Here is a 72,089-nt window from a genome sequence, read left to right as displayed (position 1 = left end):
ATAGTGGAATCTAGATTCTCATATTGGCTCCTACATATTCTATGAAGAACTTTATCGGTCAAGCTGCATAACAACATACGTTATTCCCTTTGTCATCGTATGTTACTTGCCCGAGATTCGATCATCGGTATCATCATAACTAGTTCAATATCATTACGGGCATGTCTCTTTACTCGTTCTGTAATGCATCATCCCGCAACAAACTCATTAGTCACGTTGCTTGCAAGGCTTCTAGTGATGTACATTACCGAGAGGGCCCAGAGATACCTCTTCGATACACGGAGTGACAAATCCTAATCTTGATCTATGCCAACTCAACAAAGACCTTCAGAGACAACTGTAGAGCATCTTTATAACCACCCAGTTACATTGTGATGTTTGATAGCACACAAGGTGTTCCTCCGGCATTCGGGAGTTGGACAATCTCATAGTCAGATGAATATGTATAAGTCATGAAGAAAGCAATAACAAAAAAACTAAACGATCATAATGCTAAGCTAACGGATGGGTCTTGTCCAACACATCATTCTCTAATGATGTGATCCCGTTTATCAAATTACAACACATGTCTATGGTCAGAAAACTTAACCATCTTTGATTAACGAGCTAGTCAAGTAGAGGCATATTTGGAACACTCTGTTTTGTCTATGTATTCACACCTGTACTAACTTTCCGGTTAATACAATTCTAGCATTTATAATAAACATTGATCATTATATAAGTAAATATAGATAACAACTTTATTATTGCCTCTAGGGCATATTTCCTTCAAGATCGAGGCAGGGGGGTCCATGTAGCCATCGCCTACATCTTCTTCTTCATCGGTCACACTGGCCATCATTGTCAAATTCATCTTCCCTGCTGCTACTAAGCCCCCAGCGAGCCTACGTGTGCTCCCTAGTGGGCCTCACCTTCGGATCCCCCGTTCTCCCCTTGCCCGGTCGATTGTAGCCACCGCGCCACCCTCCTCTGCCATAGTTCGCCTCCTTCACGCACTCTCCCTCCCCTGGAGGCGACCAAACCCGCGCTCCCTACACGTGCGAGCCACACCCAATCGCTCCCCCCTACTGCGCCCGAGCCGCGCCATGGCAACTCCGGCCGCACGCACACCGCGTCTGCCCGTGCCCCGCCGGCTCCACCAGGCTACGCCTCCTCCATCCCTTGATAGCCTCCCATCAAATCCGTCGTTGTGGAAACCATATACCGCTGCGGCCGAACACTAGATCTCGCGCTCACGCCCGTGGCCGTAGTCGGTGTCAAAACCGGCAGATGTCAGGTAGGGGTCCCGAACTGTGCGTCTAGGGTCGATGGTAATAGGAGATAGGGGACACAATGTTTTACCCAAGTTCGGGCCCTCTCTATGGAGGTAATACCCTACATCCTGCTTGATTGATCTTGACAAATATGAGTATTACAAGCCCTAGAGGTCTAGCTTGTATGGCTATGGTAATGAATAACTCTCCCCTCCAGACTAAGTCCCCCGGTTTATATAGACACCGGGAGGATCTAGGGTTACACAAGGTCGGTTACAAAGAAAGTAATCTACATATTTGGTTGCCAAGCTTGCCTCCCACGCCAAGGAGAGTCCCATCCGGACACGGGTGCAGTCTTCGGTCTTCGTGTTCTTCACAGCCCATCCGTCTGGCCCATGGCTAATAGGCTGGACGCCCGAGGACCCCTTAGTCCAGGACTCCCTCAGTAGCCCTTAAACCTGGCTTCAATGACAAGGTATCCACAACGTAGATCTGTCTTCGGCATTGCAAGGTGGGTTCCTCCTTCCGAACTCCAAGATAGTCTTCGGACGTATTGATCGTGTACGGACTTGTAACACACACACACACCACACACAACCGCAGAGAGAATATAATAATCCATGAGTCCAATCTGCTGACAACTTTCTACAACATGACATCACATCTGCCCGGTCATAATTTCAAATTGTTTTTCGTCTGCCGCTCCATGTTTCGAGACGCGGTTGCCATTGGCACGTCCCGTCGAAGCAAAGATCATGTCCCCTTATTGCGGGATTCTTGTCAATACGAGCATGGGTAACCTAACCGTGTCATTTACACAGCCCTTGGGAGTAGGCGAATTTTAAGGCGAGTGGGGAGGCGTTCAATATTCACTGCCCTTATAAGGAGATAAGAATCCCCTTTCTTCTCCCACGCCCTCTCTCTTCCTCTGCCCTTCCACTCTTGACATCCAGCACCCAGGTTATCATCTCCTTTCCACTCAAGCTAGCACTCAACCATGTCCGGATCCGGATGTCAAGGCAAGTGGATGGTCTCCTCCGTCAAGGAGAAGGACATTACTGAGCTTCGGGCGGCCGGGTACTTGGCGAAGGAAATCGCCCACCGTCTTCCAGCCCAGGGGCAAGTCGTCCCCACATCGAAGCCCAACGAGAGGGTGGTATTCCTCCCTCATTTCCTCTACGGACTAGGGTTTCCACTCCACCCTTTCGTCCGCGGGCTAATGTACTATTATGAGATAGACTTCCATGATCTATCCCCGAACTCTTTCCTCAACATCTCGGGGTTCATCGTCGTGTGTGAGGCCTTCCTCCGCATCCAACCCCGCTTTGGGTTGTGGCTCAAAGTCTTCAACGTGAAGCCGAAGGTTGTGGATGACCAGCACGCGGAGTGCAGAGGCGCTATGATGAGTAAGCTGACCAATGTCTCTTGGACGAAAGGCACTTTCGTGGAGACTGTCAAGGAATGGTAGAAACAGTGGTTCTACATCACTGAGCCCCACGGCGCCAACTGGGCCACAGCTGCCGAATTCAATTCCTGCGCTCCAATGTGGCTCACCTCCTGGGTCGAGAAGAGCCCGAATTGGTCTTCATCAGACGAGCTGGTAGAGCTGCAGACGCGCGTTCAAAGCATGGTGGATAAAGAAATCAAGCTCATCGATGTAGTCCAAGTGATGCTAGTTCGCCGGATCCTCCCCTGCCAAAGCCGAAAACTCCCCCTTTGGGAGTTCAATCCGAAGAGGCACCAGACCCTGGAGAGGCTCTTCGAAACAACTCACGAAGTTGCATGGAAGTTGCTCTTCAAGGGCAACAAGGTACTGCCAGCAACGGATTCGGACCGTGGGCACAATATTAACCACCCCGCCAACGAGGTAAGTTTTCAACGCATCCTCTACTTGTTTGTTTCAAGGATGATATCTAAGCTATTGTTATCATTGCTTCTTCAGGACTGGATGAAGAGGGCGAAGCAGATCCCGTGTCCTGCTCCGCTGCGTGAAGAACCAGTCATCCCGCATGTAGTGAAGATGCTGGTACCGGCGCCCTATAAGGCGCCGGAGAAGAAGGCCATGGTGAAGGTCAAGGGGGTCCGGAGCGGCCCCCGCCGCAAGGTTACTTCAGACATGACGTCCGAAGACAAGACCCGTTCCTCCGCCGCTGAAGAAGCCGACGACGAGGAGGAGGAGGAGGAGGAGAACGACTCCCCCTTTGACGGGGGGAGAAAGAAGAGGGCGGCCTCCACAATTCTAGAGTCGGAGGCACCTTTGAAGGGGAAAGGCATGTTCGCGCGTAGTTCCGCATGGGACATCGACAGCAGTCCGGAGCGACGCCCCCGCACTAAGCCTCAGGCCGCATCGTAAGTGCTAAAACTCGTACATGCCCATAAATCCAACCTCTCCTCTTTGTCCTATTGACATGATTAATTATGCTATTGCTGTCCGGCCCACGACAGCTCCCAGCGATCCTCATCAAGAGGCTCGTTGGACTCAAAGGAGATGGCCAGCGAGACACCGCCGGCCGCTTACTTTCCATAAGCCAAGGGAGACGACGAGGTGTTCTCCCAACGTACCTTCCCGTGCCAGGGGAGGTTCAGGAGGCCGTCAAGGTGGCACCAGAGGGTGATACCTCGGCCGCCGGACACATGGGGGAGCAAGCCCCCATGGAGACTGTCAATTCGGCCCCCATATGAGCATGGATACGGGGACCCATACGGCCCCGGAACCGACGAGCAGCCTCCTTCAAAAGAAGGAGGCATGCCCGTCCCGCTGGCGACCTCTGTCCAACCAGAGGCGCCGAACAATCTACTAGAAACACTGCGAGGCGCTTCCATTGTGGAAGGACACTGTATCCTTATGGGTATGGTGATTGAGAAGGTTCAGTCCGTTAAAAGCAGATTGACCGAAGCCTGCAGCAGCCTACTGACAGGTTATGACGTAAGCGGCATTTAACCAAGAAAATCCCCGCATAGACGGTAGCCCTTGAGACACTGTCCGGTGTTCAGAAAGAAAAGTCGGATAGAGGATCAATTAAATTTCGCGGAAACTAACCAAACTATGTCTGATGTGAATAAGCAGGCATCACTGCTGGCCGCGACTTCTCACACTGCCGAAGTCGCCGGACTAAAGAAGAAGTTGGAGCTAGCCGAAGAAGAGCTCGACCAGGCAACAAAGCAGTTGGAAGACCAGCAAGGTATGCAATAGCTCGCTATATATTTGGAAAGAGTAAATGATGTATACTGACTGTAGTGTCATTATATGTGTAGGGGCGACGACCGAGGTCGTGGCCATGAAAGAGGCCCTGGCCGAAGCCGAGGGGAAAGCTATCAAGGAGCAGGACGCTCGCAAGAAGCTCAAGGCCCGGCTGAACGAGGTCCATCAAGAGCTCCAAGATGTGGTGAAGAAGTACGAGACCCTGGGGAGCAATGTTTCGCCTCGAGAGACCGAACTCTCCGAGGCTTGTCAAAGCGCGGAAGTGGCCCGGGTTGAAGCCCAGGGTGCCCTCCGGGAGATCCAAGAGGCCAGGAAGATCGCGGCGGGTAAGCCGTTTAGTATGCAAAGCAAATATATAAAGAAGAAGTATTTCTTACTAACCTGTATTCGGAGTTCTCCAGGAGCCTTCACAGATCAGCCGCGCAGTGTGTCCGACGCCGCGGAGTTCTTCCGAGCCGAACAAGGGAGCTCCGCGGAGAAATTGTTGTGGTCGCAGTATCTTGCGCCAGAGCATCCTGTGCCCTTCACCGATCAGCTAAAACAGCTGGTGAAGCTACATAGGGTGGCCGAACGGGCCATGAAGGATTTGGTAATCCTCCTGTGTCCAGCCGAAGCTATGCCCGGGAGCTACCTCAAACTTGTGAAGCGGCTGGTGAACGCCTGTCCTTGGCTGGACGTCGTCAAGCGATCGGCCTGCATTGAAGGTGCACGCATGGCCTTCGCCCGCTGAAAGATGTGGTGGGCGAAGATGGACACTGTCGAGTTGACCAAGGGGTCGTCAGAGCGCAAGGAGCAGCGCACACCCGAGAACTATTTTGTAGGTGTCCTAGAGGGGTCTCGCATTGTAGCAACGTAGTGTTCATAGGATATTATCTTTGAATGAATTTATTCGAGTTCCTTCTACCTTGTATGATAAAACAAAGTGGGTTTGTGATATAATGTTTGTTATGTTTTTAAATTTTACCTCCTGTGCGGCCATTTTGTATGAAATCTGAGGGTTGGCCAGTCATCGGCTTCTGCCCCCCACATAGGTAGTACGGGGGTGTTCGGGAGGTAATCTAAACAATCTTGATCCAATTATATGGTGCTTGAAGGAGTTGTTTATGGAAACGAACTAGGCAACCAGACTATGCGACTTTAACGCTCTCACTTAGCCATAGGAGTTCGACAATAAAAACATGGGCGCAACCCCTAGTATCTGAACTAGAGTGCTATAAGCGTCTGACCGGGAAGTACCGATCCTTTACGTAATGCGGAAGAAATCTCCAATGATTTGCAACCTCCGAATAGCTGACCGGCTCTCACCGCATCATGACAGTCAGTTTTAGGCTTTCTCTACTAAGGTGCTCCTTTGGATAAGCCAAGGCACAATCGCAGTAGTTCTCCCTTTACTACCTTAGCTGATATAGCGGAACGTAAGGTAGCAAGCACAGGAGCCGGGAAACCCAACTATTGACCAAAGACATGATTCGGAGCCAATGCATATAATGCTAAATTCGGGGTGCCGAACTATACTATAAAAAGTGCTCGGACTTTTGTTGCCGTAGTGTGGGGTGCTATGAAGCCTCTGGAAAACATCAAACGTACCAAAGTGTACGGGTGCTGCCTGATAAAGATACCAGAAAAAGGCAAGATAAAAAGGAAGCAAAAAGAAGAACAAGTGGTAAGTTAGAGCCATAAAATATGAGCCACAAACTGTTCTTATTATATTTTCATTGATGCGTTAAAGTGCATTTATACAAGTTATGTAATAAGCAGGAGGCTAGTTACTATGCCTTAACCAAGGGAGAGCTGCACGTGGGTCCTGAAAAACAGGTAGAGTGATCGTCAACGAAACCACCTAGAGAAGTCCCCCATATGCCTGTGCTTCTTGCCGCCTTGGTGTATTTGTCCTTCAAGAGTACCGATGATCAGGCCATCAGATGGGCCTATGCGATTGAAGCCAGAAAAGGAAACAAATATAAGTGAAAGTATGTGTGTGTCCGGTGTCGATAGAGCCATACTGTGGATCACAAGCTAGCTATGCCTCCGTCGATGCCCATGGAATTTTGAGTGCGTAGTTATGTATGCGTGGTACGAATGCCACCACTTGATCGGCACTGAGACGGAGGCCGGATTGCTAGTAGAGCTCCCGACGAGCCGAGCTGTCCTGCTGCAGGGTAGTCCGGATCCTTTTAAAGGTGTCCATGGGCTCGGTAGCCGAATTAAGGTTCTGCTCGAGAAGGCCGCTCTGTCCTTCTTCTGCTAAGGCAGCTGTGTGCTCTTCTGTACGGAGGGAGCGTTCCGTATTTCAGTTGATAGTTATGACGCCACGTGGACCCGACATCTTGAGCTTGAGATAAGCATAGTGCGGCGCTGCGTTGAATCGAGCAAATGCTGTTTGTACGAGTAGTGCATGATAGCCGCTGCGAAAGGGGACGATATCGAAGATTAACTCCTAGCTTTGGAAGTTGTCCGGAGATCCGAAGACAACCTCTAGTGTGATTGAGCCTGTACAGCGAGACTCTACACCCGGTATGACTCCTTTAAAGGTAGTCTTTGTGGGCTTGATCCGTGATGGGTTAATGCCCATTTTGTGCATTGTATCCTGATAGAGCAAATTGAGATTGCTGCCACCATCCATGAGGACTCGTGTCAGGTGGAACCCATCAATTATTGGGTCCAGGACCAGTGCGGTTGAACCTCCATGACGGATACTGGTCGGATGATCCCGGTGATCAAAAGTGATCAGGCATGACAACCATGGATTAAATTTTGGTGCGACTGGCTCTATCGTATAGACGTCCCTGAGTGCACGCTTGCGCTCCCCCTTAGGGATGTGTGTAGCGTATATCATGTTTACCGTTTTGACCTAGGAGGGAACTTCTTCTGTCCCACTTTGTTCGGTGGCCGTGGCTCCTCATCGTCGTCTTTGCTTTGCGATCGCTTATCCTTGTTTTCGGCGTTTAACTTGCTGGCCTGTTTAAAAACCCAACAATCTCTATTGGTACGATTGGGTGGTTTGTTTGGAGTGCCATGAGTCTGGCATGGATGATTGAGTATGTGGTCTAGGCTAGATGGGCATGAATTGTTCTTTTGAACCGGCTTCTTTCGCTGACCAGGCTTAGAGCCACTGAATCCAGCATTGACCGCCGTATCCTCGGTATTGTCATTGTTATTTTGATGTTTGCACCTATTGCGTCGAGACTTGTCGTTGCTATTTTTAGCTTCAGGGGTGCCGGCGGCGCTTGCATTGTTTTTTCTATGGGCCAGCCAACTATCCTCGCCCGCGCAAAAGCGGGCCATGAGTGCCGTGAGGGCCGCCATGGACTTTGGCTTCTCTTGGCCGAGGTGGTGGGTGAGCCGTTCGTCACGGATGCTGTGTTTAAAGGCCGCTAGGGCTTCGGCACCTAGACAGCTGACTATCTAGTTCTTTTTAGTTAGGAACCTCGTCCAAAATTTCCTGGCGGACTCTCCGGGCTGTTGAACTATATGGCTTAAGTCATCGCCGTCCGGAGGTCGAATGTATGTACCTTGGAAGTTATCAAGGAAGGCTTCTTCCAAGTCCTCCCAGCCGCCGATGGAGTTTTCAGGCAGGCTGTTCAACCAGTGTCGTGCTGGTCCTTTGAGTTTCAAGGGGAGGTATTTAATGGCATGAAGGTCATCGTCGCGGGCCATATGAATGTGGAGGATGAAGTGTTCGATCCATACCATGGGGTCTGTGGAGCCATCATATGATTCTATATTCACGGGTTTAAACCCATCCGGGAATTCATGTTCGATGACTCCGCCGGTGAAGCAATGAGGGTATGAAGTGCCTCTATATCGGGTCGTATTGCGACATAGCTATGATGGGGTCCGTCTGCGGCTTTCAGCCTGCGCATGACTAGGTTCATCATGTCCAAACAGATGGTCGTCGTCGCGTGTCGGGGCACGTCATAGCGATCCGTAGATCGATCTGGTATGTCTTGCTTTATTGTTCAGGTCATGTCGAAGGTCATATGTATGACCGGGAGCCGATTTACCTCTGCCTCTTTGATGAGGCGGGGCGGGCTGGTGTTTGGCTTGGGTTGCCGCTTTGTCCTGGACACGTGGTGGTCGGTCAGCCACATTGCGCGATGGTGGTATGTGTTCCGGTGCCTCGTCATCAAACTGAGGTAGTAATTTGTGCTTCAGATAGCTTTTGTCCGGGCGCTTGAGGCCGTATTCTTCAGCTGCTAGGACGTCAGTCCATTTAGCGTTGAGCAGATCTTGGTCAGCTTGAAGCTGCTGCTGCTTCTTTTTCAGGCTTCTTGCAGTGGCTATTAGCTAGCGCTTGAAGCGCTCCTGCTCCAGAGGTTCCTCAGGCACGATGAAATCCTCGGTGCCGAGGCTCGCCTCATCCTCAGAGAGTGGAAGATAATTAATGTCCTCTGAGTCCTCCTACGTGGCCTGCTTACAAGGGCTAACCTGCCCATCTTCCCGTTCCTCTTGTTCGGTAGCTGCGTCAACAGGGTCTTCGTTGTCTTCGACACCTTTCGGGGTGTTATCTTCTCCTGTGTCGGCGTTGCTATCTTTATTGCGGCATTACTTAGAGCAGCGCTGCTGACGCTGGCGTTTCGATTGTATCTCAGGAGGTTTATTCTCAACTGGATCTTCTTTTGTCATCGCCGTTATTCTCCTTTGGTGCATCCACCATGTATACATCATACGAGCAAGTGGCCGTCTAGTGTCCGATGAACGGTGGGTCCTGGGCCTCTTCTTTTCCGGCGTCGTGTCCATACCGTTGATGTCGTCGGAGCCATAATTGAGCATGTTAGTTAAGTCTTCGACAGTGGCTACGAAGTGGGTGGTGGGTGGGGAGCAAAATTCCCTGTCATCAGCTTCTAGTTCGAACCGGATATAGTTCGGCTATGAATCCCCCGCTAAGGATAATTTATTTAATGAGTTTAGCACATCGCCCAAGGGCGAGTGCTGGAAGATGTCTGCGGCGCTGAACTCGAAGATCGATAAACGATCAAGTTCGGCGTCCGCAGGCTCACATGGTTCGGAACTTATGACCGGAGATGAGTTCGGGGTTCTGGTGACACAGATATCATGTGAGGTTAAGTCCATGTGCGGCTCCAACGCTGGGAAATTTATGGCCTCTGTGGTGGGGTTGAGCCTCCGATCCTTGGATGGCACAGTATGCTCCAGATCTAAGGCCAGAGCGGTTGCAAGAGCTATCTCCTGAATGCGGTCCGATGACATATTTAGGTCATGTTCATCGAGGTGACCAGGAGCGGTCACCGCGGTCTCAAATCTGGCGAAGATCAAATCCCCACGGATGTCCGCGACGTAGTTCAAGCTCCCAAATCTAACCTGATGGCCAGGGATGTAGCTTTCGATCAGCGCCAGATGGGCAAGCAAGTTGGCCAGCAGTGCGAAGCCGCCGAACACAAAAATCTATCCGGGGAGGAAGACTCCCCCCTGGACAGCATCGTTGTAGATGATTGAAGGAGCCATCGAACCTCTTGACGATGGCAAAGTGGAACTCTCAATGAAAGCACCAATGTCAGTGTCAAAACCGGCGGATCTCGGGTAGGGGGTCCCGAACTGTGCGTCTAGGGTCAATGGTAACTGGAGACAGGGGACACAATGTTTCACCCGGGTTCGGGCCCTCTCTATGGAGGTAATACCCTATGTCCTACTTGATTGATCTTGACAAATATGAGTATTACAATAGTTGATCTACCACAAGATCGTAATGGCTAAACCCTAGAGGTCTAGCTTTTATGGCTTTGGTAATGAATATCTCTCCCCTCCGGACTAAGTCCCCTGGTTTATATAGACACCGGGAGGATCTAGGATTACACAAGGTCGGTTACAAAGAAAGGAATCTAAATATTTGGTCGCCAAGCTTGCCTCCCACGCCAAGGAGAGTCCCATCCGGACATGGGTGCAGTCTTCTATCTTCGTGTTCTTCACAGCCCATCAGTCCGGCCCATGGCTAACAGGCCGGACACCTGAGGACCCCTTAGTCCAGGACTCCCTCAGCCGTGCTCTCACTCATCCTGCTACCTAGCCCGCACATGCCTCACAGCTGCCTTGGCTTCTGGTGCCCCTGCGCCGCCTGTGCTCGCAGCTATCCACCGCCTCCCGTTCCTGCGCTGCCCGCTGTTGCTCGTCCTTTTTGTTGTTGCTGCTCACCTGCTCCTGCTACCGTTGCTCGCCTCCTGCCGCTATCGCTTCTTGAGCTTGCGGCGGCCGCCGCCTGCTGCTAGATCCGGCAGCGCCTCCCAGCCTCGCCCCATTCACCCCTCATCGCCTGGCCACCTAGGTTGTCGCTGGCCGCAGCCGCTGGGCGCCTGTGCGCACGCGCATGCGTGCCTAGCGCGTGGCCGCCCGGCTGGGCCTTTCTCACATGGGCTCCTGCCCCAAGATAATTAGGAAGGCCTAATTAAGTTAGGCCTACCCCCTGATAGCTCTAATTGACACTCACATGTGGGCCCTTTCATTTGAATAAACAGTTAAAATAAATATAATCTAGTCTGTGACACTGACAGGGGGCCCACTAGGCACTTTGACTAGTTAATTGTCCCGGTTGACTGCTGACTGGGCAGTCAACTGGACCCCATCTGTCAGACCCTGGTGCAAATAGCTAGGTACACTTCTGTGTACCCATAGTGATTTAACCATTTGTTTCGGTTTAAATAAATTACAGAATATTAATAAACTTTGGAAAATAATATAAAATAAACTGTAACTCCGATGAAAATACTTTGCACATGAAAGTAGCTCAAATTTTCGAGACAAATCCGAATACGCATTCCATTCGTCTGCCACACGTCCCTATCATAGAGAGCATGCAACCATCCCACTCAAGTCCGTCTGCCCGAAAACGTTAAACACTAGGAATACTTTCCCGATGTTTTCCCCCTTCGCCAGTATGGTCTAGTACTGTGTTAGTGTAGGGTAACATAGTATTTCAAAAAAATTCCTACAATCGTGCAAGATCTATCTAGCAGATTCATAGAAACAAGAGCGGAGAGTGTGTCCACATACCCTTGTAGACCGAAAGCGGAAGCGTTTAGTAACGCGGTTGATGTAGTCGAACGTCTTCGCGATCCAACCGATCCAAGCACCGAATCTATGGCACCTCCGTGTTTAGCACATGTTCAGCTTGATGACATCCCTCGATCTCTTGATCTAGTTGAGGACGAGGGAGAGTTCTGTCAGCATGATGGCCTGGTGACGGTGATGGTGAAGTTACCTATGGAGGGCTTCGCCTAAGCATTACGACGATATGACCGAGGTGTGTAACTGTGGAGGTGGCACCGCACATGGTTAAGAGAAACTTGTGTGTTCTAGGGTGCCCCCCTGCCCCCGTATATAAAGGAGGGTAGGGGGAGGCCGGCTGGCTCCTGTAGGGCGCGCCAGGAGAGGGAGTCCTACTAGGACTCCGTGTCCTAGTAGGATTCCACCTGGAGGAAGGGGGAAGAAGGAAGGGATAGGGGGAAGGGAAGGAAAGGGTGTGCCGTCCCCTTCCCCTAATCAAATTCGGACCCAAGGAAGGGGGGCACGAGGCCAGCCCCTTGTGGCCCTTCTCTCTCCCCACTAAGTCTCATGAAGGCCCATTAGTTCCCTCGGGGGGGGGGGGGTCCGATAACCCTCCGGCACTCCGATAATTATCTGGTACCTCTCGGAACTCATCCGGTGTCCGAATAATCATCGTCCAATATATCAATATTCATGTATCGACCATTTGGAGACTCCTCATCACGTCCGTTATCTCATCTGGAACTCCAAACAAACTTAGGTCATCAAATCACATTACTCATACTACAAATCATCATCGAACGTTAAGCGTGCGGACCCTACGGGTTTGACAACTATGTAGACATGACCGAGACACATCTCCGGCCAATAACCAATAGCGGAACCTGGATGCTCATATTGGCTCCTACATATTCTACGGAGATCTTTATCGGTCAAACCGCATAACAACATACGTTTTTCCCTTTGTCATCGGTATGTTACTTGTCCGAGATTCGATCGTTAGTATCACCATACCTAGTTCATTATCATTACCGGCAAGTCTCTTTACTCATTCTGTAATGCATCATCCCATGACTACCTCATTAGTCACATTACTTGCAAGGCTCATTGTGATGTGTATTACCAAGAGGGCCCAGAGATACCTCTCCGATACACGGAGTGACGAATCCTAATCTCGATCTATGACAACCCAACAAACACCATGGGAGACACCTGTAGAGCATCTTTATAATCACGCAGTTACGTTGTGACGTTTGATAGCACACAAGGTGTTCCGCAGGTATTCGGGAGTTGCATAATCTCATAGTCAGAGGAACATGTATAAGTCATGAAGAAAGCAATAACAATAAAACTAAACGATCATTATGCTAAGCTAACCAATGGATGTGATCCATCACATAATTCTCTAATGATGTGATCCTATTTATCAAATGAGAACACATGTCTATGGTCAGGAAACTTAACCATCTTTGACGAGCTAGTCTAGTAGAGGCATACTAGGGACACTCTGTTTGTCTATGTATTCACTCATGTACTAAATTTCCGGTTAGTACAATTCTAGCATGAATAATAAACATTTATCATCATAAGGAAATACAAATAATAACTTTATTATTGCCACTAAGTCATATTTCCTTCAGTCTCCTACTTGCACTAGAGTCAATAATCTAGATTACATGGTAATGATTCTAACACCCATGGAGTGTTGGTGTTGATCATGTTTTGCTCGTGAGAGAGGCTTAGTCAACGGGTCTGCAACATTCATATTCGTATGTATCTTGCAAATGTCTATGTCTCCCTCCTTGACTTGATCGCAGATGGAATTGAAGCATCTCTTGATGTGTTTGGTTCTCTTGTGAAATCTGGATTCATTCGCCAAGGCAATTGCTCCAGTATTGTCACAAAAGATTTTCATTGGACCCGATGGACTAGGTATGGCACATATATCGGATATGAACTCCTTCATCCAGACTCCTTAATATGCTGCCTTCAAAGCAGCTATGTACTCCGCTTCACACGTAGATCCCGCCACGACGCTCTGCTTAGAATTGCACCAACTGACAGCTCCACCATTCAATATAAATAGGTATCCGGTTTGTGACTTAGAGTCATCCGGATTAGTGTCAAAGCTTGCATCGATTTAACCATTTACGATGAGATCTTTGTCACCTCCATAAACGAGAAACATGTCCTTAGTCCTTTTCAGGTATTTTAGGATGTTCTTGACCACTATCCAGTGATCCACTCCTGAATTAGTTCGGTACCTCCCTGCTAAACTAATAGCAAGGCACACATCAGGTCTGGTACACAGCACTGCATACATGATAGAACCTGTGGCTGAGGAATAGGGAATGACTTACATTTTCTCTCTATCTTCAGCGGTGGTGAAGCATTGAGTCTGACTCAACTTCACACCTTGTAACACAGGAAAGAACCCTTTCTTTGACTAATTTTTGAACTTCTTCAAAACTTTATCAAGGTTTGTGCTTTTTGAAAGTCCAATTAAGCATCTTGATCTATCTCTATAGATCTTGATGCCCAATATATAAGTAGCTTCACCGAGGTCTTTCATTGAAAATTCTTATTCAAGTGTCCTTTTATGCTGTTTAGAAATTCAGTATCATTTCCAATCAACAATATGTCATCCACATATAATATCAGAAATGCTACAGAGCTCGCACTCACTTTCTTGTAAATACAGGCTTCTCCAAAAGTCTATATAAAACCATATGATTTGATCACACTATCAAAGCGTATATTCCAACTCTAAGAGGCTTGCACCAGTCCATAAATGGATCGCTAGAGCTTGCACACGTTGTTAGCACCTTTTCGATCGAAAAAACCTTCTGGTTGCATCATATACAACTCTTATTTAAGATATCCATGAAGGAATGCAGTTTTGACATGCATTTGCCAAATTTCATAATCATAAAATTCAGCAATTGCTAACATGATTCGGACAGACTTAAGCATCGCTACGGTGAGAAGGTGTCATCATAGTCAACTCCTTGAACATATTGAAAACCTTTCGCAACAAGTCGAGCTTTGTAGACAGTAACATTACCGTCAGCGTCAGTCTTCTTCCCGAAGATCCATTTATTCTCTATTGCTTGCCGATCATCGGGAAAGTCAACCAAAGTCCACACTTTGTTCTCATACATGGATCCCATCTCAGATTTCATGGCCTCAAGCCATTTTGCGGAATCTGGGCTCATCGTCACTTCCTCATAGTTCATAGGTTCGTCATGGTCAAGTAACATGACTTCCAGAACAGGATTACTGTACCACTCTAGTGTGGATCTTACTCTGGTTGACCTATGAGGTTCGGTAGTAACTTGATCAGAAGTTTCATGATAATCATCATTAGCTTCCTCACTAATTGATGTAGGAATCACTGGAACTGATTTCTGTGATGAACTACTTTACAATTTGGGAGAAGGTACAATTACCTCATCAAGTTCTACTTTCCTCCCACTCACTTCTTTCGAGAGAAACTCCTTCTCTAGAAAGTATCCATTCTTAGCAACGAATATCTTGCCTTCAGATCAGTGATAGAAGGTGTACCCAACAGTCTCCTTTCGGTATCCTATGAAGACCCATTTATATAATTTGGGTTCAAGCTTATCAGGTTGAAGCGTTATCACATAAGCATCGCAGCCCCAAACTTTAAGAAATGACAACTTGGGTTTCTTGCCACATCATAGTTCATATGGTGTCGTCTCAACGGATTTAGATTGTGCCCTATTTAATGTGAATGCAGCCGTCTCTAAAGCATAACCCCAAAACAATAGTGGTAAATCAGTAAGAGACATCATATATCGCACCATATCTAATAAAGTGCGGTTACGACGTTCGGACACACCCTTACACTATGGTGTTGCAGGTGGCGTGAATTGTGAAACTATTCCACAATGTTTCAAATGAAGACCAAACTCATAGCTCAAATATTCTCCTCCACGATCAGATTATAGAAACATTATTTTCTTGTTACGATGATTTTCCGCTTCACTTTGAAATTCTTTGAACTTTTCAAATGTTTCACACTTATGTTTCATCAAGTAGATATACCCATATCTGCTCAAATCATCTATGAAGGTCAGAAAATAACAACAGTCGCCGCGAGCCTCAACACTCATTGGACCACATACATCGCTCCACTATTCCAGAGATCAGAGTCTTAGTCATCTTGCCCATGAGGCATGGTTCGCAAGCATCAAGTGATTCCAAAAGTCCATCAGCATGGAGTTTCTTCATGCACTTTACACCAATATGACCTAAACGGCAGTGCCACAAATAAGTTGCACTATCATTATTAAACTTGTATCATTTGGCTTCAATACTATGAATATGTGTATCACTCTTATCGAGATTCAACAAAAATAGACCACTCATCAAGGGTGCATGACCATAAAAGTTATTACTCCTATAAATAGAACAACCATTATTCTCTGATTTAAATGAATAACCGTCTTGCATCAAACAAGATCTAGATATAATGTTCATCCTTAATGCTAGCACCAAATAACAATTATTTAGGTCTAAAACTAATCCCGAAGGTAGATGTAGAGGTAGCGTGCCGACGGTGATCACATTGACTTTGGAACCATTTCCCACGCGCATCGTCACCTCATCCTTAGCCAGTCTTCATTTAATCCGTAGCCCCTATTTCGAGTTGCAAGTATGAGCAACAAAACCAGTATCAAACACCCAGGCGCTACTACGAGTATTAGTAAGTGATACGTATCCAACATATCTATAATTTTTGATTGCTCCATGCTATATTATCTACTGTTTTGGACTATATTGGGCTTTATTTTCCACTTTTATATTATTTTTGGGACTAACCTATTAACCGGAGGCCCAGCCCAGAATTGCTATTTTTTTGCCTATTCAGTATTTCGGAGAAACAGAATATCAAACGGAGTCCAAACGGAATAAAACCTTCGGGGACGTGATTTTCTCACTGAACGTGATCCATGAGACTTGGACCCTACTCCAAGGAGTCAAAGAGGCGGTCACGAGGGTGGGGGGCACGCGCACCCCCCTAGAGCACGCCCCCTGCCTCGTGGGCCCCTCGGTGCTCCACCGACGTACTCCTTCCTCCTATATATACCTACGTACCTCCAAACGATCACAACAGGAGCCAAAAACCTAATTCCACCTTCGCAACTTTCTGTATCCACGAGATCCCATCTTGGGGCTTGTTCCGGAGCTCCGCTGGAGAGGGCCGTCATCATGGAGGGCTTCTACATCATCATAGCCCCTCCGATGAAGTGTGAGTAGTTTACCTCAGACCTTCGGGTCCATAGTTAGTAGCTAGATGGCTTCTTCTCTCTTTTTGGATCTCAATACAAAGTTCTCCCCCTCTCTCATGGAGATCTATTCGATGTAATCTTCTTTTTGCGGTGTGTTTGTTGAGATCGATGAATTGTGGGCTTATGATCAAGTCTATCTATGAATAATATTTGAATCTTCTCTGGATTCTTTTATGTATGATTGGTTATCTTTGCAAGTCTCTTCGAATTATCCGTTTGGTTTGGCAAACTAGATTGGTAGTTCTTGCCATGGGAGAAGTGCTTAGCTTTGGGTTCGATCTTGCGGTGTCCTTTCCAAGTGACAGAAGGGGCATCAAGGCACGTATTGCATCGTTGCCATCGAGGATAACAAGATGGGTTTTATTTCATATTGCATGAATTTATCTCTCTACATCATGTCATCTTGCTTAAAGCATTACTCTGTTGTTAAATTAATACTCTAGATGCATGCTGGATAGCGGTCGATGAGTGGAGTAATAGTAGTAGATGCAGAATCGTTTCGGTCTACTTGTCACGGACGTGATGCCTATATACATGATCATGCCTAGATATTCTCATAACTATGCTCAATTCTGTGAATTGCTCAATAGTAATTTGTTCACCCACCATAGAATACTTATGCTCTTGGGAGAAGCCACTAGTGAAACCTATGGCCCCCGGGTCTATTCTCATCATATCAATCTCCATCACTTTAATCTTGCTTTGCTTTTTTACTTTGCCTTTTACTTTTTCACTTTGCATTTCTATACCAAAAATACCAAAAATACTATATCTATCACATCTCACTCTCATAAGTGACCGTGACGGGATTGACAACCCCTAATCGCGTTGGTTGTGAGTAGCTATCGTTTTCTGCAGGTATGAGCGACTTGAGCGTGGCCTCCTACTGGATTGATACCTTGGTTCGCAAAAACTGAGGGAAATACTTACGCTACTCTGCTGCATCATCCCTTCCTCTTCGGGGAAATCCAACGCAAGCTCAAGAGGTAGCAGTAAGGTACACATCGATAACTTGTATATCAGATATACCTTTTGACTTTGCCATCCTTCTCATCCGCCAAATACTTGGGGCAGTTCCGCTTCCAGTGACTAGTCCCTTTGCAGTAGAAGCACTCAGTCTCAGGCTTAGGTCCAGACTTGGGCTCCTTCACTTGAGCAGCAACTTGCTTGACGTTCTTCTTGAAGTTCCCCTTCTTCCCTTTGACCTTCTTCTTGAAACTAGTGGTCTTTTTAACCATCAACGCTTGATGCTCCTTCTTGATTTCTACCTCCGCAGCATTTAGCATCGCAAAGAGATCAGGAATTGTCTTATCCATCCCTTGCGTATTATAGTTCATCATGAAGCTTTTGTAGCTTGGTGGTAGTGATTGAAGAACTCACTCAATGACACTATCATTAGGAAGATTAACTCCTTGTTGAGTCAAGTGGTTGTGGTACCCAGACATTCTGAGTATATGTTCACTGACAAAACTATTCTACTCCATCTTGCAGCTGTAGAACTTATTGGGGACTTCATATCTGTCAATCCGGGCATTTGCTTGAAATATTAACTTCAACTCCTGGAATATCTCATATGCTCTATGACATTCAAAACATCGTTGAAGTCCAGGTTCTAAGCCGTAAAGCATGGCACACTGAACTATCGAGTAGTCATCAGCTTTGCTCTTCTAGACGTTCTAAACGTCAGGAGTTGCTCCTGCAGCACATCTTGCACCTAGCGGTGCTTCCAGGACGTAATTCTTTATGCAGCAATGAGGATAATCCTCAAGTTATGGACCCATTTCGTGTAGTTGCTACCATCATCTTTCAACTTAGCTTTCTATAGGAATGCATTAAAATTCAAAGAAACGGTAGCATGGGCCATTGATCTACAACAACGTAGACATGCAAAATACTATCAGGTACTAAGTTCATGATAAATTAAAGTTCAATTAATCATATTAGTTAAGTACTCCCACTTAGATAGACATCCCTCCACTCATCTAAATGATCGCGTGATCCATATCAACTAAACCATGTCCGATCATCACATGAGATGGAGTAGTTTTCAATGGTGAACATCACTATGTTGATCATATCTACTATATGATTCATGCTCGGCCTTTCTTTCTCAGTGTTCTGAGGCCATATCTGCATATGCTAGGCTAGTCAAGTTTAACCCGAGTATTCTGCATGTGCAAAACTGGCTTGCACCCGTTGTATGTGAATGTAGAGCTTATCACACCCGATCATCACGTGGTGTCTCGGCACGACGAACTGTAGCAACGGTGCAAACTCAGGGAGAACACTTATACCTTGAAATTGAGTGAGAGATCATCTTATAATGATACCGCCGTACTAAGCAAAATAAGATGCATAAAAGATAAACATCACATGCAATCAAAATAAGTGATATGATATGGCCATCATCATCATGTGCCTTTGATCTCCATCTTCAAAGCATCATCATGATCACCATCATCACTGGCTTGACACCTTGATCTCCATCGAGAATCGATGTCGTCTCGCCAACTATTGCTTCTACAACTATCGCTACAGCTTAGTGATAAAGTAAAGCAATTACATGGCGATTGCATTTCATACAATAAAGCGACAACCATATGGCTCCTGCAAGTTGCTGATAACTTTTACAAAACATGATCATCTCATACAACAATTTATATATCATCATGTCTTGACCATATCACATCACAACAATCCCTACAAAAACAAGTTAGACATACTCTACTTTGTTGTTGCAAGTTTTACGTGGCTGCTACAGGCTTCTAGCAAGAGACGTTCTTACCTACGCATCAAAACCACAATGATATTTTGTCAAGTGTGTTGTTTTAACCTTCAACAAGGACCGGGCATAGTCAAACTCGATTCAACTAAAGTTGGTGAAACAGACACCCACTAGTCACCTGTGTGTGAGGCAAGTCGGTAGAACCGGTCTCATGAATGCGGTCATGTAATGTCGGTCTTGGCTACTTCATCCAACAATACCGCCGAATCAAAGTAAGACATTGCTGGTAAGCAGTATGACTATTATCGCCCACAATTCATTGTGTTCTGCTCGTTCATATAACATCTACACATAGACCTAGCTCGGATGCCACTGTTGTGTAACGCAGTATTTCCGGTGTCATGCCGGTGACGATATTGATCATGACGGTACTTTGGAGATGGAGATCTAAGGCGCAAGATGATCATGGCCATATCTTGTCACATATTTTGATTGCATGTGATCTTTATCCTTTATACATCTTATTTTTCTTAGTTCAGCGGTAGCATTATAAGATGACCTCTCACTAAATTTCAAGGTATAAGTGTTCTCTCTTAGTATGCACCGTTGTGACAGTTCATCATGCCGAGACAGCACGTGATGATCGGGTGTGATAAGCTCTGCGTTCACATACAATGGGTGCAAGACAGTTTTGCACACGCGGAATACTCGGGTTAAACTTGACGAGCCTAGCATATGCAGATATGGCCTCAAGAACACTGGAGACCAAAAGGTCGAGCATGAATCATATAGTAGATATGATCAACATAGTCATGTTCACCATTGAAAACTACTCCATCTCACGTGATGATCGGACATGGTTTAGTTGATTTGGATCACGTGATCATTTAGATGACTAGAGGGATGTCTATCTAAGTGGGAGTTCTTAAGTAATATGATTAATTGAACTTTAATTTATCATGAACTTAGTCCTGATAGTATTTGCATAACTATGTTGTAGATCAATAGCTCGCTATGTAGCTCCCCGTTTATTTTTGATATGTCCCTAGAGAAAAATTATGTTGAAATATGATAATAGAAATGATGCAGACTAGGTCCGTGATCTGAGGATTATCCTCATTGCTGCACAGAAGAATTATGTCCTTGATGCACCGCTAGGTGACAGACCTATTGCAGGAGCAGATGCAAACGTTATGAACGTTTGACAAGCTCGGTATGATGACTACTTCATAGTTTAGTGCACCATGCTTTACGGGTTAGAACCGGGACTTCAAAAATGTTTTGAACACCACGGAGCATATAAGATGTTCCAAGAGTTGAAATTTCTATCTCATACTCATGCCTGTGTCAAGAGGTATGAGACCTCTAACAGTACTTTGCCTACAAGATGGAGGAGAATAGCTCAACAAGTGAGCATGTGCTCAGAATGTCTGAGTACTACAATCACTTGAATCAAGTGGGAGTTAATCTTCATGATAAGATAGTGATTGGCAGAGTTCTCTAGTCACTATCACCAAGTTACTAGAACTTCGTGATGAACTATAATATGCAAGGGATAACGGAAATGATTCCCAAAGCTCTTCGTGATGCTTAAATCGACGAAGGTAGAAATCAAGAAAAAGCATAAAGTGTTGATGGTTGACTGTACAACTAGTTTCAAGTAAAAGGGAAAGGGAAAGAAAGGAAACTTCAAGAAGAATGGCAAGCAAGTTGCCACTCCCATGAGGAAGCCCAAAGCTAGACCCAAGCCTGAAACTGAGTGCTTCTACTGCAAAGGAAATGGTCTCTGGAAGTGGAACTGCCCTAGATACTTGGCGGATAAGAAGGATGGCAAAGTGAACAAAGGTATATATTTGATATACATGTAATTGATGTGTACTTTACTAGTGTTTATAGCAAACCCCTCGGTATTTGAAACTAGTTCAATTGCTAAGAGTAGTAACTCGAAATGGGAGTTGCAAAATAAACAAAAACTAGTTGAGGACGTGGTGACGATGTGTGTTGGAAATGATTCCAAGGTTGATAAGATCACCATCACACACTCCCTTTACCTTAGGGATTAGTGTTGACCCTAAAATAAATGGTATTTGGTGTTTGCGTTGAGCATAATACGGTTGGATCATGTTTATTGCAATACAGTTATTCATTTAAGTAAAAGAATAATTGTTATTCTGTTTACATGAATAAAATCATCTGTGGTCATACACCCAAGCTGAATGATTTATTGAATCTCAATCGTAGTGATACACATATTCATAATATTGAAGCCAAAAGATGCAAAGTTAATAATCATAGTGCAACCTATTTGTGGCACTGCCATTTAGGTCATATTGGTGTAAAGCGCATAAAGAAACTCCATGCTGATGGACTTTTGGAATCACTTGATTATGAATCACTTGATGCTTGCGAACCATGCCTCATGGGAAAGATGACTAAGACTCCGTTCTCTGGAACAATGGAGCGAGCAACTGACTTATTGGAAATAATACATACTGATGTATGCGATCCGATAAGTGTTGAGGCTCGCGGCGGGTATCGTTATTTTCTGACCTTCATAGATGATTTGAGCAGATATGGGTATATCTACTTAATGAAACATAAGTCTGAACCATTTGAAAAATTCATTGAATTTCAGAGTGAAGTGGAAAATCATTGTAACAAGAAAATAAAGTTTCTACGATCTGATCGCGGAGGCGAATATTTGAGTTACGAGTTTGGTCTTCATTTGAAACGATGTGGAATAGTTTCGCAACTCACGCCACCTGGAACACCACAGCCTAATGGTGTGTTTGAACGTTGTAATCGTACTTTATTGGATATGGTGCGATCTATGATGTCTCTTACCGATTTACCACTATCGTTTTGGGGTTATGCATTAGAGACAGCTGCATTCATGTTAAATAGGGCACCATCTAAATCTGTTGAGATGACACCATATGGACTATGGTTTGGCAAGAAACCAAAGCTGTCGTTTCTTAAAGTTGGGGTTGTGATGCTTATGTGAAAAAGTTTCAAACTGATAAGCTGGAACCCAAATCAAAGTAGTGCTTCTTCATCAGATACCCAAAAGAAATTGTTGGGTACACCTTCTATCACAGAACCGAAGGCAAGATATTTTGTTGCTAAGAATGGATCCTTTCTAGAGAAGGAGTTTCTCTCTAAAGAAGTGAGTTGGAGGAAAGTATAACTTGATGAGGTAATTGTACCTTCTCCCTAATTGGAAAGTAGTTCATCACAGAAATCAGTTCCAATGATTCCTACACCAATTAGTGAGGAAGCTAATGATGATGATCATGAAACTTCAGATCAAGTTACTACCAAACCTCGTATGTCAACCAGAGTACGGTCCACACCAGAGTGGTATGGTAATCTTGTTCTGGAAGTCATGTTACTAGACCATGACGAACCTACGAACTATGAGGAAGCGATGATGAGCCCAGATTCCGCAAAATGGCTTGAGGCCATGAAATCTGAGATGGGATCCATGTATGAGAACAAAGTATGGATTTTGATTGACTTGCCCTATGATCGGTGAGTCATTGAGAATAAATGGATCTTCAAGAGGAAGACAGACGATGATAGTAGTGTTACTATCTACAAAGCTCGAATTGTCGCAAAACATTTTCGACAAGATCAAGGTGTTGACTACGATGAGATTTTGTCACTCATATCGATGCTTAAAAGTCTCTCCGAATCATGTTAGTAGTTGCCGCATTTTAAGAAATCTGGCAAATGGATGTCAAAACTGCATTCCTTAATGGATTTCTTAAAGAATAGTTGTATATGATGCAACCAAAAGGTTTTGTCAATCCTAAAGGTGCTAACAAAGTGAGCAAGCTCCAGGGATCCATCTATGGACTGGTGCAAGCATCTCGGAGTTGGAATATATGCTTTGATAAAGTGATCAAAGCGTATGGTTTTATACGGACTTGCGGTGAAGCCTATATTTACAAGAAAGTGAGTGGGAGCACTACCGCATTTCTGATAAGTATATGTGAACATATTGTTGATCGGAAATAATGTAGATTTTCCTGGAAAGCATAAATGAATGTTTGAAAGGAGTTTTTCAAAGAAAGACCTCGGTGAAGCTACTTACATATTAAGCATCAAGATCTATAGAGATAGATCAAGACGCGTGATATATTTTCAATAAGTACATACCTTGACAAGATTTTGAAGTAGTTCAAAATAGAACTATCAAAGAAGGAGTTCTTGCCTGTGTTGCAAGGTGTGAAGTTGAGTAAAGACTCAAAACCCGACCATGGCCGAAAATAGAAAGAGAATGAAAAGTAATTCCCTATGCCTCGGTCATAGGTTCTATAAAATATGATATGCTGTGTACTAGACCTATTGTGTACCTCACCATAAGTTTGGCAAGAGGGTACAATAGTGATCCAGGAGTGGATCACTAGACAGCGGTCAAAAATTATCCTTAGTAGAATAATGAAATGTTTCTCGGTTATGGAGGTGACAAAGAGTTTGTTGTAAAAAGTTACGTCGATGCAAGCTTTGACACCAATGTGGATGACTCTAAGTCTCTTTCTAGATACATATTGAAAGTGTGAGCAATTAGCTAGAGTAGCTCCGTGCAAAGCATTGTAGACATAGAAAATTTGCAAAATACATACGGCTCTGAATGTGGCAGACCCGTTGACTAAATTTCTCTCACAAGCAAAACATGATCACTCTTTGGGTGTTAATCACATAGCAAGGTGAACTAGATTATCGACTCTAGTAAACCATTTGAGTGTTAGTCACATGGAGATGTGAACTAATCACATAAAGATGTGAACTATTCGTGTTAAATCACATGACGATGTGAACTAGATTATTGACTCTAGTGCAAGTGGGAGACTGAAGGAAATATGCCCTAGAGGCAATAATAAAGTTATTATTTATATTTCCTTATATCATGATAAATTTTTATTATTCATGCTAAAATTTTATTAACCGGAAACTTAGTACATGCATGAATACAGAAACAAACAGAGTGTCACTAGTATGCCTCTACTTGACTAGCTCGTTAATCAAAGATGGTTAAGTTTCCTAGCCATGGACAAAGAGTTGTCATTTGATAAGACGGATCACATCATTAGAGAATGATGTGATTGACTTGACCCATCCGTTAGCTTAGCACGATGATCGTTACAGTTTCATTGCTACTGCTTTCTTCATGACTTATACATGTTCCTCAGACTATGATATTATGCAACTCCCGAATACCAGAGGAATACCTTGTGTGCTATCAAACGTCACAACGTAAATGGGTGCTTATAAAGATGCTCTACAGGTGTCTCCGATGGTGTTTGTTGAGTTGGCATAGATCAAGATTAGGATTTGTCACTCCGAGTATCGGAGATATCTCTGGGCCCTCTCGGTAATGCACATCACTATAAGCCTTGCGAGCAATGTGACTAATGAGTTAGTTACGGGATGATGCATTATGGAACGGGTAAAGTGACTTGCCGGTAACGTGATTGAACTAGGTATTGAGATACCGACGATCGAATATCGGGAAAGTAATATACCGATGACAAAGGGAACAACGTATATCGTTATGCGGTTTGACCAATAAAGATCTTCGTAGAATATGTGGGAACCAATATGAGCATCCAGGTTCCGCTATTGGTTATTGACTGGAGATGAGTCTCGGTCATGTCTACACAGTTCTCGATCCCATAGGGTCCGCACGCTTAACATTTTCTGAATATTTGTATTATGAGTTATGTGGTTTGATGACCGAAGTTTGTTCGGAGTCCCCGATGAGATCGGGGAAATGGTCGAGACGTAAAGATCGATATATTGGAAGGCTATATTCGGACATCGGAAATGTTCCGAGTGATTCGGGTATTTTCTAGAGTACCGAAGAGTTACGGAAATTCGTATTGGGCCTTAATGGGCCATACGGGAAAGGAGAGAAACGCCTCAAGGGTGGTCGCGCCCCTTCCCCATGGACTGGTCCGAATTGGACGAGGGAAAGGGGGCGCCCCCTTCCTTCCTTCTCCTTCCCCCTTCCCTTTTTCCTATTCCATGTGGGAGGTGGAATCCTACTAGGACTAGGGAGTCCTAGTAGGATTCCACACTTTGGGAGCGCCCTATGAGGGCCGGCCTCCTCCTCCCGCCATCCTTTATATACATGGCCAGGGGGCAACCCATAGACACACAAGTTGATCATTGATCCCTTAGCCGTGTGCGGTTCCCCCCTCCACCATAATCCAGCTTGGTTATATCGTCGTAGTGCTTAGGCGAAGCTCTGCGCCGGTAGCTTCATCATCACCTTCATCACACCATCGTGCTGATGAAGCTCTCCCTCGGCACTCTGCTGGATCGTGAGTTCGTGGGACGTCACCAAGCCGAACATGTGCAAACCACGGAGGTGCCATACTTACGCTACTATGATCGGTCGGATCGCGGAGACGTACGACTACATCAACCGCGTTGTCATAACGCTTCCGTTTAAGGTCTATGAGGGTATGTGACAACACTCTTCCCCTCTCGTTGCTATGCATCACCATGATAGATCTTGCGTGTGTGTAGGAATTTTTTTGAAATGACTGCGTTCCCCAACAACATTACCATCCAAGTCAGTCTTCTTCTTAAAGATCCATTTATTCTCTATGGCTTGCCGATCATCGGGCAAGTCTATCAAAGTCCATACTTCGTTTCCATACATGGATCCTATCTCAGATTTCATGGCCTCAAGCCATTTGTTGGAATCTGGGCCCGCCATCGCTTCTTCATAGTTCGAAGGTTCGCCGTTTTCTAACAACATGATTTCCATGATAGGGTTGCCATACCTCTTTGGTGCGGAACGTGTCGTTGTGGTCCTAGAAGTTTGGTAGCAACTTGATCCGAAGTTTCATGATCATCATCATTAACTTCCTCTGTTGTCAGTGCAGGCATCACAAAAGCAACTTCCCGAGCTGCGCTATTTTCCGGTTCAAGAGGCATTACGTCATCAAGTTCTACTATCCTCCCACTTATTTCTTTTGAGAGAAACTCTTTCTCCAGAAAGGATCCATTCTTGGCAACAAAGATCTTGCCTTGTGATCTGAGGTAGAAAGTATACCCAATAGTTTCCTTAGGGTATCCTATGAAGACACATTTTTCCGATTTGGGTTTGAGCTTTTCAGGTTGGAGTTCTTGACATAAGCATAGCATCCCCAAACTTTCAGAAATAACAGCTTCGGTTTCTTCCCAAACCATAATTCATACGGTGTCGTCTCAACGGATTTGGACGGAGCCCTATTTAAAGTGAATGTGGCAATCTCTAAAGCATAACCCCAAAATGATAGCGGTACATTGGTAAGAGACATCATAGATCGCACCATATCCAAAGAGCGCAATTACATCGTTCGGACACACCATTATGCTAAGGTGTTCCAGGCGGCATGAGTTGTGAAACAATTCCACATTTCCTGAAGTGCATGCCAAACTCATGACTCAAGTATTCCCCTCCACGATCTGATCGTAAGAACTTTATTTTCCTGTCACGTTGATTCTCTACATCACTCTGAAATTCCTTGAACTTTTCAAAGGACTCATACTTGTGTTTGATTAAGTAGACATACCCATATCTACTTAAGTCATCAGTGAGGGTGAGAACCTAACGATAGCCACTGCGAGCCTCAATGCTCATTGGACCGCACACATGAGTATGTATGATTTCCAATAAGTTGGTTGCTCGCTCTATTGTTCCGGAGAAATAGAGTCTTGGTCTTTTTCCCACGAGGAATGGTTCGCACGTGTCAAATGATTCATAATCAAGATACTCCAAAAGTCCATCTGCATGGAGTTTCTTCATGCGTTTGACACCAATGTGACCAAGGCGGCAGTGCCACAAGTATGTGGGACTATCATTATCAACTTTACATCTTTTGGCATTCACACTATGAATATGTGTAACATCATGTTCGAAATTCAATAAAAATAAAGCATTGACCAGCGGGGCATGACCATAAAACATATCTCTCATATAAATAGAATAACCATTATTCTCGGATTTAAATGAGTAGCCATCTTGCATTAAACAATATCCAGATATAATGTTCATTCTCAAAACTGGCACTAAATAACAATTATTGAGGTTTAAAACTAATCCCAAAGGTAGATGTAGAGGTAGCGTGCCGACGGCGATCACATCGACCTTAGAACCATTCCTGATGTGCATCATTACCTAGTCCTTCGCAAGTCTGCGCTTATTCCGTAGCTCCTATTTTGAGTTACAAATATGAGCAACCGCACCGTTATCAAATACCCAGGAGCTACTACGAGCGATGGTAAGGTACACACCAGTCACATGTATATCACATATACCTTTGGCGTTGCCGGCCTTCTTATCCGCTAAGTACTTGGGGCAGTTCCATTTTCGGTGACTATCTCCCTTGCAATAAAAACACTGAGTCTTGGGCTTGGGTCCATTCTTTGGCTTCTTCCCGGCAACTGATTTACCGAGCGCAGCAACTCCCTTGCCATCCTTTTTGAAGTTCTTTTTACCCTTGCCTTCCTTGAAACTAGTGGTCTTATTCACCATCAACACTTGATGTTCCTTTTTGATTTCCACCTCCGCTGATTTCAGCATTGAATATAATTCAGGAATGGACTTCTCCATCCCTTGCATATTGTAGTTCATCACAAAGCTCTTGTGGCTAGGTGGAGGCGACTGGGGGATCCTGTCAATGACCAAGTCATCTGAAAGATTAACTCCCAGGCGAGACAAGCGGTTGTGCAACCCAGACATTTTGAGTATATGCTCGCTGACAGAACTGTTTTCCTCCATCTTACAACTGTAGAACTTGTCGGAGACTTCATATCTCTCGACCCGAGCATGAGCTTGGAAAACCATTTTCAGCTCTTGGAACATCTCATATGTTCCGTGCTGCTCAAAACGCTTTTGGAGCCCTGGTTCTAAGCTATAAAGCATGCCGCACTGAACTAGGGAGTAATCATCACTACGCGACTGCCAAGCATTCATAACGTCTTGAGTTGCTAGGAAAATGGGTGATTCACCTAGCGGGGCTTCAAGGACATATGATTTCTTGGCAGCTACGAGGATGATCCTCAAGTTATGGACCCAATCTGTATAGTTTCTACCATCGTCTTTCAGCTTGGTTTTCTATAGGAACACCTTGAAGTTGAGTGCAACATTAGCGTGGGCCATTTGATCTACAAGGCATATTGTAAAGATATTTTAGACTAAGTCCATGATAATTAAGTTCATCTAATCAAATTATTTAATGAACTCCCACTCAAATAGGCATCCCTCTAGTCATCTAAGTAATACATGATCCGAATCGACTAGGCCGTGTCCGATCATCACGTGAGACAGACTAGTCATCAACGGTGAACATCTCCATGTTGATCGTATCTACTATACGACTCATGTTTGACCTTTCGGTATCTCGTGTTCCGAGGCCATGTCTGTACATGCTAGGCTCGCCAAGTCAACCTAAGTGTTTCGCATGTGTAAATTTGGCTTACACCCGTTGTATGCAAATGTTAGAATCTATCACACCCGATCATCATGTGGTGCTTCGAAACAACGAACCTTCGCAACGGTGCACAATTAGGGGAACACTTCTCTTGAAATTTTAGTGAGGGGTCATCTTATTTATGCTACCGTCGTTCTAAGCAAATAAGATGTAAACATGACAAACATCACATGCAAATCATGAAGTGACATGATATGGTCAATATCATCTTGCGCCTTTGATCTCGATCTTCGAGGCGCGGCATGATCAACCTTTGTCACTGGCACAACACCATGGTCTCCGCCATCCTGTCTTCATGAAGTTGTCTCACCAACTATTACTTCTACTACTATGGCTAACGGTTAGCAATGAAGTAAAGTAATTACATGGCGTTTACATTGACTAGCAGGTCATACAATAAATTAAGACAACTCCTATGGCTCCTGCCGGTTGTCATACTCATCGACATGCAAGTCGTGATTCCTATTACAAGACATCACATATATCATTCATCACATCCTTTTGGCCATACCACATCACATAACATACCCTGCAGAAACAAGTTCGACGTCCTCTAATTGTTGTTGCATGTTTTACGTGGCTGCTATGGGTTTCTACCAAGAACGTTTCTTACCTACGCAAAAGCCACAATGGTGATATGCCAATTGCTATTTACCCTTCATAAGGACCCTCTTCATCGAATCCGATCCGACTAAAGTGGGAGAGATAGACACCTGCTAGCCACCTTATGCATCAAGTGCAAGTCAGTCGGTGGAACCAGTCTCACGTAAGCGTACGTGTAAGGTCAGTCCGGGCTGCTTCATCCCACAATGTCGCTGAATCAAGATAAGACTAGTAACAGTAAGAAAATTGAACAAATCATCGCCCAAAACTACTTTGCGTTCTACTCGTGCATAGAATCTCCGCATAAACCTGGCTCTAATACCACTTTTGGAGAATGTAGCAATAATTCAAAATTTTCCTACGTGTCACTAAGATCAATCTAGGAGATGCAAGCAACGAGAGAGAAGGAGTGTATCTTCATACCCTTGAAGATCGCTAAGCGAAAGCGTTACAAGAACGCGGTTGATGCAATCGTACTCGCGGTGATTCAAATCACGGAAGATCCAATCAAGCGCCGAACGGAAGGCGCCTCCATGTTCAACACACGTAAAACCCAGGGATGTCTCCTCCTTCTTGATCAAATAAGGGGAGAGGAGAAGTTGAGGGAGAACTCCGGCAGCACGAAACGTGGTGGTGGTGGAGCTGGTCGTTCTCCGGCAAAGCTTCGCTAAGCACTATGGAGGAGGAGGAGGTGTTGGAGGAGGGAGGGGCTGCGCCAGGGAAGGGGTGCAGCTACCCTCCCAACCCCCTCTATTTTATAGGGTGAAGGGGAGAGGGGTCGGCCCCCCTAGATGCATCTAGATGGGGGCGGCGGCCAGGGGGGAGACTTGCCCCCCAAGCAAGGTGATAGACGCCCCCTCCCCTAGGGTTTCCAATCCTAGGAGCCTTAGGCCCTTGGGGGAGCGCACCAGCCCACCAGGGGCTGGTTCCCTCCCATATTCAGCCCATTAAGTCCCCCGGGGCAGGTGGCCCCACCCGGCGGACCCCCGGACACCTTTCGGTGGTCCCGGTACAATATCGATAACCCCCGAAACTATTCCAGCGACTGAAACTGGGCATCCCATATATAAATCTTCACCTCCAGACCATTCCGCAACTCCTCATGACATCGAAGATCTCATCCGAGAGTCCGAACAACCTTCGGTAACTAAGGGAGTCCTGGACTAAGGGGTCCTTGGGCGTCCGGCCTATTATCCATGGGCTAGACTGATGGGCTGTGAAGACATGAAGATCGAAGATTGCACCGTGTCCGGATTGGACTCTACTTGGTGTGGAAGGCAAGCTTAGCGACCGAAGATTCCTTCTTATTTAACCGACTCCATGTAAACCCTAGATCCCCTCGGTGTCTATATAAACCGAAGGGGATAGTCCGGAAAGGACACTACATATACTCATTACCATATTCATAGGCTAGACTTCTAGGGTTTAGCCATTACGATCTCGTGGTAGATCAACTCTTGTAATACTCATAATCATCAAGATTAATCAAGCAGGAAGTAGGCTATTACCTCCATAGAGAGGGCCCAAACCTGGGTAAACATCGTGTCCCCCGCCTCCTGTTACCATCGATCCTAGACGCACAGTTCAGGACCCCCTACCCGAGATCCGCCGGTTTTGACACTGACATTGGTGCTCTCGTTGAGAGTTCCATTGTTTCGTCGACAAAAGGTTCGATGGCCCCTTCAATCGTTAATAATGACGCTGCCCAAGGAGGAACATTCCCCCCGGACAGATCTTCATATTCGGTGGCTTCGTACTGCGGGACAACTCGCTTGGCCATCTAGACAAGATCGACAGCTACACCCCTGGCCATCCGGTTGTATTCGGAAGCTTGAACTACGTCACGGATATCCGTGGAGACTTGATCTTCGAGGCATTCGAGTCCACGGTGATCGCTCCCCCTCATCTCGATGAACGTGACCTAAATCTGTCATTGGATCACACCCAAGAGATGGTTCCTGCGGCAGCAACGACCTTAGAGCCGAAGCAAATCGAGCCATCCGAGGCCTCATAGTCCGCGACGTTGGAGCCACACATGGACTCGATGCCCTGCAATATTTGCTTTAATGGAACTTCGGACTCGTCTGCGGCTATAAGTTCCAGATTGTGTACGCCTGCGGAGACCGAGCTAGATCGGTTATCGATCTTCGAGTTCAGCGCCACTGATGTTTTCCAGCACTCGCCTTCGGGTGACATCCTAAAATCTTTAAAGAATTTGTCCTCAGAGAAGGACTCAGATCCAAACTATGTCCGGTTCGAGCTAGAAACGGATGATGGGGAGTTTTGCTCCCCACCTGCCACCCACTTCATAGCCACCATTGATGACTTAACCGACGTGCTTGACTATGGCTCCGAAGACATCGACGGTATGGACGATGATGCTGACGAGGAGCAAAGCCAAGACCCGCCATTCACTGGACGTTGGACGGCTACCTCTTCATATGACGTGTACATGGTTGATACACCTAAAGGATCCGGCGACGACAAAGAAGAGCCAGACAGGAATAAAACCTCCGAGACACAATCCAAGCGTCGGTGGCCCAAACACCGCTCTAAGCACCGCCGCTCAAAGGACGGAAACACTGGCACCGGAGAAAATAGTACTCCGGGCAATGCCAAAAACAATGAAGGCCCTGTCGGGGCTACATCCGAACAGGAACCCGACAGCAGGCAAAATAACCCTGACGAACAGGCCATAGAAGATGACCCGGAGGATGATAATTACCATCCACCCTCCAAGAAGGAGACAAGCCTTGGCAACGAAGACTTCATTGTGCCTGAGGATCCTCTCGAGCAGGAGCGCTTTAAGCTTCATCTCATAGCCACTACAAGAAGCCTGAAAAAGAAACAACGGCAGCTTCAACCTGAACAAGACTTGCTCGTCGACAGATGGACTGATGTCTTGACAACTGAGGAATACGGGCTCAAGCGCCTAGCCAAGAGGTACCCAAAACGCAGACTGCTACCTCAGTTCGATGAGGAGGCAACAGAACCCATACCTCCCTCACACAATGCGGACCGGGCACCCCGTGGTCGGGATAAAATGGCAACTCAGACAGAAAAAAGCCTGTCCCACCGCCTCACAAAAACAGGGACAGACCAGCTCGAGACCATACATACGATCTTCGGTAGAAATTGGACAATAGAGCAGGACACACCAGATCTATATACGAATTGCGAGGACGTTCCCATACTCGGGATGACAGCTACCTATTCGGATGTGACAAACTTAATCACACCCGGGCCGATAATCACAGAAGGATGTCGTCGGAGACACGCCAAGACACGGGCCGCTATAGAGGCACCGCACACCCTCTCTGCTTCACAGACGAGGTGCTGGATCATCAATTCTCCGAGGGGTTCAAGCCTACCAATATTGAATCATACGACGGAACAACCGACCCTGCAGTATGGATCGAAGATTTTATTCTTCACATACACATGGCCGAGGAGATGACCTCCATGCCATCAAATACCACCCATTAAAGCTCAAAGGACCAGCTCGACACTGGCTAAATAGTCTGCCTAAGAACTCCATCGGCAGCTGGGAGGACTCGGAAGAGGCCTTCCTCAACAACTTCTAGGGTACATATGTCCGGCCACCGGATGCTGATGACTTAAGCCACATAATTCAACAGCCTAGAGAATCAGCTAGAAAATTCTTGACTAGGTTTCTAACCAAAAAGAACCAGATCGTCGACTGTCCAGACGCTGAAGCCCTAGCGGCCTTTAAGCATAGCATCCAGGACCAATGGCATGCCCGCCACCTCGACCAGGAAAAGCCGAGATCCATGGCAACCCCCACGGCACTTATGACCCGCTTTTGCGTTGGAGAGGATAGTTGGCTGGCTCGCAGTACAAACACAGCCAATGAAACAGGCCCCTCTGAGGACAAAAATAGCACCGGCAAGCTCCGGCGCAACAGACACAAACGCCGAAGCAATGGCGATAACGCCGATGACACTACAGTTCATGCCAGATTCAGTGGCTCCAAGTCCGGCCAGCGAAAGAAGCCCTATAAAAGGAGCAGCGGAGGACCATCCAGCTTGGACCACATACTCGATCATCCTTGCCAGATACATGGCACCCCAGATAAACCGGCCAACCATACTAACAGAGATTGCTGGGTATTTAAACAAGCCAGCAAGGTCAACAACAGAAACAATGAAGGAGAATCACAAAGCGAGGACGATGACACGGAGCCCTGGCAGCCGAACACTGGGGAGCAAAAGAAATTTCCCCCTCAAGTCAAAATGGTGAACATGATATACGCTACACACATCCCCAAAAGGGAGTGCAAGCGCGCACTTAGGGACGTCTATGCGCTAGAGCTAGTCGCACCGAAATTCAATCTGTGGTTGTTATTCCCGATCACCTTCGACCGCCGAGATCATCCAACCAGCATCCGCCACGGCGGTTCAGCCGCACTAGTCGTCGACCCAATCATCGACGAATTTCACCTAACGCGAGTCCTAATGGACGGTGGTAGCAGCCTCAACCTGCTCTATCAGGATACAGTACGTAAAATGAGCATCGACCCCTCATGGGTCAAGCCCACGAAGACTACCTTTAAAGGAGTCATACCAGGCGTAGAGGCCCATTGTACGGGCTCAATAACGCTGGAGGTGTTGGGGAACGTAGCAGAAATTCAAAATTTTCTATGCAACACCAAGATCAATCTATGGAGTAATCTAGCAACGAGGGAAGGAGAGTGCATCTACATACCCTTGTAGATCGCTAAGCGGAAGCGTTCAAGTGAACAGGGTTGATGGAGTCGCACTCGCCGTGATCCAAATCACCGATGATCCTAGTGTCGAACGGACGGCACCTGCGCGTTCAACACACATGCAGCGCGGTGACGTCTCCCACGCCTTGATCCAGCAAGGGGAGAAGGAGAGGTTGGGGAAGACTCCGTCCAGTAGCAGCACGACAGCATGGTGGTGGTGGAGGAGCGCAGAACTCTAGCAGGGCTTCGCCAGGCACTACGAGAGACGAGGAGGGAGATAGGTAGGGTTGCGCCTTGGGAGAGTTCATCTCGTGTCTTGGGTAGCCCCAAAACCTCCACTATATATAGGGGCAAGGGGGAGGGGGAGGCGCCCTAGGATTTCCCCTAGGGGGGCGGCGGCTAGGGCAGATGGGATCTCCCCCTTGGGTGACTTGGCCCCCAAGCCAGGAGGTGGGAACCCTAGATGGGGCGCCCCAAACCCCCTGGTCACGTGGGAATAGGTGAGGGGGGCGCACAGCCCCTTAGTGGGCTGGTTTGCCCCCTTCCCTTGGCCCATGAAGCCCCCCAACACTTGTCGGGGCTCCCGAAACACCTTTCGGTCATGTTGGTCATCACCCGGTACCTCCGGAACACTCCCGGACTCCAAAACCCTTCGTCCAATATATCAATCTTTACCTCCGGACCATTCCGGAACTCCTCGTAACGTCCGGGATCTCATCCGGGACTCCGAACAACATTCGGTAACCGCGTACATACTTTCCCTATAACCCTAGCGTCATCGAACCTTAAGTGTGTAGACCCTACGGGTTCGGGAATCATGCAGACATGACCGAGACACCTCTCCGGCCAATAACCAACAGCGGGATCTGGATACCCATGTTGGCTCCCACATGTTCCACGATGATCTCATCGGATGAACCACGATGTCAAGGATTCAGTCAATCCCGTATACAATTCCCTTTGTCCAGCGGTATTGTACTTGCCCGAGATTCGATCGTCGGTATCCGATACCTTGTTCAATCTTGTTACCGGCAAGTCTCTTTACTCGTTCCGTAACACATCATCCCGTGATCAACTCCTTGGTCACATTGGCATATGATGATGTCCTACCGAGTGGGCCCAGAGATACCTCTCCGTCACACGGAGTGACAAATCCCAGTCTCGATTCGTGCCAACCCAACAGACACTTTCGGAGATACCCGTAGTGTACCTTTATAGCCACCCAGTTACGTTGTGACGTTTGGCACACCCAAAGCATTCCTACGGTATCCGGGAGTTGCACAATCTCATGGTCTAAGGAAATGATACTTGACATTAGAAAAGATTTAGCATACGAACTACACGATCTTTGTGCTAGGCTTAGGATTGGGTCTTGTCCATCACATGATTCTCCTAATGATGTGATCCCGTTATCAACGACATCCAATGTCCATGGTCAGGAAACCGTAACCATCTATTGATCAACGAGCTAGTCAACTAGAGGCTTACTAGGGACATGGTGTTGTCTATGTATCCACACATGTATCTGAGTTTCCTATCAATACAATTATAGCATGGATAATAAACGATTATCATGAACAAGGAAATATAATAATAACAATTTATTATTGCCTCTAGAGCATATTTCCAACAGTCTCCCACTTGCACTAGAGTCAATAATCTAGTTCACATCGCCATGTGATTAACACTCACAGGTCACATCGCCATGTGACCAACATCCAAAGAGTTTACTAGAGTCAATAATCTAGTTCACATCACTATGTGATTAACACTCAATGAGTTCTGGGTTTGATCATGTTGCTTGTGAGAGAGGTTTTAGTCAACGGGTCTGCAACATTCAGATCCGTATGTACTTCGCAAATCTCTACGCTATATTTGGAGCCATTTCAAATAACTGTTCTACTTGGAGCTATTCTAAATTGTTGCTCCATTATACGTATCCGGTATCTCTACTCAGAGCTATCCGGATAGGTGTTAAGCTTGCATCGACGTAACTCTTTACGTCGAACTCTTTATCACCTCCATAACCGAGAAACATATCCTTATTCCTCTAAGGATAATTTTGACCGCTATCTGGTGATCTACTCCTAGATCACCTTTGTACCCTCTTGCCAGACATGTGGCAAGGCACACATCAGGTGCGGTACTCAGCATGGCATACCGTATAGAGCCTATGACAAAAGCATAGGGGACGACCTTCGTCCTTCCTCTTTCTTCTGCCGTGGTCGAGCTTTAAGTCTTAACTTCATACCTTACAACTCAGGCAAGAACTCCTTCTTTGGCTGATCCATCTTGAACACCTTCAAGATCATGTCAAGGTATGTGCTCATTTGAAAGTACCATTAAGCGTTTTTGATCTATCCTTATAGATCTTGATGCTCAATGTTCAAGTAGCTTAATCCAGGTTTTCCATTGAAAAACACCTTTCAAATAACCCTATATGCTTTCCAGAAATTCTACATCATTTCGGATCAACAATATGTCATCCACATATACTTATCAGAAATGTCGTAGTGCTCCCACTCACTTTATTGTAAATACAAGTTTCTAACAAACTTTGTATAAACCCATAAACTTTGATTACTCCATCAAAGTGTATATTCCGACTCCGAGATGCTTGCTCTAGTCCATGGAAGGATCGCTGGAGCTAGCATACCTTTTAGCATCCTTAGGATCGACAAAACCTTTCTGATTGTATCACATACAACCTTTCCTTACGAAAACTGGTAAGGAAACTTGTTTTTACATCCATCTGCCAGATTTCATAAATGCAGCTTATGCTAACATGATTCTGACGGACTTAAGCATCGCTACGGGTGAGAAAATCTCATCGTAGTCAACTACTTGAACTTGTGAAAAACTCTTCGCCACAAGTCAAGCTTCATAGATGGTGACATTACCGTCCACGTCCGTCTTCTTCTTAAAATCCACATGTACCTAACAGCCTTACGACCATCAAGTAGTTCTTACAAAGTCTACACTTTGTTTTCATACATGGATCCTCTCTCGGATTTTCTGGCCTCGAGCCAATTTTTCAGAATCCGGGCCCACCATCGCTTCTCCATAGCTCATAGGTTCATTGTTGTCCAACAACGTGACCTTTAAGACAGGGTTACCACTTAGAAGTTGTACACACCCTTGTCAACCTATGAGGTTCGATAGTAACTCGATCTGAAGCTCCATGATCATCATCATTAGCTTTCTCTTCAACTAAGGCAGGTGCCACAGAAACATTTTTCCTGTGCTGCGCTACTCTCTGGTTGAAGTAAAGGTTCAACAACCTTATCAAGTTCTATCTTCCTCCCACTCAATTCTTTCGAGGGAAACTTTTCCTCGAGAAAGGACCCGATTCTAGAAACAATCCCTATTGCTTTCGGATCTGAGACTGGAGGTATACCCAACTGTTTTGGGTGTCCTATGAAGATGCATTTATCCGCTTTGGGTTCGAGCTTATCAGCCTGAAACTTTTTCACATAAGAGTCGCAGCCCGAAACTTTTAAGAAACGAAAGCTTAGGTTTCTCTGAACCATAGTTCATACGGTGGCGACTCAAACGAAATTGCGTGGTGCCCTATTTAAAGTGAATGTGGTTGTCTCTAATGCCTAACCCATAAACTATAGTGGTAATTCGATAAGAGACATCATGGTATGCACCATATCCAATAGGGTGCAGTTATGATATTCGGACACACCATCATACTATGGTGTTCCAGGCAGTATTAGTTGTGAACCAATTTCCACAATGTCTTAATTCTGTGCCAAACTCGCAATTCAGATATTCATCTCTATGATCATATCATAGATATTTTATCCTCTTGTCACGATGATCTTTCAACTTCACCCTGAAATTACTTGAACCTTTCAATAATTCAGACTCGTGATTCATCAAGTAAATATACAACATTTACTCAAATTATCCGTGAAGTAAGAACATAACGATATCCACTACATGCCTCAGCACTCATTGGACTGTACACATCAAGATGTATTACTTCCAACAAGTTGCTTTCTCGTTCCATCTTACTGAAAAACGAGGCCTTTCAGTCATCTTGCCCATGTGGTATGATTTGCATGTCTCAAGTGATTCAAAATCAGGCGAGTCCAAAGATCCATCAACATGGAGCTTCCTCATGCGTTTTATACCATTGTGACTAAAATTGCAGTGCCACAAGTATGTGGTAATATCATTACTATCTTATATCTTTTGGCATGAACATGTGTATCACTACGATCGGGATTCAATAAACCATTCATTTTAGGTGTAAGACTATTGAAGGTATTATTCAAATAAACAGAATAACCATTATTCTCTTTAAATGAATAACGGGTATTGCGATAAACATAATCCAATCATGTCTATGCTCAATGCAAACACCAAATAAAAATTATTTAGGTTCAACACTAATCCCGATGGTCGAGGGAGCGTGCGATGTTTGATCACATCAACCTTGGAAACACTTCCAACACCTATCATCATCTCACCTTTGGCTAGTCTCCGTTTATTCCGTAGCCTTTTATTTTGAGTTACTAAAACTTAGCAACCGAACCGGTATCTTATACCCTGCTGCTACTAGGAGTACTAGTAAAGTACACATTTAATATAATGTATGTCCAATACATACTTCTTTCAACCTTGCCAGCCTTCTCATCTACCAAGTATCTAGGGTGGTTCTGCTTCAGTGACCGTTCCCCTTATTATAGAAGCACTTAGTCTCGGGCTTGGGTTCAACTTTGGGTTTCTTTACTAGAACGGCAACTGATTTGTCATTTCATGAAGTATCCCTTTCTTGCCCTTGCCCTTCTTGAAACTTAGTGGTTCTACTAACCATCACCAATTGATGCTCCCTTTTGATTTCTACTTTCGCGGTGTCGCGAATAGCTCAAGGATCATATCTATCCCTGATATGTTATAGTTCATCACGAAGCTCTAGTAGCTTGGTGACAGTGACTTTGGAGAACCATCACTATCTCATCTGGAAGATCAACTCCCACTCGATTCAAGCAATTGTTGTACTCATACAATCTGAGCACATGCTCAACGATTGAGCGTTTCTCCTTAGTTTCTAGGCTTAGGAAACTTGTCAGAGGTCTCATACCTCTTGACGTGGGCACTAAACTGAAATCCCAATTTCAGTCCTTGGAACATCTCATATGTTCTGCGATGTTTCAAAACATCTTTGGTGCCTCAATTCTAAACCATTTAGCATTACGCACTGAACTATCATGTAGTCATCAAAACGTGTATGTCAGATGTTCGCAACATCCACAACTGACGCTTGAGGTTCAGCTCACTGAGCGGTGCATTAAGGACATAATCCTTCTGCGCAGCAATGAGGACAATCCTCAGTATACGGACCCAGTCCGCATAATTGCTACTATCAACTTTCAACTAAATTTTCTCTAGGAACATATCAAACAGTAGAACTAAAGCGTAAGCTACGACATAATTTGCAAAGTCCTTTTGACTATGTTCATGATAATTGAGTTCATCTGATTATTTCATGAACTCCCACTCAGATAGACATCCCTCTAGTTATCTAAGTGATACATGATCTGAATCAACTAGGCCGTGTCCGATCATGACGTGAGACGGGCTAGTCATCATCGGTGAACATCTCATGTTGATCGTATCTTCTATATGACTCATGTTCGACCTTTCGGTCCTCCGTGTTCCGAGGCCATGTCTGTACATGCTAGGCTCGTCAAGTCAACCTAAGTGTTGTGCTTGTGTTCCGAGGCCATGTCTGTACATGCTAGGCTCGTCAACACCCGTTGTATTCGAACGTAAGAATCTATCACACCCGATCATCATGTGGTGCTTCAAAACGACGAACCTTCGCAACGGTGCACAGTTAGGGGGAACATTTTTCTTGAAATTTTAGTGAGGGATCATCTTATTTAAGCTACCGTCGTTCTAAGCAAATAAGATGTAAAACATGCTAAACATCACATGCAATCAAATAGTGACATGATACGGCCAATATCATTTTGCTCCTTTTGATCTCCACCTTCGGGGCTCCATGATCATCATCGTCACCGGCATGACACCATGATCTCCATCATCATGATCTCCATCATCGTGTCTTCATGAAGTTGTCTCACCAACTATTACTTCTACTACTATAGCTAACGGTTAGCAATAAAGTAAAGTAATTACATGACGTTTATGTTGACACGCAGTGTTGGGGAACGTAGCAGAAATTCAAAAAAATTCCTACGAAACACCAAGATCTATCTATGGAGAGACCAGCAACGAGTCGAAAGGGGAGTGCATCTACATACCCTTGTAGATCGCTAAGCGGAAGCGTTCAAGTGAACGGGGTTGATGGAGTCGTACTCGTCGTGATTCAAATCACCAATGATCAAGTGCCGAACGCACGGCACCTCCGCGTTCAACACACGTACAGCCCGGTGACGTCTCCCACGCCTTGATCCAGCAAGGAGAGAGGGAGAGGTTGAGGAAGACTCCATCCAACAGCAGCACAACGGCGTGGTGGTGGTGGAGGAGCGTGGCAATCCCGCAGGGCTTCGCCAAACACCATGGGAGAGGAGGAGGAGGAGGAGAGACAGGGCTGCACCAAGAGAGATCAAATCGCGTGTTATGGGCAGCCCCTAGGCCTCATATATATAGGGGAAAGGGAGGGCTGCGCCCCCTTTAGGGTTTCCCACCCCCAAGGGGTGCGGCCAGCCCTAGATGGCAAAGGGGGCGGCGGCCAGGAGGGGGAGAGAGGGGAGGCGCCCACTAGGTGGGCCTTAAGGCCCATCTGGACTTGGGTTTGCCCCCTCCCACTCTCCCTTGCGCCTTGGCACCTTGTGGGGGGCGCACCAGCCCACCTAGGGGCTGGTCCCCTCCCACACATGGCCCACGCAGCCTTCTGGGGCAGGTGGCCCCACTTGGTGGACCCCCGGGACCCTCCCGGTGGTCCCGGTACAATACCGATATCGCCCGAAACTTTTCCGGTGACCAAAACAGGACTTCCCATATATAAATCTTTACCTCCGGACCATTCCGGAACTCCTCGTGACGTCCGGGATCTCATCCGGGACTCCGAACAACATTCGGTAACCACATACAAGCTTCCTTTATAACCCTAGCGTCATCGAACCTTAAGTGTGTAGACCCTACGGGTTCGGGAGACATGCAGACATGACCGAGACGTTCTCCGGTCAATAACCAACAGCGGGATCTGGATACCCATGTTGGCTCCCACATGTTCCACGATGATCTCATCAGATGAACCACGATGTCAAGGACTTAATCAATCCCGTATTCAATTCCCTTTGTCTATCGGTATGTTACTTGCCCGAGATTCGATCGTCGGTATCCAATACCTTGTTCAATCTCGTTACCGGCAAGTCACTTTACTCGTTCCGTAACACATCATCCCGTGATCAACTCCTTGGTCACATTGCGCATATGATGATGTCCTACCGAGTGGGCCCAGAGATACCTCTCCGTTTACACGGAGTGACAAATCCCAGTCTCGATCCGCATAAAACAATAGATACTTTCGGAGATACCTGTAGTGCACCTTTATAGTCACCCAGTTACGTTGTGACGTTTGATACACCCAAAGCACTCCTGCGGTATCCAGGAGTTACACGCTCTCATGGTCGAAGGAAGAGATACTTGACATTGGCAAAGCTCTAGCAAATGAACTACACGATCTTGTGTGCTAGTCTTAGGATTGGGTCTTGTCCATCACATCATTCTCCTAATGATGTGATCCCGTTATCAACGACATCCAATGTCCATAGCCAGGAAACCATGACTATCTGTTGATCACAACGAGCTAGTCAACTAGAGGCTCACTAGGGACATATTGTGGTCTATGTATTCACACGTGTATTACGATTTCCGGATAATACAGTTATAGCATGAATAAAAGACAATTATCATGAACAAGGAAATATAATAATAATACTTTTATTATTGCCTCTAGGGCATATTTCCAACAGTCTCCCACTTGCACTAGAGTCAATAATCTAGTTCACATCGCCATGTGATTAACACTCACAGGTCACATCGCCATGTGACTAATACCCAAGAGTTTACTAGAGTCAGTAGTCTAGTTCACATCACTATGTGATTAACACTCAATGAGTTTTATGTTTGATCATGTTGCTTGTGAGAGAGGTTTTAGTCAACGGGTCTGAACCTTTCAGATCCATGTGTGCTTTACAAATCTCTATGTCATCTCCTAGATGCAACTACCACGCTCTATTTGGAGCTATTCCAAACAACTGTTCTACTTGGAGCTATCCTAAATTATTGCTCCATTATATGTATCCGGTCTCTCTACTCAGAGCTATCCGGATAGGTGTCAAGCTTGCATCGTCGTAACTTTTACGACGAACTCTTTTACCACCTCCATAATCGAGAAAATTCCTTAGTCCACTAGTTACTAAGGATAACTTTTGACCGCTGTCCTTTGAGCCATTCTTGGATCACTCTTGTACCCCTTGACTGTCTCATGGCAAGGCACACTTCAGGTGCGGTACACAGCATAGCATACTGAAGAGCCTACGTCTAAAGCATAGGGGACGACCTTCGTCCTTTCTCTCTATTCTGCCATGGTCGAGCTTTAAGTCTTAACTTCATACCTTACAACTCAGGCAAGAACTCCTTCTTTGACTGATCCATCTTGAACACCTTCAAGATTATGTCAAGGTACGTGCTCATTTAAAAGTATTATTAAGCATTTTAATCTATCTTATTGATCTTGATGCTCAATGTTCAAGTAGCTTGATCCAGGTTTTCTATTGAAAACACCTTTCAAATAACCCTATATGCTTTCTAGAAATTCTACATCATTTCTGATCAACAATATGTCAACAACATATACTCATCAGAAATTCTATAGTGCTCCCACTCACTTCTTTGGAAATACAAGTTTCTTATAAACTTTGTATAAATCCAAAATCTTTGATCATCTCATCAAAGCGTACATTCCAACTCCGAGATGCTTACTCCAGTCCTTAAAAAGGATCGCTGGAGCTAGCATACCTTTTAGCATCCTTAGGATCGACAAAACTTTTCTGATTGTATTGCATACAACCTTTCCTTACGAAAACTAGTAAGGAAACTTGTCTTGACATCCATCTGCCAGATTTCGTAAATGCAGCTAATGCTAACATGATTCCGACGGACTTAAGCATCGCTACGGATGAGAAAATCTCATCGTAGTCAACTCCTTGAACTTGTGAAAAACTCTTCGCCACAAGTCGAGCTTCATGGATGGTGACATTTCCATCCACGTCCGTCTTCTTCTTAAAAGGTCCATTTATCTCAATGGATTGCCGATCATCGGGCAAGTCCATCGAAGTCCATGCTTTGTTCTGATATATGGATACTATCTCGGATTTCATGGCTTCTAACCATTTGTCGGAATTCGGGCCCACCATCGCTTCTCCATAGCTCGTAGGTTCATTGTTGTCTAGCAACATGACCTTCAAGACAGGATTACGTACCACTCTGAAGTAGTACGCATCCTTGTCATCCTACGAGGTTTGGGAGTGACTTGATCCGAAGTTTCATGATCAATATCATAAGCTTCCACTTCAATTGGTGCAGGTGCCACAGGAACAACTCCCTGTGCCCTGTCACACACTAGTTGAAGAGACGGTTCAATAACCTCATCAAGTCTCCACCATCCTCCCACTCAATTCTTTCGAGAGAAACTTTTCCTCGAGAAAGGACCCGATTCTAGAAACAATCCATATTGCTTTCGGATCTGAATTAGGAGGTATACCCAACTATTTTGGGTGTCCTATGAAGATGCATTTTATCTGCTTTGGGTTCGAGCTTAATGCTGAAACTTTCTCACATAAGCGTCGCAGCCCCAAACCTTTAAGAAACGACAACTTAGGTTTCTCTAAACCATAATTCATACGGTGTCATCTCAACGGAATTACGCGGTGCCCTATTTAAAGTGAATGTGGTTGTCTCTAATGCCTAACCCATGAACGATAGTGGTAATTTGATAAGAGACATCATGGTACGCACCATATCCAATAGGGTGCAACTATGATGTTCGGACACACCATCACACTATGGTGTTCCAGGCGGTATTAATTGCGAAACAATTTCCACAATGTCTTAATTGTGTGCCAAAACTCGTAACTCAGATATTCATCTCTATGATCATATCATAGACATTTTATCCTATTGTCATAATGATCTTCTACTTCACTCTGAAATTATTTGAACCATTCAATAATTCAGACTTGTGTTTCATCAAGTAAATATTCTCAACATCTACTCGAATCATCTATGAAGTAAGAACATAACGATATTCACTGCATGCCTCAGCACTCATTGGACTGCACACATCAAAATGTGTTGCTTCCAACAAGTTGCTATCTTGTTCCATTTTACTGAAACCGAGGCTTTTCAGTCATCTTGCCTATGTGGTATGATTTGCATATCTCAAGTGATTCAAAATCAAGTGAGTCCAAACGGTCCATTTGCATGGAGCTTCTTCATGCATATATACCAATAGACATGGTTCGCATGTCTCAAACTTTTCAAAAATGAGTGAGTCCAAAGATCCATCAACATGGAGCTTCTTCATGCGTTTTATACCATTATGACTTACATGGCAGTGCCACAAGTAAGTGGTACTATCATTACTATCTAATATCTTTTGGCATGAAAATGTGTATCACTACGATCGAGATTCAATAAACCATTAGGTGCAAGACCATCGAAGGTATTATTCAAATAAATAGAGTAACCATTATTCTCCTTAAATGAATAACCGTACTGCGATAGACATAATCCAATCATGTCTATGCTCAACGCAAACACCAATCTCGGTGGTAGAGGGAGCGTGCGACGCTTGATCACATCAACCTTGGAAACACTTCCAACACATATCGTCAGCTCACCTTTAGCTAGTCTCCTTTTATTTCGTAGCTTTTTATTTCGAGTTACTAACACTTAGCAACTGAACCGGTATCTTAATACCCTGGTGCTACTAGGAGTACTAGTAAAGTACACCTTAACATAATGTATATCCAATATACTTCTATCGACCTTGCCAGCCTTCTCATCTACCAAGTATCTAGGGTAATGCTGCTCCAGTAGCTGTTCCCCTTATTATAGAAGCACTTAGTCTCGGGTTTGGGTTCAACCTTGGGTTTCTTCACTAGTGCAGCAGCCGATTTGCCGTTTCATGAAGTATCCCTTCTTTCCCTTGCCCTTCTTGAAACTAGTGGTTTCATCAACCATCAACAATTGATGCTCCTTCTTGATTTCTACTTTCGCGATGTCAAACAATGCGAATACCTCAAGGATCATCATCTCTATCCTTGATATGTTATAGTTCATCACGAAGCTCTAGCAGCTTGGTGGCAATGACTTTGGGGAAACATCACTATCTCATCTGGAAGATCAACTCCCACTCGATTCAAGTGATTGTCGCACTCAGACAATCTGAGCACTAGCTCAACGATTAAGCTTTTCTCCCTTAGTTTGCAGGCTAAGAAAATCGTCGGAGGTCTTATACCTCTTGACGTGGGCACGAGCCTGAAATCCCAATTTCAGCCCTCGAAACATCTCATATGTTCCGCGACGTTTCGAAAACGTCTTTGGTGCCTCTACTTAAACCATTTAACTGAACTATCACGTAGTTATCAAAACATGTATGTTCGATGTTCGAAACATCCACAAACGACGTTTGGGGTTTAGCACACTAAGCAGTGCATTAAGGACATAAGCGTTCTAGTGTCCGCATAATCGCTACTGTCAACTTTCAACTATATTTTCTCTAGGAACATAACTAAAACAGTAGAACTATAGCGTGAGCTACGACATAATTTGCAAAAGGTCTTTTGACTATGTTCAGGATAATTAAGTTCATCTTATGAACTCCCACTCAGATAGACATCCCTCTAGTCATCTAAGTGATTACATGATCCAAGTCAAACTAGGCCGTGTCCGATCATCCCGTGAGACGGACTAGTCATCATCGGTGAACATCTTCATGTTGATCGTATCTACTATACGACTCATGCTCGACCTTTCGGTCTCCGTGTTCCGAGGCCATGTCTGCACATGCTAGGCTCGTCAAGTTAACCCTAAGTGTTTTCGCTGTGTAAAACTGTCTTACACCCGTTGTATGTGAACGTAAGAATCCATCACACCCGATCATCACGTGGTGCTTAGAAGCGACGAACTGTAGCAACGGTGCACAGTTAGGGGAGAACACTTCTTGAAATTTTGTAAGGGATCATCTTATTTACTACCGTCGTCCTAAGTAAACAAGATGCATAAACATAATAAACATCACATGCAATTATATAGTTGTGACATGATATGGCCAATATCATATAGCTCCATTGATCTCCATCTTCGGGGCTCCATGATCATCTTGTCACCGGCATGACACCATGATCTCCATCATCATGATCTCCATCATCGTGTCTTCATGAAGTTGTCACGCCAACTTATTACTTCTACTACTATGGCTACCGGTTAGCAATAAAGTAAAGTAATTACATGGCGTTCTTTAATGACACGCAAGTCATACAAAAAATAAAGACAACTCCTATGGCTCCTGCCGGTTGTCATACTCATCGACATGCAAGTCGTGAATCTTATTACAAGAACATGATCAATCTCATACATCACATATATCATTCATCACATCCTTTTGGCCATATCACATCACATAGCATACCCTGCAAAAACAAGTTAGACGTCCTCTAATTGTTGTTTGCATGTTTTATGTGGCTGCTATGGGTTTCTAGCAAGAACGTTTCTTACCTACGCAATACCACAACGTGATATGCCAATTGCTATTTACCCTTCATAAGGACCCTTTTCATCGAATCCGTTCCGACTAAAGTGGGAGAGACTGGCACCCGCTAGCCACCTTATGCACCAAGTGCATGTCAATCGGTGGAACCTGTCTCACGTAAGAGTACGTGTAAGGTCGGTCCGGGCCGCTTCATCCCACAATACCGTCGAAACAAGATTGGACTAGTAACGGTAAGCATATTGAACAACATCAACGCCCACAACTACTTTGTGTTCTACTCGTGCAAAGAATCTACGCAATAGACCTAGCTCATGATGCCACTGTTGGGGAACGTAGCAGAAATTCAAAATTTTCCTACGCGTCACCAAGATCTATCTATGGAGAGACCAGCTACGAGTAGAAGGAGAGTGCATCTACATACCCTTGTAGATCGCTAAGCGGAAGCGTTCAAGTGAACGGGGTTGATGGAGTCGTACTCGTCGTGATTCAAATCACCGATGATCAAGTGCCGAACGCACGGCACCTCCGCGTTCAACACACGTACAGCCCGGTGACGTCTCCCACGCCTTGATCCAGCAAGGAGAGAGGGAGAGGTTGAGGAAGACTCCATCCAACAGCAGCACAACGGCGTGGTGGTGGTGGAGGAGCGTGGCAATCCCGCAGGGCTTCGCCAAACACCATGGGAGAGGAGGAGGAGGAGGAGAGACAGGGCTGCACCAAGAGAGATCAAATCGCGTGTTATGGGCAGCCCCTAGGCCTCATATATATAGGGGAAAGGGAGGGCTGCGCCCCCTTTAGGGTTTCCCACCCCCAAGGGGTGCGGCCAGCCCTAGATGGCAAAGGGGGCGGCGGCCAGGAGGGGGAGAGAGGGGAGGCGCCCACTAGGTGGGCCTTAAGGCCCATCTGGACTTGGGTTTGCCCCCTCCCACTCTCCCTTGCGCCTTGGCACCTTGTGGGGGGCGCACCAGCCCACCTAGGGGCTGGTCCCCTCCCACACATGGCCCACGCAGCCTTCTGGGGCAGGTGGCCCCACTTGGTGGACCCCCGGGACCCTCCCGGTGGTCCCGGTACAATACCGATATCGCCCGAAACTTTTCCGGTGACCAAAACAGGACTTCCCATATATAAATCTTTACCTCCGGACCATTCCGGAACTCCTCGTGACGTCCGGGATCTCATCCGGGACTCCGAACAACATTCGGTAACCACATACAAGCTTCCTTTATAACCCTAGCGTCATCGAACCTTAAGTGTGTAGACCCTACGGGTTCGGGAGACATGCAGACATGACCGAGACGTTCTCCGGTCAATAACCAACAGCGGGATCTGGATACCCATGTTGGCTCCCACATGTTCCACGATGATCTCATCGGATGAACCACGATGTCAAGGACTCAATCAATCCCGTATACAATTCCCTTTGTCTAGCGGTATTTTACTTGCCCGAGATTCGATCGTCGGTATCCAATACCTTGTTCAATCTCGTTACCGGCAAGTCACTTTACTCGTTCCGTAACACATCATCCCGTGATTAACTCCTTGGTCACATTGCGCATATGATGATGTCCTACCGAGTGGGCCCAGAGATACCTCTCCGTTTACACGGAGTGACAAATCCCAGTCTCGATCCGCATAAAACAATAGGTACTTTCGGAGATACCTGTAGTGTACCTTTATAGTCACCCAATTACGTTGTGACGTTTGATACACCCAAGGCACTCCTACGGTATCCAGGAGTTACACGATCTCATGGTCAAAGGAAGAGATACTTGACATTGGAAAAGCTCTAGCAAACGAACTACACGATCTTTTGTGCTAGTCTTAGGATTGGGTCTTGTCCATCACATCATTCTCCTAATGATGTGATCCCGTTATCAACGACATCCAATGTCCATAGCCAGGAAACCATGACTATCTGTTGATCACAACGAGCTAGTCAACTAGAGGCTCACTAGGGACATATTGTGGTCTATGTATTCACACGTGTATTACGATTTCCGGATAATACAGTTATAGCATGAATAAAAGACAATTATCATGAACAAGGAAATATAATAATAATACTTTTATTATTGCCTCTAGGGCATATTTCCAACACGCAGGTCATAAATAAATTAAGACAACTCCTATGGCTCCTGCCGGTTGTCATACTCATCGACATGCAAGTCGTGATTCCTATTACAAGAACATGATCAATCTCATACATCACATATATCATTCATCACATCCTTTTGGCCATATCACATCACACGGCATATGCTGCAAAAACAAGTTAGACGTCCTCTAATTGTTGTTGCAAGTTTTTTTATGTGGCTGCTATAGGTTTCTAGCAAGAACGTTTCTTACCTACGCCAAAACCACAACGTGAATTGCCAATTTCGATTTACCCTTCATAAGGACCCTGTTCATCGAATCCGATCCAACTAAAGTGGGAGAGATAGACACCCGCTAGCCACCTTATGCAACTAGTGCATGTCAGTCGGTGGAACCTGCCTCACGTAAGAGTACGTGTAAGGTCGGTCCGGGCCGCTTCATCCCACGATACCGCCGAATCAAGATAAGACTAGTAACGGCAAGATAATTGACAATATCGACGCCCACAACTGCTTTGTGTTCTACTCATGCATAGAAACTATGCATAGACCTAGCTCATGATGCCACTGTTGGGGAACGTAGCAGAAATTCAAAATTTTCTACGCAACACCAAGATCAATCTATGGAGTAATCTAGCAACGAGGGAAGGAGAGTGCATCTACATACCCTTGTAGATCGCTAAGCGGAAGCGTTCAAGTGAACGGGGTTGATGGAGTCGTACTCGCCGTGATCCAAATCACCGATAATCCGAGTGCCGAACGGACGGCACCTCCGCGTTCAACACACATGCAGCCCGGTGACGTCTCCCACGCCTTGATCCAGCAAGGGGAGAAGGAGAGGTTGGGGAAGACCCCGTCCAGCAGCAGCACGACGGCATGGTGGTGGAGGAGCGCAGAACTCTAGCAGGGCTTCGCCAAGCACTACGAGAGACGAGGAGGGAGAGAGGTAGGGCTGCGCCTTGGGAGAGTTCATCTCGTGTCTTGGGCAGCCCAAAAACCTCCACTATATATAGGGGCAAGGGGGAGGGGGAGGCGCCCTAGGATTTCCCCTAGGGGGGCGGCGGCTAGGGCAGATGGGATCTCCCCCTTGGGTGACTTGGCCCCCAAGCCAGGAGGTGGGAACCCTAGATGGGGCGCCCCAAACCCCCTGGTCACGTGGGAATAGGTGAGGGGGGCGCACAGCCCCTTAGTGGGATGGTTTGCCCCCTTCCCTTGGCCCATGAAGCCCCCCAACACTTGCCGGGGCTCCCGAAACACCTTTCGGTCATGCTGGTCATCACCCGGTACCTACGGAACACTCTCGGACTCCAAAACCCTTCGTCCAATATATCAATCTTTACCTCCAGACCATTCCAGAACTCCTCATAATGTCCGGGATCTCATCCGGGACTCCGAACAACATTCAGTAACCGCGTACATACTTTCCCTATAACCCTAGCGTCATCGAACCTTAAGTGTGTAGACCCTACGGGTTCGGGAATCATGCAGACATGACCGAGACACCTCTCCGGCGAATAACCAATAGCGGGATCTGGATACCCATGTTGGCTCCCACATGTTCCATGATGATCTCATCGGATGAACCACGATGTCAAGGATTCAGTCAATCCCGTATACAATTCCCTTTGTCCAGCGGTATTGTACTTGCCCAAGATTCGATCGTCGGTATCCGATACCTTGTTCAATCTCGTTACCGGCAAGTCTCTTTACTTGTTCCATAACACCTCATCCCGTGATCAACTCCTTGGTCACATTGCGCATATGATGATGTCCTACCGAGTGGGCCCAGAGATACCTCCCCGTCACACGGAGTGACAAATCCCAGTCTCGATTCGTGCCAACCCAACAGACACTTTCCGAGATACCCGTAGTGTACCTTTATAGCCACCCAGTTACGTTGTGATGTTTGGCACACCCAAAGCATTCCTACGGTATCCGGGAGTTACACAATCTCATGGTCTAAGGAAATGATACTTGACATTAGAAAAGCTTTAGCATACGAACTACACGATCTTTGTGCTAGGCTTAGGATTGGGTCTTGTCCATCACATGATTCTCCTAATGATGTGATCCTGTTATCAATGACATCCAATGTCCATGGTCAGGAAATCGTAACCATCTATTGATCAACGAGCTAGTCAACTAGAGGCTTACTAGGGACATGGTGTTGTCTATGTATCCACACATGTATCTGAGTTTCCTATCAATACAATTATAGCATGGATAATAAACAATTATCATGAACAAGGAAATATAATAATAACCAATTTATTATTGCCTTTAGGGCATATTTCCAACAGGAGGTAGTATTTGGTTCCCCGGATAACTTCCGAAGCGAAGAACTAATCTTTGATATCGCCCCATTTTGCAGTGGCTATCACGCTCTGCTCGGACAAACCACATTCGCTAGATTCAATGCGGTGCCACATTACGCTTATCTCAAGCTCAAGATGCCCGGCCCACGTGGCATCATTACAGTAAATGGAAACACGGAACACTCCCTCCGTACAGAGGAGCACACTGCCGCTCTAGCAGCAGAAGTATAGAGTGGCCTTCTCAAGAAGCATTGTAATCCAGCTTCCGAGCCCCTAGACATCAACAAGAGGGTCCGGACCACACTGCAGTAGGACAGCTTGGCTTGGCCGAATTAGCAATTTGACCTCCGTCCCAGCCCTGATGAGGCAATGGCACCAATACTGCGTGTACATAAACTACACACTCAAAACCTCAGGGGAATTGACGGAGGCATAACTCGTTCGTGATCCACTGTAAGGCTCGACCGACCCTAGGATTCGCACGATTTTACTTTTTCTTTTTATGAGTTTTCTTCTCTTTTGAAGTTCTATGCGGACAACCTGCTTGCAGAACACACCAAGGAGGCAAGGAGCTCTGGATTACAAGGGAACCCCCAGGTGGTCTCTACTAAATGATTGCCATACTTGCTTTTCATACCCGCATGTAGCTCGCCCTTGGTTGCGGCATGTTAAATAGCCCTATTTTGTTTATCACATTACTTGTACAAAGTACGCCTTGACGTACTAGTTGCATCACAATGGTGAATACACGGTAGCGTCGGCTCATTATTTCATTTTTTCGTTTACTCACCTCGGTATTAAGTACTCACTGCACACGTACACCATGGTATGTACTACTACGCCAGGGGCTTCATTACACCCAACACTACGGCAATAAAAGTCCAAACACTTTTATAGTACAGTTCGGCACTCCAAACTTATAGCATTATATGCATCGGCTCTGAATCATGTCTTTGGTCAATAGTTGGGTTGCCCGGCTCCTGTGCTTGCTACCTTACGTTCCTCTATATCGGCTAGGGTAGTAAAGGGAGAACTACTGTGATTGTGTCCTGGTTCTTTCGAACGAGCACCTCAGTAGAGAAAGTCGAAAACTGACTGTCATGATGCGGCGAGAGTTGGTCAGCTGTTCGAGAGGTTCCAAATCGTTAGAGATTTTTTCTGCTTCTTGCGAAGAATCGGTTCCCCCGATTAGGCGTGCATAGCACCCCTAGTTCGGTCTTCCGAATACCAGGGGCTTCGCCAACTTTCTTAATTGTCAAACTTCTATGGCTAAGAGAGGGCGGTAAAGGCCACATAGTCTGATTGCCTTGTTCGTTGTGCTAAACACCTCCTTAAAGGACCAGAATGTGGAGTAAAGACTGTTTAGATTTATCCCGAACACCCCCGTACTATCTATGTGGGGGCAGAAGCCGACGACTGGTCAACCCTCAGAGTTAATAAACGGACGCACAGGAGGTAAATTTAAATCATAAGCATTATACAACATAAACACCATTGTTCCATATTACAGGACAAGGTAATACACATGTTCTCATGGGAATATGATATCCTTCGAACATTGCCCCACCACAAGGTGGGACCCCTCCAGGACACCTTCAAAATAGTGCTCGAGCCGACGATGCTCCTTGCCCTCCGGCGGTCCCTCGGTCATCAGCTTCTTGGCATCCAGCTTTGCCAAATGCGTCTTGTCGCGGGCAAATGCCATACGCGCACCTTCAATACAGACCGACCGCTTCACGGCTTCGAGCCACAGACAGGCACTCACATGATGCTGCACAAGACCGAAGTAGCTGCTAGGTATAGGATCGGCAGGCCACAGTCGGACTATAAGGTCCTTCATGGCTAGCTCTGCCATCCTATGCAGCTCGACCAACTACTTTTGCTGGTCGCTAAAGGGCACGGGATGTTCGGATCCCAGATATTGGGACCAGAATAGCTTCTCCATAGACATCCCTTCTTCGGCTCTATAATGCTCGGCAGCATTTGACACACCGTGCGGTAGATCTGTAAACGCCCCTGAAAAATACAAATTTAGGATAAGTACAAGGAACGTCTTTTCTACACACTTGCTATGGATGATGAAAGATTTACCTCCCGTAATCTTCTTGGCCGCCTGAATTTCCTAGAGGGCGTTCTAGGCTTCGACTCGTGCATCCTTCGTGCTCTGGCGGGCCTTTGCCAATTTAGACTGTTGCACCTTACAATCGCGCTCCAAGGACTCAGACCTCTCTATCATGCCCTGGAGCTGTTGTTGCGCCTCGCCAACCCGGGCCTTGTGCTCCTCGCGCGAGGCGCCTTCCTTGGCTGCTTTGTCCTCGACCTCGGCTAGCGCCTTCTTAAAGGCCGCCACCTCGATCATGGCCACTAATAAAGTTTATGACACTTTAGTCCGGCTGGACTACTCATTTTTTCGAAATTTACCCACAGGTTACTGCATACCTTGGCTATCTTCCAACTGCTTCTTCACGAGGCCGAGCTCCTCCTTGGCCCGCTCCAGTTTCCGCTTCAGTCTGAAAACTTCCGCAGCATGAGCAGTGGCAGCCTGCAGTGATACCTGCTTATTCACATAGACAACTCATGTTAGACTCCAGCGATATTCATTCTCGATCCTCTGTTTGGCTTTTCCTCCCGAACACCAAACAGAACATCAGGGGCTACTATCTATACGGTGATGTTTTTCCTACAATCACATTACTTACCTCAAAGCCCGTTAGAAGGCTCGTGTAGGCTTCGGTCAGTCCACTTTTGACAAACTGAACCTTCTCTATTACCGTGTCCATTAGGACACGATGCTCATCCATGATAGAGGTGCCTCGTAGCGCCTCCAGCATATTATCCGGTGCCTATGGTTGGACAGAGGTCACCGGTGGAACAGGCACATTCCCTCCTTGGGGGGAATGTCGTTCGCTTGACCCCGGAGCCATGTAGATCTCCGGAATGGTATCTGGCTGAGGCCCGAAGGGAACTCGGGCCCCATCACCAGTCCTCGTGGGGACTTTTTCCCCCATATGTCCGGCGGATGAGGAGTCATCCTTGGACGTCACCCCGATGGTCTCCAGAATCTCCCCGGGCCTGGGAAAGTCTTTTTGGACACCACCTCGTCATCACCTTTGGGTGAGATGGAATGAGCAGGTGGCGGAGACATGCTAGCCATCTCCTTCGAGTCCAGCGAATCTTCTATCGAGGATCGCGAGGATCCATCGCGTGCTGGACTGCAATGACAAAGTTTAAGATGTATCAATAATACAAACCGAGAAGGCCAGATGTTTTTGATTCTGGTACTCATGAGGTGGCCCGAGGCTTGGTCCGGCGAGGTCGCTCTGGACTGCTATCAACATCCCATGCGGCGTTATCCGCAAGGGGGCCTCTTCCCCTCTTGGGTGCCTCCGCCTCCAAACTCGTGGAAGCCTCCCTTTTGTCCCTTCCTCTCGCAGGAGGGGAGTCACCTCCCTCCTTGTCATCATCGTCGGCGGCTGAGGGGTCTATCTCAACGTTAGACGAGATGACCAAGGTGCTCCTTTGGTGAAGCCCACTCCTAGTCCCCTTGGTCGTGGTTTTGACCTTCTTCTCCGGTACGTCGTAAGGCGCCGGAAATAGCATCTTCGTAAGGAGTGGGGTTTCTTCGTCTTCAGGCAGCGGAGCCGGACTATTAATCCGTCCCGCTAGGTCAACCAAGGCCTGAAAAAGAAATTGATAAGAAGACTTAGTGTCCTTCCTTGAAGTTTGTCCTTAAAGACTATACCGTGATGGCTTACCAAATTGGCCTGACGCTTAAAGTTGAACCCGCGGTCTTTGGTCAAGGGTGGCGGTCTCGTTGCCCTTGAAGAGCACCTTCCAGATATCTTCGTGCATCGTGCCGAAAAGCCTTAGCAGCGTCTGGTGCTTGGCCGAATCGAACTCCGACAAATAGCAGGTCTGACGCTGACACAGAAGGATCCGGCGTACAAGCATGACCTAGATCATATTCTGGAGGCACGTTTGGAGCCCCATGATCTCTTCCAAAGATTCCCAGGTCAGGCCCTTCTCTTTCCAGGAGGTAAGCCGCATCGGGACTCCGGATCGGAATTTGGGAGCCGCCACCCAGTTGGCGTCGCGCGGCTCGGTGATGTAGAACCACCCCGATTGCCATCCCTTCACCGTCTCTACAAAGGAGCCTTCGAGCCAGGTGGTATTGGGCATCTTGCCCACCATGGCACCTCCGCACTCGGCCTGTTGGCCGCACACCACCTTTTGCTTTACATAAAAAGTCTTCAGCCATAGGCCAAAGTGAGGGGGATGCAGAGAAAGGCTTCGCACACAACTATGAATGCAGAGCTTAAGAGAATAAAGTTGGGGGCCAGACCGTGGAAGTCCAACCCATAGTAGTACATCAATCCATAGACGAATGGATGAAGAGGGAATCCCAGCCCGCGGCCGAAGTGTGTGAGAAACACAACCCTCTCATGGGGCTCGGGGGTAGGGACGATTGGCCCTTTTGCTGGGAGTCGGTGAGCAATCTCCTTGGCTAAATAGTCGGCCTCCCGGAGCTCCGTGATGTTCTTCTTCTCAACGGAGGAGGCCATCCAGTTGCCTCCAGCTCTGAATCCGGACATGATTGGAGTGCCTTCTCGAAAGAGGAAAAGCTAAAGCTTGGGCACTAGAGCTCGAGGACGGAAGGGCTGAAGATGAAGAAGGGTGTGGGTAAAGGGAGAGTGTCCTTATCCCCTTATGAACGACACGGTTGGGCTGTATAAACGACACGATTGGGTTACCCATGCCCGCATTGATGAGAATCCCGCGATAAGGGGACACGATCTCTGCTTTGACGAGACGTGCCAATGGCAACCGTGTCCCAAAACATGGAACGGCAAACGAAAAGCGGTTCGAAATTATGGCCGGACAGACGTAATGTCATGTTGTGAAAAGCTATCGGCAGATAGAACTCATGTGAAAAAATATATTCTCTCTACGATTGTGTGTGGTATGTGACAGGTCCGGTACTGAGGGAGTCTTGGACTAAGAGGTCCTTGGGCGTCCGGCCTGTTATCCATGGGTTGGACTGATGGGCTGTGAATACATGAAGATCGAAGATTGCACCGTGTCCAGATTGGACTCTACTTAGCGTGGAAGGCAAGCTTGGCGATCGAAGATTCCTTCTTATTTAACCAACTCCATGTAAACCCTAGATCCCCTCGGTGTCTATATAAACCGAAGGGGATAGTCCGGAAAGGACACTACATATACTCATTACCATATTCATAGGGTAGACTTCTAGGGTTTAGCCATTACGATCTTGTGGTAGATCAACTCTTGTAATACTCATATTCATCAAGATCAATCAAGCAGGAAGTATGGTATTACCTCCATAGAGAGGGCCCGAACCTGGGTAAACATCGCGTCCCCCGCCTCCTGTTACCATCGATCCTAGATGCACAGTTCGGGACCCCCTACCCGAGATCCGCCGGTTTTGACACCGACAGTAACCACATACAATTTCCCATAATAACCCTAGCGTCACCGAACCTTAAGTGTCTGGACTCTACGGGTTCGGGAACCATGCAGACATGACCAAGACATCTCTCTGGCCAATAACCAACGGCGGGATCTGGATACCCATGTTGGATCCCACATGTTCCACGATGATCTCATCGGATGCGCCACGATGTCAGGGATTCAATCAATCTCTTATACAATTCCCTTTGTCCATTGGTATGTTACTTGCCCGATATTCGATCGTCGGTATCCCCATACCTCGTTCAATCTCGTTACCGGGAAGTCTCTTTACTCGTTTCGTAACGCATGATCCCGTGACAAACTCCTTAGTCACATTGAGCTCGTTATGGTGATGCATTACTTAGTGGGCCCAGAGATACCTCTCCGTCATACGGAGTGACAAATCCCAGTCCTGATTCGTGCCAACACAACTGACAGTTTCAGAGATACCTATAGTGCACCTTTATAGTCACCCAGTTGCGTTGTGATATTTGATACACCCAAATCACTCCTACTATATCCGGGAGTTACACAATCTCATGGTGTAAGGAAACGATACTTGACATTACAAAAGCTCTAGCAAACAAACTACATGATCTTGTGCTATGCTTAGGATTGGGTCTTGTCCATCACGTCATTCTCCTAATGAGGTGATCCCATTATCAATGACATCCAAGGACCATGGTTAAGAAACCACAACCATCTATTGATCAACGAGCTAGTTAACTAGAGGCTCACTAGGGACATATTGTGATCTATGTATTCACACAAGTATTACGGTTTCCGGTTAATACAATTATAGCATGAACAAGAAAATATAATAATAAATATTTTATTATTGCCTCTAGGGCATATTTCCAACAAGTTCCGTCAGCACGACGGCGTGATGATGGTGATGATGAAGTTACCGGCACAGGGCTTTGCCTAAGCACTATGACGATATGACCGAGGTTTGTAACTATGGAGGGGGGCACCACACACGGTTAAGAGAAACTTGTCTGTTCTATGGTGCCCCCTGCCCCCGTATATAAAGGAGGGGAGGGGGAGGCTGGCCGGCCCCTGTAGGCGCGCTAGGAGAGGGGAGTCCTACTAGGACTCCAAGTCCTAGTAGGATTCCACCTGGAGGAAAGGGGAAGAAGGAAGGGAGAGGGGGAGGGAAGGAAAGGGGGGCGCCACCCCCTTCCCCTAGTCAAATTCGGACCCAAGGAGGGGGTGCGTGGCCAGCCCCTTGTGGCCCTTCTCTCTCCGCACTAAGGCCCATGAAGGGCCATTAGTTCCCCAGGGGGGATCCGATAACCCTCCGGAAGTCCGGTAATTATCCGGTACCTCTCGGAACTCATCCGGTGTCTGAATAATCATCGTCCAATATATCAATCTTTATGTCTCGACCATTTCAAGACTCCTCGTAATGTCCGTGATCTCATCCAGAACTCCGAACAAACTTTGGTCATCAAATCACATAACTCATAATACAAATTGTCATCGAATGTTAAGCGTGCGGACCCTACGGGTTCGAGAATTATGTAGACATGACCGAGACACATCTCCGGTCAATAACCAATAGCGAAACCTTGATGCTCATATTGGCTCGTACATATTGTACAAAGATCTTTATCAATCAAACCGCATAAAAACATTCGTTGTTCCCTTTGTCATCAGTATTTTACTTGCCCGAGATTCGATCGTCGGTATCACCATACCTAGTTCAATATCATTACCAGCAAGTCTCTTTACTCGTTCCGTAATGCATCATCCCGTGACTAACTCATTAGTGACCTTTCAAGGCTCATAGTGATGTGTATTATCGAGAGGGCCCAGAGATACCTCTCCGATACACGGAGTGACAAATCCTAATCTCGATCCATGCCAACTCAGCAAACACCATCGGAGACACCTGTAGAGCATCTTTATAATTACCCAGTTACATTGTGAAGTTTGATAGCACACAAGGTGTTACTCTGGTATTCGGGAGTTGCATAATCTGATAGTCAGAGGAACATGTATAGGTCATGAAGGAAGTAATAGCAATAAAACTAAACGATAATTATGCTATGATAACAGATGGGTATTTTCCATCATATCATTCTCTAATGATGTGATCCCGTTTATCAAATTACAACACAAGTCTATGGTCAGGAAACTTAACCATCTTTGATTGATGAGCTAGTCTAGTAGAGGCATACTAGGGACACTCTGTTTGTCTATGTATTGACACATGTACTAAATTTCCGGTTAATAAAATTCTATCATGAATAATAAACATTTATCATGATATAAGGAAATATAAATAAAAACTTTATTATTAAATCTAGGGCATATTTCCTTCAGTTAGGTCACCCCTAGCCCCGCGTATTGCCATGTTTTGCTTTGTGATGCTTTGATTGCTTTGTTATTTATTGTGTTCCCCCTCTGTTACTTCTTTTTGGTTGACCCCAAGACCGATAGGGATACCCCTATGATCGACTACATCGACGACATTCCCTCCTTGCCAGAGAAATAAGGCAAGCAAACCCTCCCTTGATCATCCCGATATCGCCTACTCTTTCCCTCTACTGCTTGTATTAGAGTACTGTTACTATTTTCGGATGATCCTATTCTGCTTGATAACATGTCCTTGTTACTATTGTTCATACCTTTACCTGCAATCCTAAATGCTTAGTATAGCTTGCTAGAATGTCATCAGTGGCCTTACATACTTGTCCGGCTGCTATGCTATACTATCGGGCCATGATCACTTCGGGAGGTGATCATGGGTATATACATGCATACTATGCAGGTTACATGATATGACTAAAGTCGGGTCGGCTCGTAGACTACCCATAAGGGATTCCGATGTGGGGGCTGAAATGATAGGTGGTTCCATCCAGGTAGTGGTGGGCTTGGGTTCCCGACGGCCCCCGAGTGTTACTTTGTGGCGGAGCGACAGGGTAGGTTGTGACCACCTAGTAGACATGTGGGCCTTATCACTGGTCAATGTCCATGGTTACTTCAAATAACATGCTTAAGGAGACTGGCTATTTGATCTGAGTTGGCCACTGGCCTATACGCACTAACCACCACGCGGGAACAGTTACGGGCACTCAACGTCATAGTATCAACCGAAGCCTCCTAAACGTCAATGACAGAGTGGCGCGTGGCGGGTTGGACCACGCAAAGCATGCTCCTTTGCAATGGAGGCTGCCAGGTCTGCTCACCAGCCGTGTATGGAATGTGTAAGTGTGCAACGGGCGATGGGCCCAAGACCCCTGCACGCATAGGATTTATACTGGTGTACTGCCTCTCTGTTAGGCCTAGGTATGGCTACGACGTGTTGATCTTTGGAGGCCGGGCATGACCAAGGAAAGTGTGTCCGGCCAGAGGGATAAAGCGTGTTTGGCAATGTGGTGCACCCCTGCAGGGAAGATTGATCTATTCGAATAGCCGTGTTCATGGTAACAGGACGACCTGGAGTTGTATTCCGACCTCATGACAACTAGAACCAAGAACTTAATGAAATAAACCCAGGTAAGTTCCAGAGATAACCCGATGATCGCTTTCCCACAGGGCCACGAGGAGAGAATCGCTGGGTAGGCTTATGTTGTATGTTGTTACTTGGTGAACTTACCAGCTACTCTCTTATACATGCTTCCAGATGGAGGCTGCCAGAAGCGTAGTCTTCGATAGGACTAGTTATTCCCCTCTTATTCTGGCATTACGCGGTTCAGTCCACAAATACTACCTTTTTGAGTGATACCGATACATATGTAGTGTTGAGCCTTGCTGGCGAGTACTTTGGATGAGTATTCACAGTTGCTTTGCTACTTCTTTTTCCCCGTTTCCCGGTTATTGCAATCATATGATGGAGTCCAGGAGCCAGAGGATCTTGAGGATAATTCTACATGGAGTTCGACTTCGAGGAGTAGTTTGGATGTCCCAGGCAGGAGGCCTTGCCTTTTTGATCGTTGCTAATTTGTGCTAGCCTTCTTAAGGCAAACATGTTTAACTTATGTTCGTACTCAGATGTTGTTGCTTCTGCTGACTCGTTTGTTTTTAAGCTTTTATATTCAAGCCCTCGAGGCTCCTGGCTTGTAATATAAAGCTTGTATTTTTTTGTGTCTAGAGTTGTGTTGTGATATCTTCATATGAGTCCTTGATCTTCACATGTATAATTTTTCTAGCCATTTTGGTGAACTGGAGCACGTATTTGTAGTTCAGATTGGAATTATGGACATTAAATGCCTTAGAAACTCCATTAGTGTATAAAAAGGCCAAACAAACCCCGAATAAGTTTAAATGTTAGCACGGATATCCTGTCATTCCATGTTGCCCATAGAAGAAAATACAAGGCGAAAAGAGGTAGTGATTATCGCTTCGCCCACAAGGGGACACGTTTCCCTATCAGAACCACAAGGCTTCTTTGAGAGAAGCTCCGGTTTGTAAGAGGCTTCTACTAAAACTTGCGCCAAAATGGACACAAAAATTCCTCGACATATTTGTGCCATGTCGTGACACCATGCCAAGTTTCATGATTTTCGGGTGAGTTTTGGATTTACGGGGATTTAAAAACCGAGATTCTTCTCACAAAATGTTTTCAAAATAGCACACGGTTCACTCAAGAAAGTCGTGTGCCTACCAAACCGTGGCCGATGCCCCCTCCCCCTGCTACGCATGCGATCTGAGTCGTGCATTCTGATAGGCCAGAACCCAAACCCCATGGATCATACATCTGCATCGTTGGATGCTCCCAGATCAAATGACAATCCTCAGCCCTTTCAAAAGCACATGTAGTATATTGATAAGCACTATGCGCATGCATCGTGCTAGCTCACGCTTCGTTCTCTACTAAGTTTTCTGTATTAATGTTGTGATATCCAAATAGGCTACCATTTCCCGCCACTCCTCTCATCGGTCTCCCCCCTCTTCTCCAATCGTTTCCTGCTACCAGTGTCGGTGCTCATTGAAGTCTAGGCGGTGACACACCGGCCATGTAAGTATCACACATAGTTTTTAATAGCACACGTGTGTGTGATAGGAAGGAGTAGGTCCCATAGGGTTACCGGTGTGAAACGCCTTAAAGGCAAGGAGGCAACTCCTATCAGCAAGTTGCGACTTCACATCGGATATTTATATTTCCTTATATCATGATAAATCTTTATTATTCATGCTAGAATTGTATTAACCGGAAACTTAGTACATGTGTGAATACATAGACAAACAGAGTGTCACTAGTATGCCTCTACTTGACTAGCTCGTTAATCAAAGATGGTTAAGTTTCCTAACCATAGACATGAGTTGTCATTTGATTAACAGGATCACATCATTAGAGAATGATGTGATTGACATGACCCATCCGTTAGCTTAGCACTATGATCGTTTAGTTTATTGCTATTGCTTTCTTCATAACTTATACATGTTCCTATGACTATGAGATTATGTAACTCCCGAATACCGGAGGAACACTTTGTGTGCTATCAAACGTCACAATGCAACTGGGTGATTATAAAGATGCTCTATGGGTGTCTCCGATGGTGTTTGTTGAGTAGGCATAGATCGATATTAGGATTTGTCACTCCGATTGTCGAAGAGGTATCTCTGGGCCCTCTCGGTAATGCACATCACTATAAGCCTTGCAAGTAATGTGACTAATGAGTTAGTTACGGGATGTTGCATTGCGGAACGAGTAAAGAGACTTGCCGATAACGAGATTGAACTAGGTATGATGATACCGACGATCGAATCTCGGGCAAGTAACATACCGATGACAAAGGGAACAACATATGTTGTTATGCGGTTTGACCGATAAAGATCTTCGTAGAATATGTAGGAACCAATATGAGCATCCAGGTTCTGCTATTGGTTATTGACTAGAGATGAGTCTCGGTCAAGTCTACATAGTTCTCGAACCCGTAGGGTCCGCACGCTTAACGTTTGATGAGATATGTATTGTGAGTTATGTGATTTGATGTGCCGAAGGTTGTTCGGAGTCCCGGATGTGATCACGGACATGACGAGGAGTCTTGAAATGGTCGAGACATGAAGATTGATATGTTGGAAGGTTATGTTTGGACATCGTAATGGTTTTGCATAGGTTCGGGCATTTTCCGGAGTACCGGGGGATTACCGGAACCCCCCGAGGGGTTAATGGGCCTTCATGAGATTTACTGGAAGAGAGAGGAGGCGGCCAAGAGGAGGGGCACCCCCCCAAGCCCAATCTGAATTGGGGAGGGGGCCGCCCCCCCTTTCCTTCTTCCCCTCTTCCCTTTCCTTCCCCCTCCTAGTTGGACTAGGAAAGGGGGAACCTACTCCTAGTAGGAGTAGGACTCCCCCCTTGGGGAGCGCCCTATGAGGCCGGCTGGGCCCCTCCTCCACTACTTTATATACAGGGGAGGGGGCACCCCATAAACACACAAGTTGATTTCTTAGCCGTGTGCGGTGCCCCCCTCCATAGATTTCCACCTCGGTCATATTGTTGCAGTGCTTAGGCGAAGCCCTGTGTCGGCAACTTTGTCATCACCGTCAACACACTGTCATGCTGACGAAACTCTCCCTCGGCCTAGCTGGATCTAGAGTTCGAGGGATGTCACCGAGCTGAACGTGTGCTGATCACAGAGGTGCCTTGCATTCGGTACTTGATCGGTTGGATCGCGAAGATGTTCGACTACATCAACCGCGTTACTCAACGCTTCCGCTTTCGGTCTATGAGGGTACATAGACACACTGTCCCCTCTCGTTGCTATGCATCTCCTAGATAGATCTTGCGTGATCGTAGGAATTTTTTTGAAATATTGTGTTCACCAACACGAATGTGCCGACAAATCCCTATAGGAGTTGCGCATATCTCGTTCTCATGGCACATCGGATGAGACATCCTATGAGTAAAACCAACCCTCGAGTTTCCCCGAGGTGGCCCCGCAGTCTACTTAGTTTGGACCAACACTGAAAGGAGCACTGGCCCGGGGGGTCGATTAAAAATCCACGGGGGCCGGCAAGTCCCTATGCAAGCTTTAGTTGTTATTAGGCAAATGGTAAAACCAATGTTGGGCCTTGCTGGAAGAGTTTTATTCAAAGCGAACTGGCAAGAGGGTCCCATACCCCTCACCGTGTTAGGTACAGAAAATCAAGGAACATAACACTGGTATGACGGAAACTAGGGCAGCAAGAGTGGAACAAAACACCAGGCATAAGGCCGAGCCTTCCACCCTTTACCAAGTATATAGATGCATTAATTAAATAAGAGATATTGTGATATCCCAAAAATATCCATGATATCCATGTCCCAACATGGAACAGCCTGCAACTGCACCTGCAACTAGCAATGCTATAAGAGGGGCTGAGCAAAGCGGTAACATAGCCAAACAACGGTTTGCTAGGAAGGGTAAAAAGGTTAGAGGCTATCATGGCAATTTGGGAGGCTTGACAAACAAGTGGTAGGTAGCACGACATAGCGATAGCATCGAGACAACTAGCATAGCAAAGATAGTAGTGAGATCCAAGGTGATGGTCACCTTGCCTGAAATCCCGCTAGGAAGAAGAACGAGTCCATGAAGAAGATGAAGCCACGTAGTCGAATGAATCCTCACAATCACAACGAAACAGGAACTATCAAGAAGGAGCACAATCGGAAAGAAGCAAAAAACATGGTAAACACACAATACATAAACAAGACATGATGCTCAACCAAGCATGATGCATGACAAGGCTACATGATGTTACTCATGGCAAGAGATGATGCATACAAGAGCAACACATCAAAGCGAGTTTAAAAGAGGCCGGGAACAACATATAACAATTCCGGTAAGTCCTCATATGCAATTTTCGAAATTGGTCCAGATCTGATTAGAACACAATGTTGAAGTTGTTAAATGTCAAGTTAAAGTGCACAAAGATGATCTACACGGTTTTCTAGTCAAGTTACATATAAAGTTTGTTTAATTCGGAGCTACGGCCTAGAAGATATGAGCAAAACAAGTTAAACATGACATTGATGCAAATGCAGGCAAAACAACATCACAAACACTCCAAAACATGAATGCAACAAGGTAACATGAAACTACATGCAAAATCAAGCAAGTTTCAGATAGAGCATGCTCAAAACGGAGCCACGGTTCAACACATACACTCAATACAAGATTCAAACACAACCTGCCCCAAACAACAACTAAGCACTTTGCAATCAAGGAAACAGCAAGCTAAAGAAAGCATATGGGCATAAACTTGACATACTCTCAAAGTACAGACAACATGCTCCAAATATCATCAAGGTTCAGGTTCATAGGCATCAATATTAATCCAAGATGATCAATGCAAAAAGCAACTTGATAACACAGATTATGACTTAGCGAAAATAGAGCATATGCATGATCAGGAATAACATGTTGACATGTTGGAGGCATGAAACAGTGATGATATAGTGCAAGATCATGGCAAACAAAAGCATGGCATTCAAGAACAGGTTGAACATGGCAAAATATGATTACTAAGCATCTCCATATGAGCCCTAGATCAAAGGCAATCAACAAGACAAGATGCAACATGATATAAGCTGATTCTCAGACTTGAGGAAATCTGAGAATGCAAAACATAACATTACGATGCTGATTTTGGAGGCACATAACAGCAAGGATAGCAACTTAAATAATGATGAAAAAGACATGGGCATGAAGTAAACATGATATACTTGAACTTAGTCCAAGGGCACAAGTTCATATGAAGCATGGAGTAATTACTAGGATACTTGCAAAATGGAACATGCTGTTAACAGGATGACAGATTTAGCATGATGGCAACTTGAGAGCAAGAAAGAGTCAATCTGTAGCAAGTTATAAGGCAACCAAGGGCATGGCATCAAATTACACATAACAAGGAGAAAATAACATCAAGGCATCATATACATATAACTCAAGGACTAGTGGGAACCATCAAGACAAGTTTGAAAGTTGTGACAGTTTCAGCAAGTGTAAAACAGCAACAACAACATCGCATGTTTCCAAGCTTGGACCAGAGGTCATATGAAGTCCAAAATTAACAAACTTGGCATGCGGAAAAGGTACTCATAGCATACTTCACTTCATGTAATTAGAGCATCTCCAAAAGAGGCATAGATTTATCGATAACAAGCTCACAACATGGCATCATGAAGTTAACGGAAAACTGGAACATCATTTAGGCATGTTCATGACAATGGAAACATATGCTACAGGACATGTATGAGGCATCAAAAGGCATTTCATGATAGAGCAGAACAAGGACATCAAAACATGTCAACTAGGCACCTCCAGATTATGCTTGGAATGGATGGTAGCTTCAAACTAACATAGCAACACAATGTAATAGTTACACTCTTAGCAAAATCACTAATCTCAGAAATCAGCAACATCAAGTAGCACACTTCACAAGCTTGTGCTAGTCACCAAAAGGCACATAAAAATACATGGATTGCACCACGGTTAAGATGGCATGAATATGCTCCTAAAACATGTAGACATGTTGCACAAAAGATGCACACACAAAATGCAATGAAAAAGACAAATCAGCAAGTTACGATAATTTTAGTAGGTTATAACATTTAGCACTTTTGCGACAGGGATAAAGGCATCAATATGAATAGTAACATGAATTCAAATGACACTAGCGTGAAGAGAACTCAGTGATGAACATTTTGACATACCATACATGCAAAACGGAGCAATATGCACAATGTTATGACCAGATGAACATGCACACATGATGATGAATTTCACGGACTTAGTCAATTTCTGGAAAAAAATGGAGAGCGCGGAATAGCTATACGATGCTCGGGCGGGATAGTAAACAGGCTCACTCACCTCGGCCCACTGGGCTGTCGGTGGCGGGTGGCTCAAGATGGCCGGCGCGGCCCATGAGCGGCGGCGCGACGCGGGGTGGCCGAAGATGCGCCAGGGGAGGTCGGCGGCGACGGATCCGGGCGGCGCCGGCCCGAATCTGGCCGGAGAGATGGCGGGGAACGGCCTGGCGGCGCATGGCAGCACGACGGAGCTAGGGCGGCGCGGTGGGGTGGTGGGCGGCGGCGCTAGGGAGGAGGAGCGACGCGTGGGCGAAGGCAAGGCGGCGGTGGCGCGCGCCGGCATGCGGTGGCAGCACGACGGAGCAGGCAAGGTCGGTGGTGAAGTCCGGTGACGGCGAGGTGCACCGGGCAGCGGGAGGAGGTGGCGGCGACTACTGGCGCCTCGGGCCCACATCGGCCCGGGGCGGGCCGAGGGCGTGCTTCGATGGCGCGCGGTGGAGGGTGACGGCGAGGCGACACGTGGCGGTGGAGGACTGGGCGCGGGGCAGCGGTTGCTGAGGTGGCGGCGCACGATTGGCCGGGCGACGTGGCCGGCGGACGTGTTTGGCGCGGACGGACATGTCCGGCGGCGCGGGGAGGAAGAAGCTAGTGTTTCGTCCGCGAAAAAATGGAGGGGAAGGTGGCCTTTATATAAATAGAGGGAGCTAGGAGAGTCCAAATGAGGTGCGGTTTTTCCCCACACGATCTTGATCCAACGACGGAGAGCATGGAGGGGGTTTAGTTGGGCTAGTGGGCTGTTGTCAAGGGGTGCTGGGCTGCAAGGAGAAGGAGGGCTTCCGTTAATGCGGTTAACCGTTGGGGCATCAAACGACCTCCAAATGGAACAAAATTTGACACATGGTCTACCGGTGATATACCAAGACCACTCGACAAGTCTCGGCCCATTCCAAGAAACTTTTTCTCCCGCTCACGAAACGAGATATGAGAGGTGCAATGGATGCATGTGTGATTGTTGGATGTCAAAATGGACAACGGGAAAAGAGACCGGATGCAAGTTTTGAAAAACATGATGATGCAATGCACATGATGACATGGCAAGATGCAACACACAAGCCAACGACATGGCAACAACAGCGAATAACTGTAAGACACCTGGCGCATCGGACTCGGGGCGTTACATTGTGCAACATACACTTCTTCTTCAATCTTGCCATTGAGAAAGGTACTCTTTACATCCAGTTGATACAGAAGGATGTTGTGATGATTGGCATAGGCTAGTAGGATGTGAATCGCTTCAAGCTTAGCCACCGAAGCAAATGTTTCGACGAATTCAATCCCTTCTACTTGAGTGTAACCTTGTTACTGACGACTTGGCCATGCTCATCTTGTTGGTTGCGATAGATCCATTTGGTAACTATGATGTTGTACTTACGAGGGTCAGGACGCTTTACTAGTCCCAGACATTGTTCATCTCAAACTGTTGAACTCTTCTTGCATAGCTTGAATCCAGTCAGGTTCCATGAAGGCTTCAGCAACTTGGGTTCAGATATAGAGACAAATGCAAGGTGTCCACAAAAATTTGCTAGCTATGTTCCTCTTGAACGAGTGAGTGGACCAGGTGCATTGATGCTATCGATTATCTTCTCAATCTGTACTTCATTTGCAACACGAGGATGAACTGGATGAAGATTTTGCTCTTGCTGATCATTGTCTTCATCTTCAGCATTGATTTCAGGCCGAGTAGTGTCTTCGGGTTGATTTGGTGCAGAAATGATGATTTCTTCTTCAGCCTGAGCCTCAGATGGATGATTTCTCCAATACCCATAAGCTTGATAGATTCATTTGGTGAGGCTGCATCTAGCACATTTGGCAGGTGCTCTCTTTGCGAGCCGTTAGTCTCATCGAACTGCACATCCACAGTTTCAACCACTTTATAGGTAAAGAGTTTGAAGACCATGTAGGAATGTGAATCCTTTCCGTAGCCAAGCATAAAACCTTCATGTGCTTTTGGTGCAAATTTTGAAGTGTGATGCGGATCCTTGATCCAGCACCTAGCACCAAATACTCTGAAGTAGCTGACATTTGGCTTCTTACTAGTTAGTAGCTCATATGATGTATTCTTTAGAAGCTTGTGAAGATAAACACTGTTGATGACGTGATAGGCAGTGTCAATGGCTTCAGGCCAGAATTTTCTTGGAGTCTTGTACTCATCAAGCATCGTCCGTGCCATCTCAATGAGGGTTCTGTTCTTGTGCTCCATGATGCCATTCTGCTAAGGTGTGTATGGAGCTGAGAACTCATGAGTGATGCCTAGTGTATCAAGATAAGTGTCGAGGCCGATGTTCTCGAATTATGTGCCATTATCACTTCTGATGTGCTTGATCTTGATGCCATAGTTCATCATGGTGCGATTGGCGAATCGTCTGAAGACATCCTACACTTCATTCTTGTAGAGGATTATGTGCACCCATGTGTATCTCGAGTAATCATCAACAATGAAGAAATCATAGAGGTATGCAGTGGTAGTAAGTGTAGAGTAGTGAGTAGGGCCGAATAAGTCCATGTGAAGCAGCTCTAAGGGACGGGACATCGTCATGATTGTCTTCGAGGGATGCTTGACCCTAGTCATCTTTCCAGATTCGCAGGCACCACATAGATGATCCTTATTGAACTTGAGGCCCTCGATGCCTACGACATGCTTCTTCTTTGCTAGAGTGTACAAGTTCCTCATGATGGCATGCCCTAGCCTCTGATGCCAGAGCCAGCACTCTAAAGCTTTTGCTAGAAGACATACGACCAACTGTGGTCCTGCTGAGAAATCTACCATATACACATCGTCTTTTCGATACCCTTCAAAGAGTAAAGATTTGCCAGATTCCATAAGCACAAGGCAACGATATTTTCCAAATATCACAATCATGTTTAGATCACAAAGCATTGAGACAGACATTAAGTTGAAACCAAGGGATTCAACAAGCATCACTTTGTCCATGTGCTGATCCCTTGAGATTGCAACTCTACCTAGACCCAATACCTTGCTTTTACCAGTGTGAGCAAATGTGATGTGACTCTTGTCTGATGGACGTAGGGTTGAATCCATTAGAATACTTCGATCACCAGTCATGTGGTTAGTGCATCCACTGTCCATAATCCATTCTGAAGCCTTTGGTGTCATACCCTACAGTGCAGTTTGGGGGATAGGCTTCACCAAGGGTATTGTGAAGCATAAACATTTGACGAACAACCGGATTATGAAAGTTCAGATATTGTTTAGGATAAATAGGATGTTTGTCAAGGAACCCTAGGACGAAATACATAGTAAGACCATTTGGGCATTTTATCTTGCGTCCCACAAGATGTTTTAGGTCCCCAGCATAAGCATCAGACGCCTTTGATTTCCGGCTGGAGACCTTTCCCTTGGCACCACGTGCCATGAAGAAGTAGGTGGGAGCAGAGTCATCCTCGTCATCAGCATCAGCGTTGGTGAAGAGGCCATTGTCTTCAGTGTTGAAGATGGACTTGGCGACATATGCTGAAGCTAGAGCTAGGCTTGCCACGCCTGAATCGGACTCCTCCTCCGCCTCCTCAGAAGCAGACTCCTCCTCTGAATCCATCTCGTTGCCAACAAATGCACGAGCCTTTCTTGATGAGCTCTTGTTGTGTGATGAAGACTTTGAGGATTTCTTGTTCTTATCATCAGAATCATATTCTTTGCTCTTCTTCTTCTTATTCTTGGTCTCATTATCCCATTGAGGACACTCAGAGATGTAGTGACCAGGTTTATTACACTTGTGGCATGTTCTCTTCTTGTAGTCACGAGAGGAAGCTTCATCATTTCTTGATCTGGATCTTGAAGAATTTCTGAAGCCTTTCTTCTTGGTGAACTTCTGGAACTTCTTCACAAGCATAGCAAGCACCTTTCCAATATCTTCAGGAACCTCAAAACTGCAGTCAGATTCTTCTTCAGATGAGGAGACAACTTTTGCCTTCAAAGCGCGAGTTCGGACATAGTTGGGACCATGGATATCTCTTTTCTCAGATAACTGGAACTCATGTGTGTTGAGACTCTCAAGTATGTCAGACGGATCGAGAGTCTTGAAGTCAGGGCGTTCTTGAATCATCAGGGACAGGGTGTCAAATGAGCTGTCAAGTGATCTCAGGAGCTTCTTGATGATTTCGTGCTTGGTGATCTCAGTGGCGCCGAGTGCGCGAAGCTTATTTGTGATATCAGTGAGGCGATCAAACATGAGTTGGACATTCTCATTGTTGTTTCTCTTGAAGCGGTTGAAGAGGTTGTGAAGAACATCAATCCTTGAGTCTCTCTAGGTTGAGACGCCTTCATTGACCTTGGAGAGCCAATGCCAGACTAGATTCACAGTTTCCAGTGCACTCACACGGCCGTACTGTCCTTTGGTCAGGTGACTAGTTGAATGACCCTCTTGACATCAGCAGTGATGACACCTTCACTGACCTGCGGAATGTTGTTCTTGATGACATACCAGAGGTCGATGTCAATGGCTTCAAGATGCATACGCATCTTATTCTTCCAGTAGGGGTAATTAGTGCCATCGAAGACAGGGCACGCAGCGGAGATCTTGATTATCCCTTCAGTCGACATAGCGAAAACTCCAGGTGGTTAAACCAAGTCACACAGAACAAGGGAGCACCTTGCTCTAATACCAATTGAAAGAGCTAGTTATCGACTAGAGGGGGTGAACAGGCGATTTTTATGAAAGTCTTCAAAACATGAGGACTTTGAAGACAAATAGTAGAAATGAACCTATTGATATGCAGCGGAAGGTAGACTACAATAGACAGGCCATAGTCAAGTAAACAATGAAAGTGAAAGTACGAAGACTATTAGCAGCTAGGTAGTATGGATCAGGATGGAAGATAATATGAAGCTAAACACTAAACAGTCTTCACTCAGTGAAGTCAATCAAATCATACAGGCAAAAAATGACTTCATGAAGACAAACTATAAAATAAAGGAAAGTGAAGGATAGAACCAGTTGCTTGGTGAAGACAAGGATTTGGTAGACCAGTCCCAGTTGTTGTGGCAACTGTATGTCTTGTTAGGGAGGCTGAGATTCAACTCAGAAGACCGCGTCTTCACCTTATTCCCCTTGAGCTAAGGACGCCTAGTCCTCGCCCAATCACTCTGGTAAGTCTTCAAGGTAGACTTCCAAACCTTCACAGACTTCGTTCACCGGCAATCCACAATGACTCTTGGATGCTCACAACGTGCCGCCTAACCGGCTGGAGGATTCACAGTCCTCAAGTGTAACAAGTCTCCAGGTCACGCGGACAGAAAGACTTTGGTGATGCCTAACACTCTTTGGCTATGGGTGTTTTGGGCTTTGTCCTTGCAAGGATCCCTCTATCAAAGGCTT

Source organism: Triticum aestivum, chromosome 4A (genome assembly GCF_018294505.1).
Source record: "Triticum aestivum cultivar Chinese Spring chromosome 4A, IWGSC CS RefSeq v2.1, whole genome shotgun sequence".
NCBI classification, from domain to species: domain Eukaryota; kingdom Viridiplantae; phylum Streptophyta; class Magnoliopsida; order Poales; family Poaceae; genus Triticum; species Triticum aestivum.
Note: the sequence above shows the minus strand (reverse complement) of the source record.